At 36.7% G+C, this 72,089-nt stretch overlaps 1 protein-coding gene across 1 annotated transcript; it reads left to right on the top strand.

Annotated features, from left to right (window-relative positions):
- Window positions 1-27,182: 27,182 nt before the first annotated feature.
- LOC142531362 (chromatin modification-related protein EAF1 B-like) lies at window positions 27,183-56,277 on the top strand. The gene is given in 24 exon segments (XM_075637466.1): window positions 27,183-27,494; window positions 28,295-28,374; window positions 28,738-28,819; window positions 28,822-28,943; window positions 29,036-29,090; window positions 29,168-29,265; window positions 29,353-30,664; window positions 30,778-30,897; window positions 31,022-31,177; window positions 31,875-32,066; window positions 32,257-32,337; window positions 33,364-33,421; window positions 33,504-34,012; window positions 34,592-34,655; window positions 34,740-34,933; window positions 35,005-35,058; window positions 35,179-35,259; window positions 35,399-35,536; window positions 37,952-38,068; window positions 47,980-48,071; window positions 48,190-48,405; window positions 48,490-48,859; window positions 53,796-55,417; window positions 55,714-56,277. Coding segments are annotated over 21 exon segments (5,601 nt in total). The 5' UTR covers window positions 27,183-27,494; window positions 28,295-28,374; window positions 28,738-28,783; the 3' UTR covers window positions 55,332-55,417; window positions 55,714-56,277.
- The last annotated feature ends 15,812 nt before the right edge of the window (window positions 56,278-72,089 follow it).

Here is a 72,089-nt window from a genome sequence, read left to right as displayed (position 1 = left end):
TCCCAACGAAGTCTGCAACAAATAATTCTCAAGAACACATGAAGAACATATTTTAAAAACGACATAGTTTTATCAGTCCCGCGAAAATAATCATAACTCACTCGTTTCCTGTCCAAGAATTACGAATTTACTGTCAAATTGAAGGTATCAAAAATTACTACGTTTTATATGTTGAAATTTTTTCCAGAAAATCAACCGAAATTTCACAGTAATCAAAATTACAGCAGATACGATTTTTGAGATCTAAAAATAGTTTCAAATTCAATCCAACCATTTTTGCTCAACCTCTTGCATAACATATATGGATTTTTCATACAATAAACATCAAAACAATTAACGAAGAGACGCGGTGCGGGAAGCGATCCGGGCGACTTGAGACACGATTGTGCTGATAAATCGACATGTGGTTTCTGAAATAATTTGAAGGGGAGGGCAGTTGCTGGAAAAAGAACTAAAAACCTTAGTTTTCTCAAAAAATTTCTGAAATGAGAGTGTGAGTGTGTAGGTGAAACGTGTGTGTGTGTATAAATGTGTGTGCGTTTGTTTTTAATAATTTAAGGGAATATAATTGTTTGATTACTAAATTAACAAGTTAATTAAAATATTAACCCCCTACCTTTAATAAAATCTCCTAAATTTAAAGTGAAATGCACGAGTGACCACTTTAAAAGTTTAAAATCATAAAATCACATAATAATTAAATTAGGGTTTAAAATACTTAAAACTTCGTAAAATAATTTAAAATATCAAATTTTTGACTTGCAATAAAATACCAAATTTTGCAGATCTTCCAAATCGTCGCTGATCTCCTTTCCCCGATCCTGCATCGAATATTCGCCTCAAACGTGAAACTCAAGAAAATATTTTAACGTGCATCAACTAAACATATAAAATTTAAAATAATGTCAATTCATAAATCATGCATCGTTAAAAATCATTCTAACTTAAATAAACAATTTAACAATTTAAATAAATGAACGGGTTTTACGTGTACTGATTTTTGGGTTCTACACTTAGCGATCCTACTGATTATACTACTATCGTTTCCAAAGCTTTTAGAGCCGAACAGTCACTCAAAGATATTGATTGGGAGATGCAGCGAAAGAGGAACTGTGCTCAGCAAGCTAGTCAGCAAGTCAAGAAGCCTTATGCGGGACCACCTAAGCAACCAGGACCACCAAAACCTCAAGGACAACCACCTAGAGGGAATGTTCCGAAAGCTGATGAGAAACTACTGTGCTAAGAGTGCAATCGTCAACATTTTGGCAAATGCATGTGGGGCACCTACAAGTTCTTCAAATGCGGAGATTTGGGACACAAGGCTAATGTTTGCCCAAAGTTTCAGCAACCCACTGCTGGAAGGGTCTATGTGATGCAAGTTGAGGAGGTTGAGACAGAGCCGACACGACTCTGATTTCTATGTAACCTAGCTGTTTAACATTTTTTATGCTTTTATTGCATGAAATGTTAAAATTGGGTTATGGGAATTAATTGGGATAACGAAGAACTTAGAAGATAATAGGGTGCATGCACTACTTGAGCTGGATTTAGGAGTCAACATCAGGAAATTTTGGGATAGAATTACAATTTTCAAGATTTGAGAATTAAGTTGAGGTGGATGAGGGATCCTAAGCTTAAATTATCAAGACAATGAAAAATTTCGAGGAAAAAGTTCTTTTAAGGGGGGAGATTTGTAATGTCCGAAAAACCAAACCTATGTAAAGCATATGCATGCAAAATTATTTTAATTGCTTAATTTTTTTAAATTGATTTTAAATACTTGCATGATTTTTATTAAATGATTAAGGGTATGATTGCATGATTAAATGATTATATGCCATGATTTCATGAAATTGAAAGATTTTACACGAATATTCGATAATAGGCAGGGGAAAGGAGACCGGGGAAGACCAAGACAAGAATATTTATTTTTCTCTAAATAATTTCAAGGCCTCCTAATATGATTAAAATGATCTAATTTTTCTAGAAATGTTGTAGTTCGAATTAATTTACGATTCGAGCTCGATATTTCCCGGGATGCCGGTTTCGGGCAAACAAAGGACTTCTAAAATATCAAAGGGATTATTTTTTAAAAGTAATTTTTATAAACTTTTATTATTTAATTAAATAATTTTATTAGGCCCAATTTTCCTTAAGCTTGCAAGCCCAAAACCAAAGCCCATGAACATGTTGATTAATTTATAAATAGGTTACTTAGGCTTTGAAAATACCACAATTCAACACCTTATTCAGCCGAAATACACACTCCATCACACACATTAATTTTGAAATTTAGGGGAGGAAGAAAAGATAGGATTCTTCGTCGTCCGGTCGTCCAACGTCGCACACTCGCCAATGATCGTTTATTCGAGCGTTGTAAATGCAAAGGAACGTGTTTCTAAACTCTTTTAAAACATCATACAATTCATAACAGACATGATTTAATTGTTTATGCATGAAAAAAATAGGTGTTTGAATAATTTTACAGTAGAACGTTTATTTTCAACAATACGATGATTTTACGCTCATTTTGAAAAACTTTATGATTCCAAGTGATGGGCTGCCAAATTAGGATGAAATATGAATAAAATCGATTATGAAACAAGCTGGAACCATAGGTGTGACAAGTGAAGAAGGGAACCGAGGGTTTTTGTTGTGGTTTGCATATGGTTCATGGGTCGGTTACTATGCATGGATGCAAGTGGGCTCAGCCAGGGCTAGCTGGGGCTTGAGGGGGTCATTGGTGAGGGCCTGATAGAGTCCTAGCAAGGCTAGGACTCGTGGGTATTAGCTGGTGAAGAGTCCAAAAGGGGGTAGGACTCTTCCCATGCGTGGGTTTGGTTCAGCCGAGAAGCTGGTGCAGAGAGGGTTTAAGGGCTAGGATAGGTCATCTAGGAGGTGGCTCAGGGTGTTCCAGAGTAGGTTAGGAAGGTTGGGACTCGAGGGTGGCTCGAGCTAAGAGTCCTGGCCAAAGTAGGAACTCATAGCACCATGGAGAGCAGTAGCGCACAGGCTGTTGTTCTGGATTCAAGTGGTTCGCTGCAGGGGTTCAGGGGTCTGGGCTGGGCTTGGCTGGGTCTTGGGGTGGTCCAAGGTTGGCTAGGGTAAGGTGGGCTCGGTGGTGGCTCGACTGGAAGTGTCATAGGTTGGCTAGGAGTCTTTGAACGTGGATAGCTTCAAGGTGCGCAGCTAGGTGTCTGGGTCCAGGAGTGTTTGAGCGAGCTAGGTTCTGGTTCTTTGGGTCAAGGCTGGTCAGGAGGGTGCCTAGATGGGTTGGCTCGGGTTTGGCTTGAGGTGGCTTGACCATGGCTCGAGTAAATAAGGAGATGGCTTGGTGTGTTCGAGTGAGGGTCATATTTCGAATTTAAGGAACTAAAATTGGAACCATGGGTCCACGGGTGTGGTTCATGGCTCACAATGGTGGATTAGATAATAAAAAGGTTATGTTTAAAATTTGGGATCAAAATAATGAGTTTTGAATTTATCCGGAATTTAATCGCCTCTCGAATAGTTAATTAAAGAATTAATTGAAAAGCCTCGAATTAAGCCGAATAAAATTATGAAAAATTATATTTAAGCTTAAATAATTATTTGGAATAAACCCATATCATTAAAAGCAAGAAAAGATAAAATCGAGAATTTTTACATCTAGGGGTAAAACGGTAATTTTACACTTAGAAAATACGTAGAAGCTTGGCAGCGTCCCGAAGGATCATAATGCATGTTAAATGATATTTTATGATTTACAATAATATTTTTATGAAAGTATGATATTCTATGATTTATGGTAAAGCGGTGCAATTTATATTGTTTAAAATGTTATTTTTGGAAAGCTGTGATATGTTATGATTTTAAAAGAAAAGGAAAATAATATTTTGAGGGATGTGAATTGACTGTGACAAAAGATATGATGTATGATATATGATTTTGTGGGGATATCTTGAGGGCCAAGGCCCCAGAGGGACCCCGTTTACGGGACAAGGCCCCAGAGGGACCCCGACGATCGTATTTCCACGGTAGAGCCTAGCGCCCACCCTCATGGACCATGTGGATCTGAAGCCTGATCAGTCGATCAAAGGATAAATGCTAGTCACTTTCGAGGATCAAACTTCACCCAAAATGATAAATGATTGAAAGCTTTATGATTATAATGATTTTACGATATATGATTAAAATCAATTTTTTAAAATGATTTTTTTATTCTTAAATGAATTTAAAATGATTTTAAATAGTTTATTATTGTTCAAAAGCTATTTTAAATTAAAGTATGCTTTATAAATGCATGTGATTGTATATGTATTATTTGTTACTCATTGTTAGAAAGTGCTGAGTCATTAGACTCATTAGGTTTGTGTGACGTAGGATTTGATGATTTTATGGGAGACGGTGACGATTGAGTGGATCGAGTGCAGTAGTACACTCCCGATGGACCTTTATGTTTCCGCACTAGATTGTTAGATATAAGATTTAAAAGATTTATGTTAATGATTTTATTATAGATAATTTTTATGCTTTAATTTTATGTTAGTTGATCTTTTTAAATGTCGACCTAGGATTTTTGGTTAATAGATGATTTAGGGATATTTTGATACACTTGAGGTTTAAATATTAAATTATTGTGATATATGAAAATGTTAAGTTATTTTAATTAGTATTTTCGAATTTATGATTTTTTTAAAAATAAATAATAATCGAGGTCGTTTCAAATTACAACATGGAATATTTTATTTTCACCAAGAAATATATATTTCAATTCTAATGGTAAAACTTTTAATTCAGGTTTGTATTATCATCTTCTTTAAAATTATTTTCAAACTCAAAACTTTCCATTGAAAAAACTTCAGATTTTTTATTTAAGTCTTGTTCTTGTATATTTTTTTCCACAATTGTTTCTATTTCATTTTCATTAATACTTGGTTGTTTACATAAATTGAACACCTTAGGGTCTAGATTCATACTTCCAAAAGACAATTTAATTATTCCATTTTGGTAACTAATTAAAGCATTTGAAGTTGCTAGAAATGATCGTCCCAAAATTACTGAAATTTCATTATGTACTTCTATTGTTTGTGTATCCAAAACAATAAAATCTAAAGGATATATGAATTTATCAACTTGAACCAATACATCTTCTACAACACCTCTAGGTATTTTGACTGGCCTATCCGCTAGTAAGAGAGTAACAAAAATGAGTTTTAATTCTCCTAAATTAAGTTTTTCATAAACTGAATAAGGAAGTAAATTTATACTTGCTCCCAAATCTAACAAATCTTTTTTAATTTTATTTTCTCCAATAATACATGACATTTTTGGACAACCAGGATCTTTATATTTTAAACTATAATTATTTTGAAGAATAGAACTTACTTGTTCGGTCAATAATGCTTTCTACTTCACATACAATTTTCTCTTCATAGTATATAAGTCCTTTAAAAAATTTGCATAGAAAGGTTCTTGTTTAATAGCATCTAATAATGTAATATTTATCTTTACTTGTTTAAAAATTTCATAGATATCATAATCATTTTTTTGTTTTTTATTATTTGTTTATACATGAGGAAATGGTGGAGGTTTATTTGACTCATTTACTATTCCAAATGATTTATCATTCACCATATTATTCTTAAAATTTAAGGTATCATCATTCTCAAAAGTATCAAAATTATCATCCTTACTCTTTAAATTTAAATTATCTTTGTTTTCATTACTATATGGATCATTAACTATTTTACCACTTCTAATGGTAATAACGGATTTTATTTGACCAATTTTATTATTATTTAATTCTTGATTTTGATTTTTACAATTAGGCTGAGGTTGAGATGAAAATTTTCTTTTTTCATGAATATTAAGTGTAGATGCAAATTTTGCAAGAGTTTCTTTCAAATCACTCATAGATTGATTGTTTTGAATATTGATAGAATCTTGCTTTTGGATAAATGCATGAATTACGTCTTCGAAGTTGTTTTTTGGAGGTGTAACATAGGGAATATAAACTTGATGATTTTGGTTATTTTGAAAATATTTTTGTGAAGATTGTGCATTATTATCATTCCTTCAACTAAAATTAGGATGTTTTTTCCATCCAGAATTATATGATTGTGAAAAATGATATAATATTGGTTTTTTATAATTTTTAACATAATTTTCTTGTTCATGGAGATATTCTTTAAATGAAGGTAATGTTGGACAATCTTTTGTAGAATGATCATGTGTATAACTTATATGAAAAACAATATCTTGAATACTTTTTAATTGACCACTCTTTTTCTTTCCAATAACTCAATTTTTCTTGTTAAAAATGCAAAGTTTAGCTTGAATAACTATATCATCTTTAAGATTTTAGATATCACCCTCATTTGTTGAATTATTGATTTTAGTTATTGGTGGTTCTATAATACCTATATTATCCCAATTTTGAGCATTTTATGCTAATAAATCCAAATACTTCATAGCTTCATTTGGGTTTTTATCTTCAAAAGTTCCATTACACATGAATTCTATCATTTGCCAATCTTTAGGTATTAGACCTTCATAAAAGTGAGAAAGTATTCTCCATATTTCAAAACTATGATGTGGGCATGTATTAAGTAATTCTTTATATCTATCCCAATATTGATAAAATGTTTCTCCTTGTGTTTGAGAAAAAAGTTGTAATTCGTCTTTTAAAAGAGTTTGTTCTATGGGAAGGGAAATTTTTTTTGGGAAATTGTTGTTGCATTTCTTCTCATGACCTTATTGAACTCGATCTCAAATTTTGTAGCCATGTTTTAGCTTTATCTTTAAAAAAAAGGGAAAAGCTTAAATCGAATTATATCGATGCTACAATTTTGATCATTATAAGTGTTATAAATTTTCTCAAATTCTCTTAGATGAAAATATGGATTTTCAGAATATAAACCATGAAAATTTGATAAAAGTTGAATAATTTGATGTCTAAAGTTGAAATTAGATGCATCAGGAGGAAAAACTAAACAAGATGTAGCTCTAGTTCTAATAGGGTCCATATGGTGCTTAAGTATTCTTAATTGATCATGTTCTTTATTATTATTATTATTATTATTATTATTATTATTATTATTATTTGTTTCATCCATATTTAAATTATTTTCAAATTATCGAATAAGTCTACCACTTTTTTACGACTCCAAATACTCATACAAGTAAAAAAAACACAATACTTATAAATAAAACATAAATAACAAATATAAACTTAATTTATACCTCATCGGCAACGGCGCCAAAACTTGCTACTACTTAATTTATAATTCACCCAAGTGTAGGTTGTCTGCAAGTAATATATTTCGTAAGTACGAGATCGATCCACAGAGAAGTTATTTTAAGTTTAAATTTATTAATGTATAAATTACCAAATGCAAGAATGAAGTTTACAAATTATAAATTTTGTCAAGGCTCAAGGATTTATTATTGGTTTATGTAATATTGTTTAACTAAAAGTAAAACAAAAGAAAATACCATAAATAATGGTTCCAAGAAAAAAAAATTAAATATTAAACACATACATGATATAATATAGTTCACACTATAAAATATATAATTAATCGATATTTTATATATGGTACATATGATTATAAATATGACTGTATAAATATAAAATTTAATAAAGTAAATGTTAAATTAAATCATTATCTTTCATTTAGAACAACCGACAGAGCCGCGCTATTGCTTAAATGAAATATATGATTTAATAAGTTTGTTGTGATAAAGTAAAAGTTACATGCAAAAAATAATAAGTTAGTTGCGGGAAAAAAAAGTTAGATGTGAAAAATAAATGTTAGTTGCAGGAAAATAAAAGTTAGTTGCGAAAAGGTAAATGTTAATTGCAATAAAGTAAATGTTAGTTGTTAGATGTTAGTATTAAATCATAATATTGTATTTAGAACAACCAGCAGAGCCATGTTATCGTCTAAATGAAATAAATGTTTTAATTATATATATAATAATAATAACAATAATTAATGAAATATGTATTATATCAAAATTAAACAACAAATCAAGATAACCACTTCAATGGTATCAAACATTTGATGTAAATTGATAACAACAAATAATTCATTTTTATACCTACAATAAAAAGAAGTTAGATAAATGAAAAGAAATATAGAAAGAATATACAAAATATAAACAATCTTACTTCACCAAGAATTCATCATCTTCACTTTGACATATCAGATTTAGCTTGCCATGAGCTTACTTTTGATCAACACTAAAATCACCACTCATAGTTGGAAAAGTGTAAGAAAATATATTGAAATTTAAAACATTTATTTCCACACTAATACACACACACGCACACTTTATTTTACAATGAGATAATATACTCCTCAATCTAACACAAGACCTCTATTTATAGGCCAAATGAGAGAAATGTCAAAAATTAATGCCATGTAGTTGTGATAGTAGTTTTTATCTCCTCCAAATTCAATTCCATGGCCCTTCTTTGAATACTATGATCCACGACTTTAATCTCCGAATTTGGCTTTGCTCAAAACATCAAACATATAGGGGATTGTCTGTAGATGAATTTGGTTTTTTGGTTCACCATATTTGGTTAAATATTGAAATAGTTATGATTTTTTTATTATAAGCTGGTCATAGTAAAAGTAAATATGTCATCCTTTTGATATTTGCACAATTTGATCATCTTAATGAAATTTTTAAGCATTCATGTCTTCTGCAAAGTTGTGTTTGAATCACCTCAATTTGAATTTTGTAGCTTGAGTTATCATTATTTTACCAACATATAAAAAACCTGAAAAATAAAATATTTTAGTAAGATATTTAAATATAACCAAGCAATATTAAAATAAAATAATTTTCTAATTTTAATGAAACTTAAATTTTAAAATATAGGTTTTAACATATAATAAATTATTAATTTTAAGTTTCATCACTGGCCTATGGGGATCCTGAACGGTCGGTCTAGGTCGTAGGAGGGGCAACTACGGTTTGGACATGGTGGCTAAGGGGCTGGAGCCGAGGCATGCTAAGGATCGAACCGCATAAGGCTATGGTTCCATATTGGAACAACAAAATTCAGTAGCTGATTTAGGCTTGGTCATGGGTCTTGATTGGCTTGATTTTTGTTATATATGATATAACTAGGTGTTATTTATCTATGGTTCAAGTTGCGTAAAGTTTGGTTAAGTTTCGAGTCAATACAAGTCAAAATCGTGATGTACGTCTAAGTTTAAAAATGAATTGAGAAATTAGTCGAGGAGCTTAAGTTTACGTCTAAGAAATGTTTATGGGTGTATTTTAAGGTCGTATGTTATGTTTGGAATGTTTGGGTAATTGTTTTAAGGTCTAAGAATACATCGCGGAAGTTAGAATTCCAGGGGCAAAACGGTCATTTTACACATGAAAAATGTTAGACGTCCTGACAATGCCCTGAATGCTGTAATAAATTGTAACGTCCGAAAAAAAAATCAACGTACGTAAATCACATGCATGCAAAATTGTTTTAATTGCTTAATTATTTTATTTAATTGATTTTAAATGCTAGCATGATATTTATTATATGATTAAATGTAATGCCCGAATTAAAAAAAAAATTTACTGTTCACGAGGTTACTATTCAAGCGCTGCGGCGCTAGAATAGTAGCGCCTAGGCGCTAGTTTTGCGAAAGTTTGGCGCTGAGGCGCTAGAAAGTGGCGCTGCGGTGCTAACAGATGCGAAAACTGATTTTTTAAGCTCACTTTGACTTCCACCATTCATCCTCCAATCATTTCTCCTCCTCCACGCAAACCCTCATCCATTTCCTCTCTATTTACAAACTTATTTCTAATTTTATGGGAGATATGCTCAAGAAAATTATGAAATGAAGGTAGATTTGTGATTATCTCATCACGGGCTTCACAAGGATGTAAGTTTTTCCGATTTTTGTTCAAGTTTGGAAATAGGTTGAAGTTTAGAATTGATATTTGAGTTGATATTAATATATTAAGATGTTGAAGATGTTGTATTTGAGTTGGTTTAAATTTAAAATGGATATGAGCATGGTTTCTTGTTTTTGTGCAAAATCGGTTTTTATACCTTCGGTATTTTGAGTATATGGGACAGTTGTGTTCGGATTTTTGAGTTATGGTCTTCATCAAACTTATAGACAATCGAGTTAGCTTCAATTTGGTTCAAAAATCACTCAATTCCATAAAGAAATGAAAGAGATATGCTATATTTACTAAAACTGGTCTAGAATCCCGAGTTTGTGTACATGCCTTCTGTTTATTCGAAGTCTGGGATTGATTGGTTAGGAATCTGGATTTGATGTTCAAATGAAAATTATCGCACATTGTCTTGTCTTCGAAATGATATAAAATGGGCTTGATTCCATTGAGTATTGAGGGAGTTATGCTCGAAATACTAAACTATGCCAGATTTGTACTGATGCAGAATTTCGAAACTTATGTTCTATATTTCAGATTATGAACGACTGAGTAAATAACTTTATTTGACAAAAGTTTGTGAAAAAGAATTGTTGGGCATTAAGTTTTCTTGCATATCCAGTTTACAGATCTTGATTTGAAGTAGTATCGGATTAATTATGAATTTTGTACGAAAATTGCTCTACGTTGATAAGTAATCCGAGTTCTTGATTTATGTATTGAAGATTCGAATGAAGTATTGACTTGGGTTGGCTCAAGATTATTTACTTTAAGTTGGTTGATAGAGAATCGAGTAGACAGCGAGGGTTCAAGACTTCTCAACCATATATTTTGATCTCTTTGTTGTAATATTCGAAAGGCATATTATGGTCGGTAACATACGAGGTAAAAATATCATTTTTATTTTAAATTAAAAATTCATTGGCTTGATGAATTACTTGTGATTTGTTGATGATTGATCTTTTGAGATGAGCTTATTATGATATTGATTTGATGAGATTAAAATGCATCATTGCATTGCATATTGAGCCACTTTTCGATTCAGATTTGATATGGCGGAGGTCGCCTTGGTTTATTGATTTGTTGGACGTATGGGGCTATAGTTGAGTTGGCATAGTGTATGCAGAGGTCGCTGCTATGGCCTGAACACTCTCTATAGGTGCACCATAGTCCTGGGGATTGTAGAACACAGCAACCCACCCCGAGCGGATGAGTCGGTGGATGTTGCTGGGGGATTCTCTTTCCTTGGGTACCCTATAACCAGATGATTCACTTGATCTTGAGATTTATTGATAGCCCACAGCTTCTGATCATACATTGCATTATATTGCATTTTTATGAATTTAAATGAACTATTTGTTATTTTAAATTCTCATATGTTATTGTTTGTATCATACTGGGTTTATACTCACAGGCACGTCGGCTACCTCTTGTTTTCATGTGCTTGACGGTAGGTGAGGCGAGGCTTGGGATGCCAGAGTCTAGCTCCAGGCGAGGAGATACGAGTTAGAGTGGGATTCTCGGGTCTTAGGAGCTATTTGATGATGTTTGGATTACTTTGGTTCACTACTTTATTTTGGCATGTTGAAAATTATATTCAAACATTTGAGACATTTAAATTATTTTGACGATGTTTATGTGGATTTGTGAACCATAAATCATGTATTTTACTCAATCATTTGGTCTGTTATATTTATAATTATTAATTTTAATTAATATTAGATGTCGGACCCGGGGCCCCACATTAAATGTATGATTGCATGATTAAATGATAATATGACATGATTATATGAAATTTAAGGATTTTACCTGAATATTCGATGATAGGCAGGTGAAAGGAAACCGGGGACGACCAAGACAAAAACATGTATTTTTCTTTAAATATGTGCAAAGCTTCCTAATATGATTAAAAATGATTTAATTTTTCTAAAAATGTTGGAGTTTGAATTTATTTTACGAGTCGAGCTCGATTTTTCACGAGAAGCCGGTTTTGGGCAAACAATGAGTTTTAAAAGATAAAAATATTATTTTTGGGAAACTAATTTTATAAACTTTTATGTTTTAATTAAATAAGTGTTATTGAGCCCAATTTAATTAATTTAAGTAGGCTCAATTACCTTAAGCTTGTAAGGCCAAAACTCAAGCTCATTAGCATGTTGTTTAAATCTTTAAATAATTTACCTAGGCTTTCAAAACACCATATTTTTACCTTCCTAGCAGCCAAAATACACCTCAAGCACAAACACAATTTTCGAAAATATCAAGGAAGGAAAAGGCTAGTGTTCTTCGTCGTCCGGTCAGTCCAAACGTCGCACCCTCGCCAACAATCGTATATTCGAACGTTATAAACGCAAAGTCATGTTCCTAAACTCTTAAAAACATCATAGAAATCATAATACGTGTGTTTAATTGATTATGCATGAAAACAATATAGGAGTTCGATTATTTTTACGGTAGATCGTATATTTTCAAAAACACGACAATTTTACGTTTATATGAATAACGTTATGAACCCAACGGACACGCTGCCAATACATGATAAAATATGAATGAATTGTGACTGAAACATGATAAAAAAATTCAATAGAAAACAAGTTGGAAACGTAGGTATTGCCAAGGGGAAGAACCGAAGGTTTGCTTGGGGTTGCACTTGAGTCATGGGGTTTGTAAGGTCCAAAATTAAGACGACGTAATCCAACGGCATGCGAATCTAGGAATTTATGAAAAATAAACAATAGTTGATTTTTATTTGCTAATTAATTATGTGACATACTTGTTTATATGCTAAATGAGATTTTATTGTCATCATGCATAAAATTATATTTTTAGGAATATTCAAGTGACGACCGAGGAACGGGGACCGAGGGCTGAAAATGTAAAATATTTTTATTAAATAATTAATTTCAATTATTTGAAATATGGTCGATGCTTTTTAGTATTTTTGAAAATAAAGGGTTTTGAGGTGAATTTATATGCCGGGACGTAAATTTTATCGGTGTTGGTTTTTCAACTGAAATACGAGCTTTTGGCAACCCGGCTAATAAATACATATATTTATTAAAAGAAAAACTTTGTTAAGATTTTAATTATGTCAGACTATTGGGCCTAATTAGATGGCTTAATAGGCCTGATTAGCCTTGTAGGTGATTAACTAATATTTAAAGTGTTAAATAAATCACAAACCCTATTCTAGTAAGAAAACCATCGGCTACCCTAGAGTTATTTTCTGAAAAATACTCTCCCCTCTCTCATACACTCACGGCAGCACACACATCACTTGGAAGGTGGATTTTCGAAGGTATTAGCAAGAAGAAGCCATAGTCGTCCCTCCGTTCTTCGTCGTCAACGGTTACTCGAGTGTATAATACGCAAAGGCACACCTTAATCTCCCTTTTCTCATCCATCATGTCATATTTATATTTTTAAAGATGGTTTGTATGAAGCATGAAGCACCGAAACCTTGCTGCTCTCGTTTTGTTCATATGCTTGATTTTCATGCTACCCGTTGATGTTGAAACATGTTTTTACGATATACGGGGCTGCCATGATGTCTAGGTATGGTTAGGTAAGGTTTATACTTGTTTTAGAATCACACCAACTCACCTTAATCACCACCAAAAGTTACGGCAGAAACAAAAACACCAAGCAGCGCGAGTTGCTGTCTTGGGTTGAGGGTTCGGGTTTTCATTGCAGGGGGTTGGGGTTGGGTTGGCTGGTTCCAGGGGCTATCCAAGGTCACGAGGGAGTCAATGAGGGAGTCCTAGCCAAGCTAGGACTCACGGTCAGGGCTGGGGAAGAGTCCTAGCTATGCTAGGACTCCACCCGAGAACCATGCACAAGTTGGTGCAGGGTTTACGCACAGGTCCAGGGGATGAGGGGCTCAACTCAGGGTCACGGGCTGGGCTAGTGTGGCTCACTAGGGTCCTAGCGTGGTGCACAATAAGTTGGTTCAGGGGCTAGGGGCGTCGGCTTAGGGTCTAGACGCCAAAATCGTAGAGTCCATGAAAGCTGAAAGTCTCGGCCAGCATGGGGTTACTTAGAAAGCTGTCGTTTTTGTGGTTTGGGCATGGTTTCTTGGTGAGGTTAGAGTCCAGTAGGGTACTTCAACATGTTGGGCAGGTTCTGGTTTGTTATGGTCCGAGGGTAACTCGATAAAATTAAGAGATGGCTCGGAGTCGAAGTTTAGGTGTCGAATAGGGTGTTTTAAATAATGAAAAATTTGAAAACGGCTCACGGGGGTCTAGTCATGGTCCATAAGGGCTAAAATAATATAAAAAGTCTAAATTTAGAATTTAGGAATTTTATATTGAAGTTTGGGATTTTTCGGGATTAAAACACCGTTAAAACAATTATTTAACGATAAATGAAAAAGTCTAAGTTTTAAGACAAATAAAATTATGGGAAAATTAAATTAGGCTTAAATAATTATTTGGGACATGTTAGAGTCATGAAATCAAGAAAATAGTCGAAATCGGAAAATGTCGAGTCTAGGGGTAAAACGGTCTTTTTACACCTAGAAATTAGTAAAGGTCATGGCAGTGCCCTAAATGCTGTTTTTATGATATTATGATTATTTTTAAATGTTTATGAAATGTTCATGATTAAATTATGATTTTTAAATGTTTAAGGGATTTTATAATTTAAGGAAGACATTTAAAAGACATGTTGCATGCTTGGTTTCAAAAACAAAATGTAATGTTATTCATGATTTTTATAAAGTGATGAGAATGTAAATGTTGAAGGAAGTGAAGTGATTGTGACTAATTCGTTAATGTTGGCGACATCGTGAGGGTTATGGTCCCAGTGGGAGCCCGACGATCGTGTTTCCGTCATTGCGAATATGTGGTAACGGGTTTGTGGTAACGGAAGAATGGGAATATCGTGAGGGGAAAAGACCCCAGAGGGAACCCATTTATGGGAAAAGGCCCCCGAGGGAACCTCGACGATCGTATTTCTATTCAATCATGATAGGCCAGGGCCCAGTTGACCGGTGAGAGTGTTGCTGGTGTCCCCCGCCGCCCAGTACTACGGTTTCACGTAGATGGATCCATCGATTTTCATGTCATGTCAGGAAAGTCACAATTAACGATCTGAATTCAACAAATGGAAAAGAAAATGTTCATGATCATGTTTAAGGTTTTATGCCATGTCATGTTGAGGAAAAAGGGAATTCGTGTTTGCATGTCATGAAAAGTTATTTTTACTTACAAGTATTTTCACTGTTGCATGTGGTTTTATATATATTATTTGATGTAAAGATGATGGTGTGTTGAGTCTTTAGACTCACTAGGTGTGATGGATGCAGGTGGTATTGAGGGAGGACTTGATGAATGATTTGACTGGACTGAAGGCGCACACAACCCGAGGACCAGCGCTACTATTTTCCGCATTATGTTTTATGATTACTGATTTAAGTTAAAGATTTTTAAGATTATTTATTTATGCATTTGAGAGATTTCTTGAGAGGTTTAGTATGTGCTATTCTTTTCAAATTTTTGATTTTTAGGTTTGGTAAACAGTAGACGACTTCAGTTTTATGACTATTTCACTTGTTTTTTTAAATATTAGTTGGGTGATGTTTTATTTTAAAAAGGGAAAAATATTTTATAAAAATATTTTCATGAGTTATATGTCATGGTCGAAAATCGAGTGTTTATATAAAAAAAAAAAGGTCAGGACGTTTCAGTTGGTATCAGAGCAAAGGTCCTGTAAAGGGTTGTGCAACCAACAGCGCCGGGAAGATCAGTCGTCAAGCCTCAATTTGTAAGTTTACATGCTTTATACGATTTAGTATGATGTTACCTGCATGATGATATGAATATTATGTTTATGATGCATGTTTATTAGCTTTTTGAGTATTTATGCTTTGCATGCTTAAATTGATAAAATGAATTAGGACATGTCACATGATTAGAAAACTTAGATTTAATTGCATGTTAGTTACGTTAGAATTTGGAAAACATTCAGATAAAATGCCTCCTAGACGTGTACCTGTTATCGAGAATCAGGAAGAGAACAGTGTTAATCGCCGAGGGAATAGTCAAAGAAATGCACCACCACCACCTCCTCCTCCAGGGGATCCTGCTACTCGTGCATTAGAGGGTATGGCTCGTCTCTTCGAGCAACAATTACAGCAGCAGCAGTTACAATAGCAGCAGTTACAGCTGCAGTTACAGCAGATGCAGCAGCAGCAGCTACAGCAGCCACCTAGGCTGCAGGAGGATATCTATGAGCTGTTCCGGAGGCTAGGGCGAAGGAATTTTCTGGCACCACCGATCCATTTGCTGCTGAGAGTTGGATCCGTTCACTTGAGGTACATTTTCGCTATCTAGACATGGGAGATGCCGACCGTGTGATGTGCACCACTTATCTGCTTAGGGACGACGCTTCTTTATGGTGGGAAGGAGTCGAGCATGGTGTTGACCTTGCTACACTCACTTGGGCACAGTTCAAGACGAAATTCTATGAGAAATACTTTACTGCTGACGTCAGAAGCTGGATAAAGAGGGAATTTATGACTCTCCGTCAGGTAGACATATCTGTTGCTGATTTTGTGAAGAAGTTTGATAGGGGTTGCCACTTTGTACCCCTTATTGCTGGAGATGCGGAAGAAAAGCTTAGGCATTTCATGGATGGCCTACGACCTACCATTCGGGATAAAGTTATGATGATGCGTCCTGAGAACTATGCTATGGCAGTTACTTATGCGTATCAGGCTGAGCAGTCCTTGAAGGACATTGAGTTTGAGATTCAGCGCAAGAGACAGAACTATCAGAATAACAATCAGCCGAATAAGAAGCCAAATACGGGTCCTCCTAGACCTCAAGGGCCTCAAAAGCCCCAAGGTCAAGTCAAGAAGTCAGCGCCACCAAAGCCACAAAATCCTGGAGCACCAAAGCCTGCTGAGAGACAACCATGCAAACAGTGCAACCGTACACATCTTGGCAAATGTGAATGGGGATCATTTAAATGTTTTTACTGCAAGGAGGATGGACACAAAGCTATCGAGTGTCCAAAGAAGAAAGCAGCTACCACGGCCCGAGCTTATGTTATGAATGCCGAGGAAGCTGAGGAAGAGGCAGACACTACACTCATCACGGGTAACCTAGTCATTTAACATTTTTATATTGCTTATTAATGCATGAAGTGTTAAATTGGTTATTAGAATTGATTTGGGATCAAGTTTCAACCTAGAATAAATTAGATTGCATGTTCTACCTAGTTGGATTTAAGTGATGGTTTTAGAAACCATAGAAAATGATTTGAATTTTGTGCCTTGTTTTATGTGAAGGATGGAATGATTCCAAATAAAAAGTTTTAGGGCCAAAATTAAAGAAAATCATAATTTAGGGAGATTTATTTTGGGGGTTATTGTGCAATTTTCGAAACTTTGAGGTCTATTGTGCAATTTCGAAAAAATTAAAGGGACTATAATGCAATAATTCAAAAATAAGGGACCTAAGTGAAATTTCTGAAATCTTAAGGATCAAAAATGCAATTTTCGAAACATGAAGGGCTAAATCAGAATTCCGAATAATATAAGGACTTAATTGCAATAATTCGAAAATTTTGGGGTCAATTTTACAAATTTCAAGAATTGAGGGACTAAGGTGCAATTTTTTTCAAAGAAATGTTTAAGTTCAACGCAGCAATCTTCTTATAACTTTGGGAATTAACGATAGTAAATCCTTAAGATTCAACGCGAAAAGATATATAAGACAATTTTCATCGCAGGGAGGATCATCATTCTAGGTGTAGCTACCTATGCTTTGCTAGATTCAGGAGCTACACATTCTTTCATATCAGAAACCTTCATCAAAAGACTGAATATTACTCCTCAAGACATGGGTTTGGGTTTCAAAGTTTCTATTCCATCTGGTGATCAGATGCTTACGTCTAAGATAGTCAAGAATCTGGAGCTTCGGTTATTCAAAGATGTTGTTCGGGCAGATCTTATTGTGCTTCCTATGCCTGAATTCGATATTATACTTGGGATGGATTGGTTATCAGCGAATGGAGCATCGATTGATTTTCGTCAGCGATCAGTATCTATTAGGCCACCTAGTGGTAAATATTTTGTCTTTGAGGCGGCAAGAAACAAGCAAATGCCGCACATTATCTCTTGTCTATGTGCGAGGAAGCTTATTGAGCGTGGATGTCAAGCTTATCTAGCATGTGTCACTACTACACATGAATCCATCAGTCAGAAGTTAGAAGATGTTGATATTGTGAGAGATTTTCCTAGCGTTTTTCCTGACGACGTTTCTGGCATTCCACCCGATCGTGAAGTGGAGTTCTCTATTGATCTTATGCCGGGCACTGTTCCTATATCAAAAGCACCATATCGTCTAGCACCTGCAGAAATGAAAGAATTGAAGGATCAAATTCAAGAATTGCTAGACAAGGGTTTCATTCGCCCTAGTTACTCTCCATGGGGCGCTCCGGTATTATTTGTGAAATAGAAAGATGGTAGTATGCGTCTTTGCATCGATTATCGTGAGCTTAATCGGGTTACTATCAAAAATAAGTATCCACTGCCAAGAATTGAAGATTTGTTTGATCAGTTGCAAGGAGCATCGATATTTTCTAAGATCGATCTGCGATCTGGATACCATCAGTTGAAAGTTAAGGAGTCTGATGTGCATAAGACGGCATTTCGCACGAGATATGGGCACTATGAATTCATGGTCATGCCATTTGGGTTGACCAATGCACCAGCGATCTTCATGGATCTCATGAATCGCGTATTTCAGCCGTATCTGGATCAGTTTATTATTGTCTTCATTGATGACATTTTGATCTATTCCAAGAGAAGAGAGGAGCATAGCCGTCATTTGAGGACCGCACTGCAAGTACTGCAAGACAAAAAACTTTATGCAAAATTCAGTAAGTGCGAGTTTTGGCTTGATAGAGTGGCATTTTTAGGCTACATCATTTCAGTAGTGGAGTGGAAGTTGATCCAAGTAAAGTGGAAGCAGTGAAAGAGTGGCCAATACCGAAAAGCGTCACCGAGATTCGTAGTTTCTTGGGACTAGCTGGCTATTATCGCAAATTCATCAAGGGGTTCTCATCTATTGCAGTGCCTTTGACATCTTTGACGAAGAAAAATGCTAAGTTTATTTGGGGATCCGAGTGTCAAGACAGTTTTGACAAGTTGAAGCAAGCCTTGATATCAGCACCAGTGTTATCTATGCCATCAGGGCAAGGGGAGTATGTTCTTTATACCGACGCTTCTAAACTTGATTTGGGCGCAGTTCTGATGCAAAACGACCGAGTTATCGCCTATGCGTCAAGACAGTTGAAAATTCATGAAAAGAACTACCCTACTCATGATCTTGAGCTTGCAGCAGTAGTCTTTGCACTAAAAATTTGGAGACACTACATTTATGGGGAGAACTGCAAAATATTCACTGATCATAAAAGCTTGAAATACTTCTTCACCCAAAAAGAGTTGAATATGAGACAGCGCAGATGGCTTGAATTGGTAAAGGACTATGATTGTGACATTAACTACCATCCAGGGAAAGCTAATGTAGTGGCAGACGCATTGAGTAGAAAAGCGGCAGTTATCACGCATTTATCATTCCAAAGACCGTTGCAGTCCGAGATACAGCGATTTGAGCTTACAGTGTATGTTAGGGGCGAGGCCCCTAATCTTGCCACATTATCAGTGCAGTCGACTTTGAGAGACAGAATTCGGGATGGGCAGTCTACTGATGAGCAGTTGCAAAAGTGGAGAGCAAGAGATGAAGCCAAGGGCCGGAATTTATATTCAGTGGTGGATGGTTTTGTCGTTATCGAGACCGTCTATGGGTTCCTAGTGACGATTCTTTGAGAGATCTTATTATGAAGGAAGCCCACGACACACCATATTCCATTCATCCAGGCAGTACAAAGATGTATAGAGATTTGCAGTTGTTATATTGGTGGCCAGGCATGAAGAGGGACATTCTGAGATATGTATCTGAGTGTTTGACTTGTCAGCAAGTCAAAGCAGAGCATCAAAGACCAGCGAGAAAATTGAAGCCACTCCCTATTCCCGAGTGGAAATGGGACGAGGTTGGGGAAAGAAGAGATATTGATCCAGATGTGATTGAAGAGACAGCTGAGCTTGTAGTCAAGATTCGTGATAGAATGAAGACTGCACAAAGCCGACAAAAGAGTTATGCGGACAAAAGGCGTAGGGACTTAGAGTTTGCAGTGGGCGACCATGTATTCGTAAAGATAGCACCCATGAAGGGTGTTATACGCTTTGGCAAGAAGGGCAAGCTAAGTCCAAGATTTATTGGTCCATTCGAGATTTTGGAGAGAATTGGGACACTAGCCTATAGAGTAGCGTTGCCACCAGCGCTTTCAGGAGTTCACAATGTGTTCCATATTTCAATGCTGCGGAAATACATGTCGTATCCGTCGCATGTGCTTAATTATGAACCACTCCAACTAAATCCAAACATGACCTATGAGGAAAGACCTGTCCAGATTTTGGCAAGACAAGAAAGACGATTGCGTAACAAAGTCATTCCAATGGTCAAGGTCAAGTGGCTGAATCACTCGGAAGAGGAAGCTACTTGGGAAACCGAGAGAGACTTGAAGAGTCGCTATCCAGATTTATTCGGTAAGTTCTATTCTAATTTCGAGGGCGAAATTTTATTTAAGGGGGGGAGGAATTGTAAGGTCCAAAATTAAGACGACGTAATCCAACGGCATGCGAATCTAAGAATTTATGAAAAATAAACAATAGTTGATTTTTATTTGCTAATTAATTATGTGACATACTTGTTTATATGCTAAATGAGATTTTATTGTCATAATGCATAAAATTATATTTTTAGGAATATTCAAGTGACGACCGAGGAACGGGGACCAAGGGCTGAAAATGTAAAATATTTTTATTAAATAATTAATTTCAATTATTCGAAATATGGTCGATGCTTTTTAGTATTTTTGAAAATAAAGGGTTTTGAGGTGAATTTATACGCCGGGACGTAAATTTTATCGGTGTTGGTTTTTCAACTGAAATACGAGCTTTTGGCAACCCGGCTAATAAATTCACATATTTATTAAAAGAAAAACTTTGTTAAGATTTTAATTATGTCTTAATTAGACTATTGGGCCTAATTAGATGGCTTAATAGGCCTGATTAGCCTTGTAGGTGATTAACTAATATTTAAAGTGTTAAATAAATCACAAACCCTATTCTAGTAAGAAAACCATCGGCTACCCTAGAGTTATTTTCTGAAAAATACTCTCCCCTCTCTCATACACTCACGGCAGCACACACATCACTTGGAAGGTGGATTTTCGAAGGTATTAGCAGAAGAAGCCATAGTCGTCCCTCCGTTCTTCGTCGTCAACGGTTACTCGAGCGTATAATACGCAAAGGAACACCTTAATCTCCCTTTTCTCATCCATCATGTCATATTTATATTTTTAAAGATGGTTTGTATGAAGCATGAAGCACCGAAACCTTGCTGCTCTCGTTTTGTTCATATGCTTGATTTTCATGCTACCCGTTGATGTTGAAACATGTTTTTACGATAATAAGGGGCTGCCATGATGTCTAGGTATGGTTAGGTAAGGTTTATACTTGTTTTAGAATCACACCAACTCACCTTAATCACCACCAAAAGTTACGGCAGAAACAAAAACACCAAGCAGCGTGAGTTGCTTTCTTAGTTTGAGGGTTCGGGTTTTCTTTGCAGGGGGTTGGGGTTGGGTTGGCTGGTTCCAGGGGCTAGCCAAGGTCACGAGGGAGTCAAGGAGGGAGTCCTAGCCAAGCTAGGACTCACGGTCAGGGCTGGGGAAGAGTCCTAGCTATGCTAGGACTCCACCCGAGAACCATGCACAAGTTGGTGCAGGGTTTACGCACAGGTCCAGGGGATGAGGGGCTCAACTCAGGGTCACAGGCTGGGCTAGGGTGGCTCACTAGGGTCCTAGCGTGGTGCACAATAAGTTGGTTCAGGGGCTGGGGCGTCGGCTTAGGGTCTAGACACCAAAATCGTAGAGTCCATGAAAGCTGAAAGTCTCGGCCAGCATGGGGTTACTTAGGAAGCTGTCGTTTTTGTGGTTTGGGCTAGTTTCTTGGTGAGGTTAGAGTCCAGTAGGGTACTCCAACATGTTGGGCAGGTTCTGGTTTGTTATGGTCCGAGGGTAACTCGATAAAATTAAGAGATGGCTCGGAGTCGAAGTTTAGGTGTCGAATAGGGTGTTTTAAATAATGAAAAATTGGAAAACGGCTCACGGGGGTCTAGTCACTGGTCCATAAGGGCTAAAATAATACAAAAAATCTAAATTTAGAATTTAGGAATTTTATATTGAAGTTTGGGATTTTTCGGGATTAAAACACCGTTAAAATAATTATTTAACGATAAATGAAAAAGTCTAAGTTTTAAGACAAATAAAATTATGGGAAAATTAAATTAGGCTTAAATAATTATTTGGGACATGTTAGAGTCATGAAATCAAGAAAATAGTCGAAATCGGAAAATGTCGAGTCTAGGGGTAAAACGGTCTTTTTACACCTAGAAATTAGTAAAGGTCATGGCAGTGCCCTAAATGCTATTTTTATGATATTATGATTATTTTTAAATGTTTATGAAATGTTCATGATTAAATTATGATTTTTAAATGTTTAAGAGATTTTATGATTTAAGGAAGACATTTAAAAGACATGTTGCATGCTTGGTTTCAAAAACAAAATGTAATGTTATTCATGATTTTTATAAAGTGATGAGAATGTAAATGTTGAAGGAAGTGAAGTGATTGTGACTAATTCGTTAATGTTGGCGACATCGTGAGGGTTATGGTCCCAGTGAGAGCCCGACGATCGTGTTTCCGTCATTGCGAATATGTGGTAACGGTTTTGTGGTAACGGAAGAATGGGAATATCGTGAGGGGAAAAGACCCCAGAGGGAACCCATTTATGGGAAAAGGCCCCCGAGGAACCTCGACGATCGTATTTCTATTCAATCATGATAGGTCAGGCCCAGTTGACCGGTGAGAGTGTTGCTGGTGTCCCCCGCCGCCCAGTACTCCGGTTTCACGTAGATGGATCCATCGATTTTCATGTCATGTCAGGAAAGTCACAATTAACGATCTGAATTCAACAAAGGGAAAAGAAAATGTTCATGATCATGTTTAAGGTTTTACTGCCATGTCATGTTGAGGAAAAAGGGAATTCGTGTTTGCATGTCATGAAAAGTTATTTTAACTTACAAGTATTTTCACTGTTTCATGCGGTTTATATATATTATTTGATATAAAGATGATGGTGTGTTGAGTCTTTAGACTCACTAGGTGTGATGGATGCAGGTGGTATTGAGGGAGGACTTGATGAATGATTTGACTGGACTGAAGGCGCACACAACCCGAGGACCAGCGCTACTATTTTCCGCATTATGTTTTATGATTACTGATTTAAGTTAAAGATTTTTAAGATTATTTATTTATGCATTTGAGAGATTTTTTGAGAGGTTTAGTATGGGCTATTCTTTTCAAATTATTGCTTTTTAGGTTTGGTAAACAGTAGACGATTTCAGTTTTATGACTATTTCACTTGTTTTTTTAAATACTAGTTGGGTGATGTTTTATTTTAAAAAGGGAAAAATATTTTATAAAAATATTTTCATGAGTTATATGTCATGGTCGAAAATCGAGTGTTTATAAAAAAAAAAGGTCAGGACGTTTCAGGGTTGGCTAGGGTGCATGGTCACTTGGGGCTCGGTCAGGGCTGGTGGGATTTGGCTAGGATCTGTTTCAGGGCTAGGAAGAGTCCTAGCATGGCTAGGACTCGAGTTTAGTAGCCAAGGAAGAGTCCTCTTGATTAAGGACCCTTCCCCACGCACGCTCAAGGGAAATCAAGGGCTAGGGGCTTGTGGCTGGCCTGGGTGCGAGCCAGGCTGGTCCATCAGGGTCCAAGGGTGATGGGCATGGGTCGAGCCATGGGTTGGTGTGGCTGGGTTCACTCCTGGCTCGACTGGAAGTGGAAAAACATGAGAGGCTCCTTGGTGCACGCTGCTGCCTCCTGATTCAGAGGGGTCGCTATGTGGGTTTAAGGGTCTGGGCTGGGCTTGGTTGGGGGGCAGAAGGGTTTTGAGTGAGCTAGGGTCTAGTTCTTTGTATTGGGCTTGGTCAGGAGGGTGCCTAGGTGGGTTGGCTCGGGTTTGGCTCGAGGTGGCTTGACAATGGCTCGAGTAATTTGGGAGATGGCTCGGTATGTTCCATTAGGGGTCAAAAACGAAAATATCAGAACAAAAATTGGAACCATGAGTCCACGAGTGTCTTTCATGACTCACAAGGGTAGTTTAGGTAATAAAAAGGTTATGTTTAAAATTTGGATCAAAATATTAAGTTTTGAGTTTATCTAGGATTTAATCGTCTCTCGAATAGTTAATTATAGAATTAATTAAAAAGCCTCGAATTAAGCCAAATAAAATTATTAAAATTTATATTTAAACTTAAATAAATATTTGGGATAAGCCCATATCATTAAAAGTAAGAAAAAGATAAAATCGAAAATTTTTACGTCTAAGTGTAAAACGGTAATTTTACACTTGGAAAATACGAAAAAGTTTGACAGCGTCCCGAAAGATCATAATGCATGTTAAATGATATTTTATGATTTAAAATGATGATTTTGATGAAAATATGATATTTTATTATTTATGGATATTTTATGATTTATGGTAAAAGTTGTGCAATTTTCATTATCTAAAATGCTATTTTTGGAAAGTTATGATATTGTATGCTTTTAAAAGGAAATTAAAAATATTTTGAGGGATGTGAATTGACTGTGACAAATGATATATGATTTTGTGGGGATGTCATGAGGGAAAAAGGCCCCAAAAGAAGCCCATTTACGGTAGAAAGCCCAGAGGGAGCCTATTTATGGGAAAAGGCCCCAGAAGGAGCCTGTCTATGGGAGAAGGCCCCCGAGGGAGCCCCAACGATCATATTTTCATGGTGGAGGATAGTGCCCACTCCCATGGATCATGTGGAGCTGAAGATTAATCAGTCGAGCGAAGGATAAATGCTAGTCACTTTCAAGGATCAAACTTCACCCAAAATGATATATGATTGAAAGCTTATGATTAAAATTATTTTATGATATATGATTTATGCTTAAAGCTTTTTAAATGATTTAATTATGCTTAAATGATTTTAAATGGTTTATTTATGTTCAAAAATTATTTTAAGTAAAAGTATGATTTTTAAATGCATTTCATTGTATATGTATTATTTGCTACTCATGTTTAGAACGTGTTGAGTTATTAGACTCACTAGGTTTGTATGATGCAGGATTTGATGATTTTATGGGAGGCGCTGATGATTGAGTGGATCGAGTGCAACAGTACACACCTGATGGCCTTTATGTTTCCGCACTAGCTAGATAGATAAAAGATTTAAAGATTTTGTTAATGATTTTATTAGAGATATTTTTATGCTTTATTTTTATTGTTAGTTGATCTTTTTAAAGGTCGATTTAGAAAGTTTTGGTTAGTTGATGATTTATGATTTAATTTATGCACTCGAGATTTTAGTTATTAATTTATAAGGATTGTTAGAAATGTTAAGTTATTTTATTTAGTATTTTAAAATTTATGAATTATTTTTAAAAAGACTCAAGGTCGTTTCGTAAATGTCAAATTTTTTATTTCAAATGTAATTTATGATGAATTGTTGAGTGCAATAATTGTCCCTGCGTTTAGGGGTGAGTATTCGGTCAATTCGGTTACCGACCGAACCGAATTAACCATAACCGAACCGAAATATTTAGCCATAACCGAACCGACCGAATTAATTTTCATAACCGATGAAAACCGAACCGAATTAAAATCGATTAATTCAGTCGGTGACCGAATAAACCGATTAGTTTTAAAAAAAATTGTGATTTAACTTTAATTATATTTGTAATTTTTCTTAAACACTACAATCTATACAAATGCATAAAACATAAAATCACACACATCACAAATGTATAAGTTTTGTTTGAACAAAATTAATACATATTATATCGATTTTAAAATTAAAATTAAAAACTATATAAAAATTGATAAATAATAAAAATTTATTAAATAATAATATTTATTATATCGGTTAATTCGGTTAACCGATTTCAAAATTTTTAAAACCGTAACCGAACCGAATTAACCGAATTTTTTTAATTTGAAAATCGAATTTCCGAAATAACCGAACCGAATTTCCGAATTGGCTCGGTTCGATCAGTTAATTCAGTTTAACCGAAATCTTGCTCACCCCTACCTGCGTTGTAGAGCGATCGAACTGTGATGCTTGAGCTGCTATGCGGTTTAAAATATTTGACTTGCACAATTGCCACCAACTATAGCTTTTGGTAAAGCGCCAAGCGCTCGGTCCTACAATTTATATCAAAGCCAAGATCACGGGTCGATTCCCATTGATTGCAAGGAGTGCAATTATTGGGAGGGAAATTGTTGGATGCAATAATTGTCCCTGCTTGGTAGAGTGATCAAACCGTGGTGCTTGAGCTGCTATGCGGTTTAAAAGATTTGAGTTGCACTATTACCACCAGCTATAGCTTTTGGTAAAGCGACAAGCGCTCAGTCCTACAAACGTTAATGCTAAAAAATATGTTGCATGATTGATTTAAAAGAAAAATGATGTATATATGCATGTATTTTTATAAAGTAGGATTTCTGTAAATTTCTAGTTGTAATAATCATCCTTCTACTTTGTTTTTTTAATTTTCAGTGTTTAAATATAATCAACGTCTTTCGAAATTAGAGAAGTAATTCATGCCATTTGTGAATCAATTTTCTGTCGTTTCCTTTGTTTAATTAGTTTATTTTTTAGCATCTTAATTCGAGGATGCTAGAACCAACAACCAAGTCGGGAATTCACGTCTGTTAGATATAATCCATTTTTTATTTTATTATTTTTAATATGTGTAACTTTTACAAAATTTGCATCACACATTCCTTCGCCCAAAAAAGAAAACGGGATGTTTTGTCGAACTGGAGAATCAAGATAACCCTTGGAGGATGGCTCAAAGCTGAGCAAATTGCAAGGGAAGATCCATTTTAGAGGTTGCAACCAATTTGTAGGGTTAAGTAGAGTTGTTTTTGGTTTTTATATGTATTTTATATGATGGTAACTTATTACAAGACTAATTGTTGACGGTGAATACAAATAAATTTAAAAAAGGAAAATCGTAGTAAACAGTTTGTTTGACAGGGATGAAGAAAAATAAAGACCCAAAACGAACGTTAAGTGAAGCCCAATGTATCTGCCAATCCAGCCCTGTGATCCCAGAGATCCGGAAAATTAATTTGCGAGCCATTTTAGAATAGAAGCCAAGGGGAAGCAGCAACGAGCACGAACAGCAACCCGAAATCTCCCATTTTTCTTAATTACTATTATTCCAAACGCGCATTGGCTCAAATATAGATATCCAATTCTCGTATCTTTGGGAGATTTATTTCATAATTTGGCGTATTTAAGGTCATAAATGTTACCCCTTGGTTTGAGCTGAGGTACAGAAAAAAGATTTGGGAAGGCCCTGCATATCGTAGCCCTAGGTTGCAATCTATTAGTGGTTGATTGCAATTCAGGTAATATATGCGAATTCCCACCTCAGGAGACCTCTAATACGGAGCTCTGCTTAAGTCAGCACGTGAATTATCTATTGATATGTTTCCTTTCTTTTTTTTCGTTGAGTGGATGCGGAATTGACTATGTTGTTCATTTAACTTATTTTAGTTGATTTGCATAACCGCTTTGTGGTGTTGAGCTGTCTTGCTACATGTGGGCTAGTTTTGCTGATGATTGACGTTTCATTCCTGCGGGAATTCTGAATGATTGGTCATCTCGAACATGTTATGTTCTGCTTTTGGATTATTGTTTCTCTAATTGTTTTTCAGTTGCGAAAGTATGCAAGCTGCGTCTGGGCACATCGTGTAACATGAATGGGTTTTTAAGCTTTTTTTAGGTTGAGTTCATGAAGCATCAATTTCTTATATCCGGGTCGGGTATTCACAGTTTCTATGTTTGCAGATATTTCTCTAATTTTCAGATAAAGTAACCCTGTCTCTGCAATCAGTGACTTGTTTTTGTTGAATCATCCAATAAATGATGTGCAACACTGGTGGATCTAATGTTGATAGGGCACAATGTTTTTACTTGTTAGAAAACAAATAAGGGGAAATGCATGCAGTATGCAATATTTCTCTACATATTGTTTTTCTTAGCTTCACATATTCTCCGACTTTAGGAACTGTTGTGGCTTTTCTATGACTTTAGGTTTGTCAATTTGTTGTGCACCTTTATGCATATACTTTCATTTTCACTACAATTTGGCATTGTGAATTTTCGGCTTCTTGGGATGTTGACTTCCCTATTTCTTTTGTTTTAGCTCCCAAAGTGTTAGCCTCTGTCCTTGGGCTTCTATATTTCCACCTGGCATTTCAGGCTTGTATGTGATTGTTGACTCAGGTGTGTGAAGATTTTTTATTGGAAAATTGTAAAAATAAATTAAATGTCATTTCATGGATAAATGACTTGAACCTTTTGATAAATTACATAAACAAAAGACGGAAGGTACAATGCAACTTAACACTTATTTTCGTCTCTATTTGAGTTCCATTCACCTGTTTTTTGATTAATTAATATTTTTGGGCTTCATCAAAGATTCAAATCTATATTATAATAGTAGCAAGAATATGATATTCATATCTCATTTCTTTGGTTATCTCTTACTGAACTTCTAGTCTATGGAGTATGTGCTTCAGTTATTTACTTTCAATATTTTCTTAATTCTTTTCTTTTCTGATTGTTTTTATGTTCTTTGTATTTCAGTGGTCACTTTTGATCTTTATCTTATGGAGAGGATCATCTGCAACTAATGAAGTATGGAATGTATGGATGTTGTTCACTTCAACATCTGTGAGTTTAGCCAATGCTGAGTTTGATTCTATGGGAGACATTGTTGAAGGTGGAGTTGGTATTCCAAACAAAACGTCTCCACGAAGAACTGCAATTCAAAAGGTTCAAGTAGAGCTGAGGTAATGCTGATGCTGCTTGGATTCTATATGCCAAATGCTTAACTGTCTTTAGATTTTTTTGACATGGACTCTAAATATTTCTTTTGAAACAGGCAAGAGTGTGATTTTCGTGATGAAAGGAGAAGAGAACTGGAATTTCTTGAAAATGTATATATTATTACCTTTATTCGTTTTTCTTGACGTATATCAAACAATTTACAATGCTTGATTCTTCTTGTTTGTAGGGTGGAAATCCCTTAGATTTTAAGCTTGAGAATGTTTCTTCAGTGAGTGTTCAGTCAATGTCATGTACAGATCAACATCCTGTTCTATTTGAAACCAGGTGTTTCCATCATATTCTTGTGGTATTTGTTTATTTTGTATTCAAGTATTCATATCTACTTTATTTTTTTCTTTTGACATCATGTAGTGAAGCAAAAGTTAGCTTTGCTGGTACCGTGTTGCCTCATGGTGACTCTGCAGAGAGTAGTGGTAGACCTGGGACACCTCATGGTGAGGCCAGTAGTGCTGATAATCTCATGTTATTTGCCATTGAACGCGAGGTGTCTGGAAGTGATCGGTCCTCATTGCATCTTAGTAATAGCCATGTTGTGCCATCTGAACAGTCATTCCAGACGGATGTGAGTCATAAAACCATGGAACCTGGGGATTCAGCTGCTTTTGACCTGGCTGGGAAAGCATACAAGCGACGGTATAGGTCTCACACAAGTCGTGACAGAACTAGGTCCAGTTCAACGGATGTAAATCCCTCATGTGGCAGTCTGAACTCTTCTTTTCCTTTTTGCCATGGCCCTAGGGATATTAAAGAATTTGTAGCTGATTCAAAGTATCGGAATCCAACATCTAACTGTAATTCAAAGTCTGTAAATCCTATAGGTGATATCCATCCTAAGATGGTATTGACAGAAGGTCAGAGGGATACAGAGTTTCATTATGTGAAGGCCGTCGAATTGGACAAGGACCTTGTTGAAAGAATTTCAATCGATCCTGCCTCTTATACTATGGCTTTTGGTAACCCTTTGAATGATCAACATAACCAACAATCGCTCTCAGTTGCTATAGAAACCCCTAAAAAAATTGGTTCAAAACAACCTGACGTGATCCAGCCGATGCAAGAAATAACTTCTGGAGTGATTGAGTGTCAGCCAAGTATTGCTTTTGTGAATCAATCTAGTTCCTGTCAGTTGAATGATTTTAGCAAAACTGAGAGGGATGAGATTGCATACGATTCTCATAACAATACCTCACGCACCATAAATGGCATGGGTTATTATTTACCATGCACTCAAAACAACCCATGTGCTGATACAAAAACTGAAAAAGAAATATGTAGGATGAGAAAGTTTGATTCCAATGGTAACTTGAAAAATCAAACCCTAGATGTGGCCCCAGTCATAGAAATTGATGGAGTTGCAGTTGTAGAAAACGAAGAAGTTGTAACGGAAAAGAAAAAGACCGAAAATTTTGAAAGTTCTGCCCTTTTTGTTGAAAAGACTATCTTTGCCTGTCAAAGCCAGCAAAATGGTATTGCACTCCAACCTGAGGAAGAACTAAATCAAAACGTTTCTACTTTAAAAAATGAAGCGAGGAACCAATTCAACAGTGAAGACAGAGAAGCTAGTCGGATCAATGGATCAGAATCAGGGAGAAGGCCCGCTGTCCCAAAATTTGGTAGTGGAAACGATGAAGACTCGATTTTGAAAGAAGCAAAAATCATAGAGGTTTATATTTTTGCTTTCTGTTTGCTTTGTTCCATTTGTTTATGGTTGAAGAAAATTTTACGTAACTTGTTGGTGGGCACAATATCTAATATTATTAATAATTTAATGGACAGGAAAAACGGAAGAGGATCATGGAGTTATTGATTGAGCCTTTTCCTGTAGAGATTCATGTGAAATCCAAATGGGATTTTGTGCTTGAAGAAATGGCATGGATGGCAAATGATTTTGCACAGGTTTGACTTTGTATATGCTTTGAGCCTTACTTTGTAGTTCCACCGGTTCTTCTGGAGCAATTTTTAATCCTTATTTATTTGAAATATATATGCTATTTCTTCTCGTTTGGTTATCTATATGTAGGAGCGTATTTGGAAAATTGCTGCAGCATCTGAATTATGTTATCGAGCTACTTTTAGTTCTCGATTGAGAAAACAAGAAAAAATTTCTGTCATGGAGGCTAAAAAGGTCGCTCATACACTGTCGAAAGCTGTTATAGGGTTCTGGCATTCTGTTAAGGTAACATTACTGTATTTTTAATGGATGCAAGGACATGCTTTATGTGTTTTTAGTGCATCTGGTAATTGGTATTGTGTGCCATTGGTTGTGGTTCAAGCCTTTTTCTTCTTTTCGGATTTATTGTGTTTCAGTTCGGATTTATTTACAGCATGATGTTTAAATGTTCGAGCTGAAAGCAATTAGTAATTTTGTACCTGCAGTACATGTGAATAAACGCCAAAAGTATCTCATACATACATGCAACATGGCTAGAAGAGTTTGACCATGTTCTGACTTAAGATTGTGTGTAATCTGTCATTTAATTTTCATTGTTGACTTCTAGTTTGCAATAAAGCTCCTAGCATTGTCTAGAATGTGTCGTGATATGTTAGCATCTTATAACTGATAAAATTGTTTTTTTTTTCCGGAATTCTTTTGCTTTTGATGAGGTAACTTACTACAGTGATGTAGAATTTGAAGATCCTTCTCTCAAGAGGTGTGAAATTATTTAGGGGTTAAATTTCTTTGTTTTTTTGCTCTAAGATCTGCAATTGAGGGTTATTGAGGAGTGAGTACTGCATAAGGTATCTCTGGGGATGGGGTGAATTCAATTAAGTATTTATTGCCATCATTGATATGCCTGCATTTTGTGATTGTAAAGAACAGGGAACTTCAATGTTTTGATCATGACAATTTGCAATGTTATTGTTTTTGGAAGGAGTCAAGCAAGGAACTTGATAATCAACAAAGTCAAAAGACTGGTGCCTTTTCTGTTCTGGCTTATGCAGTGAGATTTCTCAAGTATAACACCTTAAATGTTCTTAACAATCGAGCAGAATTCCCACCAACACCAGATAGAACATCTGACTTGAGGACCCTGGATGTGTCATGGGAGGAAAATTTAACAGATGTATGATTGAAATCAAATATCCTCCATTGTTTATATGATACTCACCTTCCCCTCTCTCCTTCTGCCACCCAAATCTATCTTCCCAGACGATCCATCAAATTTTGCATGTTCTATCATGCGGTGCATGATTGTGAAAAGCTCTGTACTTTCTTGGTTTACTTATTTAGTATATTTTTTCATTATCATTCAGGAATACCTTTTTTACACCATACCTCCTGGGGCTATTGAGATGTACAAAAAGTCAATTGAATCTCATGTGGCTCGGTGTAAGGTAAATGCAGTTCTCAGTTTGTGTGCATTATAACTTATGTGGATTTCCTGATAGTTCATTGTTTTTTCTTGTCTCAATTTTTGTACTCTTTCCTTCTCTGTTAATGTTTTCCTTTTCCAGATATTTTAAGGTTTCAGAGATTGTCTTATTGGGGCTTTGTTTATGGGGCAGGGTATTGAACTGGCTCATGATATACTTCTTAGGCGATAAGAATGTCATGTCTTTGACGGAGGTCCATGCTATGTACAGTTATAGCATTTTGTGTCAACTTAATGATAATTTTAAAAATATTTATTCAATTGCAAGGTTTAGGCTAAATTTAGGTGGGATAAATTTCATTGCTATGTTAGGGCACATTTGAATCCGAAATTTTAGGTCAAATTTTATTTTGGTTGAAGGCTTTCTTTGATTTCAAACTATCTTTGTTGGTTTGTCATTTTATAGTTTATATATAAAGGACGACCTTTATGTTTGTATACATCAGATTATGGGTTGACAACTTTTCTGTTTGTTTGTTAGCCTTATCTAAGGAACTGGAGTGTTTGTATAACATTTAGTTGAACCACAGTTTTTCAATTTAATGTTCATTATTAAGACGACTGGATGTTTATTGACTTTGGAGTCTGGTGCTAACTAGAGTGGTTTGTTTAATTCTAAGGTGCTATAAATTATTGGTATGAAGTGTAACTCTTTTATGGGTTTTGTCTTTTTGTTAATAATTAAATAATGTATATAATGTTTTTCTGAGAGTGAAATGGTTACCTATCACATTATTAACAATTACCTCGAGGAAGAAAACACAAGCCAGCTGTTTTACCTTTGTCCTCCAAGCCAAAAGGTCTGTGTTTACTGTGATAAGCTAAATTTCAAGGAAAATAATTGTTAATAAGCTAAATTTCAAGGAAAATAGATGAACGAGACATAAATGTAATGGGTTGATAGTTTTGCATTTTACTTTGGTTTCTTTTGCGTCTGACGTCGTTTACTTACCTTTGATTATATCACGTTATTTGTATCCTTTCTCAGAGAATTGGAGCCAGCGCACCGGAAGAGGTGGAGACATCTGCATGTGATACTGCAGCTGGTAAATATATGTTATAACAGCTGCTTTTTGTAGTTCTGCCTTTGATATTTACTTGTTTTAACAAGATCACTTTTTGCTGTAGACTTTGCATTTCAAGAAAATATGTACGAGGAGGAAATGAGTACATATGACATGGCAGTGGCCTATGATAATAATAAGCCTGCAAGATTTTGCCAAAATAAGCGGAAACAATTGACACATGCTTATGGTGCTCGATCTTTTGATGTAGATTCCAGTCTATTGGCCGTACGGTATACTGATAATAAAGTTCTGAGGCAGCCATCTTCTTTAATGGTGAAAAGGCCTTGCAGCAGTCTTAATGTTTCAATACCCACAAAACGTGTGCGAACTGCTTACAGGAGAGTTACGAGCCCTTTTAGTGCAGGAACATCTGGATGTATTTTGCGACCGAATAAAACAGAAGCTTCAAGTGGTGATACCAGTTCATTTCAGGATGATCACAATACCCTGCATGGTGTATCACTTGTTCCAAATAGTTTGGAATCTGAGTTGGGTGGGGAGTATGGAAAGCAATTACCATTGGACACTGCAGAAGTATCAACGAAATCTAAGAAGAGATCAAAGCATCTGGTAGGTGATTGGGTTTACTTTCAAAAACTGTGGTTCTATGCTTGTCATATTATTGACTTGATGCCCAACACACAAAGATGGCAGGTTGAATCTAGTTTTCAAAATGAGTAGGCGTATCAATTTGCATCACTAAAAAGAAGACTTAGATCACACTTTGGACAAACTTAGATTGCCATGGCGGAATCTTTATAATTCACTTTTTATTCTGCTAAATAATTAGGGAAATAATCTTGAATTTAGGATAATTGGTTAGAGCAAAATTAAGGGCAAACACATTTCACCACTTAAAATCGGCATTCATGTTGTGTTGCTGCGCATGGATGCAACACTTCCTGTTTGAATACCTAAAAGAGTTGTTGCAGAATGCTCTGTTCCTTCACTTGCTTAAAACAAATTTACATCCAATTGATCAAATCGCAAATAAATTGCGGACTATCTACTTTACTGGCTCTAGGTAAGAATGAGAACGTGCATCTATATTTATGATTTAGTTGTAGGGATCTTTTTCCATTTGAAAAAATTATTCTTGTACTCTTTATGTTTGTCAATTGAGACAAACACTGAATTTTCTCTTTATAGCTTCAGAGGGTTCATTGGAAAAACGAATCAGACAGTTATCAAATTGAATCTAATGGCGCTGAAGGTATAGTTTTGTCAATATCGAGCCAGTCGTCGTATATCATACCAAGCATGCAATCTTTGTCGTAGTTATATTTCTTTTTTCAAGGTTTTTTGGTTCAACCCATGATGAAGATGCTGAAGATGCAGCAACCGCACAATAGCTCTTTTGACGATATCTTACCAGTTGGGGGGTCTGTTACTTCTCCAGTAGCCTCTCAGATGAGTAACATGTCCAATTCAAATAAAATTATTAAAGTGATTGTTGCACATGATAGAGCGAGGAAACCTAAAGCGATGAAGGTATGTTTTGCAGAGTGCTATTTCTTTGCCTATTATCATCTTATTATACTTTATGGTTTGATTTTTATCAGATGCCTGCTGGACAACCAGGTTCCGGAAGTCCATGGTCACTTTTTGAGGATCAGGTTGATATCGTATTTATATGCTATATTTGTAAACAAATTGGTATTTCTTGTGCATGAGTTGTAATTGTCTCATACGTTTGGAGGTATGATCATATGAATGGTTTGTATTGTGTTTGATAGGCACTTGTGGTGCTGGTACATGATTTGGGCCCAAATTGGGAGCTTATAAGTGATGCTATTAGTGGTACTTTGCATTTCAAGGTAATCTGAGTCGAACTTCATACAAATCATTCTTGTAGTTTTTCATAATTTTAGTATGATCTTGTTTGAGTGAGTATCCTTTTGTTCATTTAAAATGCATTTTTTCAGTAAATCTTATTACTTTGTTTGTTTTGATCAGTACATATTTCGTAAACCCAAAGTATGCAAGGAACGTCATCACATTTTGATGGATGGGACTAGTGGGGATGGGCCTGATAGTGCTGAAGATTCTGGGTCGTCACAACCTTATCGTTCTACATTACCTGGCATTCCAAAGGTGAATTTTCTATTTATTTCTTGTTCACTTGTGTAAAAATACAGTACTTGGCTGCATTTGACAGTCGGTGTATATCCATATCAATTCTTTATGTATACCTCAATTGATGACCGATGAGTAGGAGTCAAAAACTGAATTTTTTGAGAACTATGATCGTCCAAACACCCAAAATTCGATGAAACAACGAGCTGACATCTTTTTTTTTTCAATGGGCGACATCTTGGTGTTCCGTATAAAGTAATCTCAAAAGGGGCTGGATTAGGGATGAAATGGGTTCGGATAGGAGTCGGAGCCGCCCTATTTGGGGTTTGGGTCGCAAAACGGGTGGACCCGTCCTGTTTTACAGATATATCAAGTTATATTCTTTAACAAGCATGTTAAATGTACCTGAAGAAACTATACAATGCATTATACATGTACGAGAATATATTAAACTTTATTTAATAAATTTTACATAGTTCTTTGTTTATCTGTAGGTAATTATTCGTACAATGATGATTTATAATTTGTTCGATAATTGACAGGGAAGGATAATTTTATAAAAAATATGCTCTCGAGTCAAGAGTTACTAGCTATATAACTTGATTGTGTTGATTTTGTTATAAGAAAACCATTAATTAGGAATTGTTTTTATATAATTTTCGTCATCAATGTACTGGTTAGAAGTGAAAGATGTTGAAAAATATAATGAATACAAGTGTCTGATGGGTATGACTAATCAATCTAATGGGTCAAACCTTTTGGACATCAGGTGTGGGTTGGGGTGGATTAAATGGGTTGTGACTTGTGGCAGGTATCAGTCATTCAAAATCTTAATGGATAAGTTATCGGGTACTAGCAAACCCAACCATTGCGACCCTTTGGTGGGATTTTCGGGGGTGAGGTTAGTAGCGGGCTAGGGAGTGAATTATAGGAAGTGGAGTTATCTGTCTTCTTTCCTTACCCGAAAGGGAGGGTATCTCCTCCCATTATCCTAGGTAACAAAGGAATATGCCGTACCATACCCAAATGCTATCTGACATCGGGAGGACCCTGTACACTCATTTGAAGTTGAACCGAAAAAGAAAGCATCATATAACAAGCAATGATGTAGTCCTCCAATAGGGAGGAGATATCTCTAAACGATGTGTAAGATAAAAGAGAGAGAACTGAAGGAGCATGGTTCATGAATTGAATGAGAACAATATTGGCGAGCATGTGTATCATAACTTAACTATTTGTTTTCGATGCTGTCCTCTTCTAGTATAGCTATACTTTCCTTGCTAAAAGAGCTTAGACTAAAAATGCACATCATTGTTGATATTATTGGTAAAATCTTGTTGTTATTAATAAAGTGACAAAACTTCAATTTGTTGTATTATCAAATCTGATATTGTGTTTTGGAATACAAGGGCTGATGGATCATAAAATTCCTTTTCTTTAGGGTTGTTCATCGGACAGTTCGGTTTTACAAATGCCTAATATGATATCCAAACCGTTGTATTTCAGTTCCGCAGTCCGAGATATAAATTGATCTCAAAATCTGGTTGTTCTTTTGAAACACTAATCATTAATTGCTTATTAAATTTAAAAATTCCCTTGAAATCTCTAGAAGAATCAATCAAAATTTTAAAAATTTGGAAGAAGTACGTTTATTAAAATACAAAATTTTAGACATAGAGCAGCACATTTTCGTTTTTGTAGCAAGTGGCACGTTGGGTTTGTTTCTGATTGAAAAAGGAGAAAAGCGAGAAAAATGATGGTAAAAGAGAAGGGAAATGAGTGGAATGGAAACAGATTCTCAAAACTCTAAATACTTGTTTATTAAAGTGTAGATCTCAAGCATATTTGGGTGTAATATACAAAAAAAAAAAAAATTTAAATAAATATTTATTTATTTTCGTTTTTTTATACTTAAAACTGAAAACCGAAATTTTATGAACTCAAACAAAAACTGGTCAAATAACTGAAAAAACTTAATATTCTGTTCAGTCGGTTTTTTCAGTTTTAGTGAAAATTTGAACATTTCTGCTTTTCTTTTTTAGGGTAAAATTCAAAGTAGTGAATATCAACATACAGACAATATATTAGTCACTTATATGGCACAAGAGAAATAGGTTGTCCACCTTCCCGGATTTTGTATTGCATATATAATCGATGAAAATCAAACAGTTATCTTATAATGATAAAATTTCTATCATTTTGAATTGAAATATAAATCATGTACAATAGCTCATATGATGTATTGTAAGTGCTGTTGCTGCAATAAAATGCCTTTTATTTTTGGGTAAAATGCAAATTAACGAAAATCAGTTTTTATATATACTTTTATATTAAATTTGCATCTGAAACATTTTTTTTGTACTTGCATTTTCTATTTTTCTTACCATCTATGTGACATCCGATTTCTATATTTTGCTCTTGCATTTCATATAGGGAAGTGCCAGACAATTGTTTCAGCGTTTGCGAGAGCCAATGGAAGAAGATACTCTCAACTCTCACTTTGATAAGATCATCATGATTGGGCAGAAACAACATTATCGTAAGACTGAGGTATAGTTATTGACTTTATGAAATGCTCAGGGACACACTCCAGTCAAGTATTGTCTATTTACTTAAGATTTTTTGCAAGCCTTTTCTGTTCAGTATGTTGGAGTTTTTGCTTTGGATACAGACACCTTGATCTGTTTTATTTGGGACTAAGTGTCAGTAATTGTTGTGTTCGTACCATCGATTTCTAGAATTATATCTTGGATAGGTTGTGGTTTGGTTCGCAGGACTTTGACTGTCTTGTCTCAGGGCCTGTATACTTGGTCCCAAAACCAGTTTGTTTTATATTTATGCACATGCTGCAATTCGGCTGTTCCTGCTGCCAAGGATACGGTCAGCCTTCAGCAGTAAAAGAGTGATGGCTATTACTAACGAGCCAAATTGAGAATGGGCAGATGGATAATGAGGATGCACAGTGATTGGGTAGAAAATGCTGACTATCAGCATGTAAAAAGTACATTCGAAGTATATAGAATGTGTAATATAACAAACAAGTAATATTAACACAAATAAGAGTGGAATCTGAACTGAAACTTAATCATTTGGTTGGCTAAACACTTTTGATTTAGAATTTTCCGGGGTATGAATTTTGGAGATTTTGCAAATGATGGTCAGGATAGTGTGTTTTAAGTCTTTGGACAATGGATGTGATAAAATTAGTTTCTTGTAATTCTTTGAGAAATGGAAAATAATGTTATGATTTTATGGAAAAGTGGAGTGAATAAAACTGTCAAGGCCCGTATTTCGTATTCATAATTTTGCGAAATTATTAAAATTTTTCTAAATGAATAATTAAATGAATAAATAACTTGTCCAATTTATAAAATAAACATGTAAATAATTTTAACTTTAAAATAACAGCGGAAGAAAATATTGTTTTCAACCAACAATTTAAAAATAATCCAACGTAAACATCAACTTAAAAATAATCCAACGTATTAAAACTGAGTTTGAATAATAAAATGTGCATAAATTAAATCATGAAATCATGAGGTCCTCGGGTTTACTACTGCTGTCCCAAGATCGCTCACTGGTCTCCGCCCGCGGTCTCGACCTCATCAACACCTACAACAATCAAGTCTAGTGAGTCTAAAGACTCAACATGTATATATCGTGAATAACAAGTAAATATATCATAAAATCGCATGCAACGTAAAAATAATGTATCGTAAAGCGTACGGTGAAAATAGCATCATGAATAATTATAACTACGTGCATATCTAAAAATCATACGTAAAAGCTTTGCTCAATAGAGCTCTGTCATAACATATCATAATTTTCTGGTAGAGATAATGTTTCTAAGCAGGTGGCCCATAACATAGCGTAAGCGCCTGATCAGACTAAACCACAGTATACTGGGCGGTAGAGATCAATCACAGCCCTTGGACTGGATGTCCGTACCCATACATAATCATAAACCGGTCGTAAGTCACCGGGCGGAGAGGTCCTCGGTTGTTCCTACCGACTTCCAAACCCATAAGCATAAGGTGGCCACAAGACATATCGCATATATCTCAAAAATAAACATTTTATATTTTTATGCACATAATATAATTATAACCTTATTTTTACCGGATGAGTTGGATCGCTCCCAGGCTTGCTGCGACTTACTACTAATATGTGACACATGCAATAAATCTTAACTTGACAAAAAAAAACTTAACAATAGAACCAAAAACGAGACGATTAGAGCCAATAACTTGATTTTTAACCATGGCTTCGTACCAACCCGAACCAACATTAAACCGACGTTTAACCATGAATAAAATACACCAAACATACTGAAAAATATGCATAATAACTGTAAAACACGAAAATAGGTGAAAGGAATCCAAAAACATAAAACACTCTTTCGAGAGTCATTTTGGCACCTTTCACCGTAAATTCTCGTACGACCTCTAAACTCGATTAAATCACGAACGGCCAAAAACACGACTTTCCTAACTCATTAAGGTATTGTCCAGTCCAAGGCCATGGGCTAAAAGCCAACCAAGAACTCAAACCAACCTCAAAACCGAAGATGAAAGTTGCTGTCAAAACCTCTAAACTCGACCAAATCACGAACGGCCAAAAACACGACTTTCCTAACTCATTAAGGTATTGTCCAGTCCAAGGCCATGGGCTAAAAGCCAACCAAGAACTCAAACCAACCTCAAAACCGAAGATGAAAGTTGCTGTCAAAAAAAAAACCAGCAGTAGCAACTTGTGCGTTTGTGGTGTTAACTCTGAAATTTATTGACCAATGGCTTGAACCACCTCCCAAGAACTGTTACCAACATCCTAAGGCATGGCTTGAACCATGGCTAAGGGCTAAAAGCCAACCACAATCCAAACCACACCCCAAAACCGAAGACACACTAATACAGGAAATGGAAAATTCGAACTATGCACTTTTGTTGTTGTTTTAAAAATTTTGAGGGAACCATGAACCAAACCTTGAAAGGACACCTTGGTCACGTCCTAGACATGGTATGGAAGGGTTCTAACCGTGGCTACAGTCCCTAGGACAGCCATGATTCGAACTTTCACCTTAAACCACCAAATGATAAAACCTTGGACTCAAATTCTGCACTTAAGGAAAAGTTGCTGTCACTACTTTGTTGGTGTGTGTATGGATGTAAACCAATGAACCAATAACACTCTAACACACTCTAATTCATGCCTAGTAGCAGCCATGTGTGCCTGGAACCGAGCAACTCCCTGTAAGCAACCAAAACACACCAAACCGTGATGTGGAAAAACAAGAGAGCCAAGAAATTTTGTGCAGATTTTTGCTTAAATGTTGCTGTCATTTTCGTGATGCTACTTGATTCATGAACATATACTGCTTAAAATTATCTAATATGACTTGATTGAAGAGCAAAGAAACAATATATACATGCCTGGAAATTGTTTTGACACGAAAACAAACCAATACGACGAATACGAGCGACGGAGTCGGAGTTGTGTTTGCTTTGTTTCCTATTTTATTTCTGCTGCTATTTCTGATAATTTCGAGCATATTAGTGTAGATGATGTTAGGGATGAAGGTGAATGATATAGGAGGTGTTAAGGGGTCATAATATGCATTTAGGTGGGGAGTTACAAGTGCAAGAAGTTGAATAGTTTGAAATTCTCCTCCTTCCTTGTTGCCGATGGATTCTTGCATTTGTTTTTGTTGCATTACACGTGAGTTTGCTTGTAACTTGTTGAGGAAGGATTAAGGTTAATTATGGTGTTTGAATTACCCATAACTATGGAGCTTAAAGATAGAAAGTGAATGCACCATAAAACCATTTAGTGTTAACTTTGAATGAGGTCTACTACAATTTTTGAATTGTCTTAATCAAATATTATTACTACTTCTTGCATGGTATAATAGTGTTTTAAATCTTGCATTTTAAATTCTTAAGGTTTAATACACTTATTATATATATTTTTAATGAATTACAATTTAATTTAGAATAGAACATTGCATGGCATGCCTGACTTAAAATTTATGTATTTAAATGTTATGTTTAAATTTCTTGACTATTTTATACCTAGCTTAATTCATCCTCAATTTATTTACATATTTTTTTTAAGCTTTAATTAAATATTAACCAATAGAACTTATTTACCAACTTAACTCTAATTAATTTATTAAATCCCAAGGACATTCTTTTTCTTTAAATTAAATTATTCTTTGACTTAACTTAAATTTAGGAATGTCTTTCTTATTATTAATCTTATCTCTAATCTTCAAACTCCGGTCCGTCCTCGCGTATTTAACTTAAAAGATATAACTAAACTTTTGCATTTAAAATAAATAGTTATGACTTGTCAAATATCAAAATGAATTAGACCCTTCATATATATATATATATATATATATATATAAATCATTTTTAAATTTAAATAGTAATAATTATGCATGGCTTATACGTAGTCTGATTTTCGGGTTGTTACAATCTTCCCCCCTTAAATTGAATTTCGTCCCCGAAATTCGCTAATCCTCGATAATCCATAAGTTTAGATTCTTAATTCTATTATCCCAACAACCACGCTACCGCTGCGCTACTCTGATAAAAATTAAGTCATAGGCTGTCCTTACGTTTCTTCAATCCTAATTAGATTGCCTACCAAAAATCTCATTTGCGAATCGCAACTTAAAACGACTTATGGTAACTTAGCTTTACTTTACTATGACCTCGAATTCTGACTTTTCTCATCGTTCCCAATATTAGAATTGGTGGTTCAAACTTATCATGTCTTACCTTCCTTATATTATACCCGTAATGTTCAACGACCTATTACATTAGCATTTACGCAGTTCAACTTAAAGACTCTTAGCACCAAAGGTTACTGATCAACTTCTATCCTCGGTGATACACTTAAAAGTTAAATCTTATCTCAGCTCCATAACAAAATTAGTCTAAGATCCTTGAATCGAATCTTTATCTTACAGCCCAAACTTATATAACTTAACTATTTACGAGTATACCCCAAATATAAAATTGTTGCAAATCTTAAACCTCAAATAACGTTAATCCATAAAATCCAATTATACAAACTCGACCTTCTACCAATATTTTAAAGCCCTTCAATTCTCAATTTTATGCTTAAACCATTTTCTTTCCAATTACAATAAGACTCTGGACTTTCCTCATCGAAACAAATGTCGCATTCTTAAGTATCATCAATGCTTAATTAAGTCTAGTCTATAAAACTTAATAAGTTATCTCATGTTAGCGATAAACTTACTCTAATAATTCAACTTCGCTCATATCACCCATAGAGTTCTAAAATTCCCATATCAAGATTTCGGATTTCTTACTCAATTAAAATCTTAATGTTAGTTCATTGGTACTCTATGTTGAACGCCTCTAATTCTTTTTTTTTTTATTTCACCCAAAACTTATGTATGAACACCTATCTTATAAATCTTGAAATTCAAGCTTATGCAACCCAAATAATATTAGATAGTATAACTCCAGCCCACATATCCTCTTAGTCCCAAATTTCTTAATGACTTTCAAAATTCCTCAAGATAAGGTGTCTAATTTAATTCTTACATGCGTCTATCGAGTAACCTAACTATCCATCATACTCAACTTTCTAGAAAAATCAAATTCCCCCAAAGGTATAATTCTAACTGTTAAGATCCTGGTTAAAACTTACAACACATCAAACTTAAATTCCCAAAAAAAATTTCTAACTCAATGTTTATCCTTATAACTTAACTAACCGATCAAATTTTGCCTTAAATCGGCATCACTTTAAATCCTTAATTAGCCACAACATGATTCACTAACGCTTAAATTTTCATGCCTAAGATTGATTCATCCTACAATGTCCTTGGTTACCATTCATTATAACATTATAATCCAAATATCTAAATATTCTATATTTCCTTCGAGCCTAAATAACCGAAAATTCCTACCATTTAAACCGTTCAATTCTCACTTACTACTAGATAAGTTCTCGAATTTCTTAAAATTTTAAATTTAATTCTTACTTTCCTCGAATATCATCCAATTTTTTTCCCCAAATCTCGAAAATTCCACAATTACCCATGAGTCCTCAGTATTCTCAATTTCATTTTATAGATTTCCCGTATCATAAGGGTCAATAGTCTTAAGTTTATTATACCCAAAGTTAATTCCCATAACACGTCTTACATTTCTATAAATACTTAAAATCCCAAATGTTCATCAAAAGTTCGCATTTAATCCTTAAAATTTTGAAAATTGCAACCTGACCCTTACAGTTCTCCCAATTTACATTTCGGCCCTACAACTCTTCGAAATTTGCATCATTGTCCCCATAAAATTTTCCATTTTTACCTCATTAAACTTTTAGATTCTCAAACTCGAAATTTAATCCCCAAAATTTTGTAAATTCGAAGCACTTAGGTCCTCGAATTATTAGTAATTACAATTAGGTCTTTAAAATTCTCAATTCCTGCAATTCAATCCTTAAATCCAACTATGTAGAGTATGCATCCTAAATAAATTCTCATAATTAATCTTACATTTTCATAGATACTTAAAATCCTCAAATTGTACATTTATAATCCTAAAGATTGTCGTAGTCTTCGAATCGCTATTGCTTATATGAAATCCTCAAAAATTTACTCGACTAGCAACCAAAAACCATTAATAATTTCTTAGAAATTCTACAAGTCTCAAAAGCATTCATAATTTTCAAGATTAACTTATGACCCATAAGGAGGACATTAGTACTACTGACCAAAAAAATTAATATAGTCAAATCATTTTCAACTTCTCCTAAAGCCCAATATTCGAATTCTTAGACATTTCCAATTCCAAACGTAACCAACATGCATAATTACATTATTTCTTTAAATTTAAATAAATACTGCATAATCAAAATCTGAACGTAAAATATTTCATGAAAAATGCTGTTAAAATATTTCATGCTTTAAACAAAGTGCGTAAATGTAAAACTTACAGACCGAAGGCGTGACTTCGTGAGCTTCTCAAGGTCAGTAGTAGTACAACCCTTTACAAGATCATAGGCTCTGATACCAACTGTCAAGGCCCGTATTTCGTATTCATAATTTTGCGAAATTATTAAAATTTTTCTAAATGAATAATTAAATGAATAAATAACTTGTCCAATTTATAAAATAAACATGTAAATAATTTTAACTTTAAAATAACAGCGGAAGAAAATATTGTTTTCAACCAACAATTTAAAAATAATCCAACGTAAACATCAACTTAAAAATAATCCAACGTATTAAAACTGAGTTTGAATAATAAAATGTGCATAAATTAAATCATGAAATCATGAGGTCCTCGGGTTTACTACTGCTGTCCCAAGATCGCTCACTGGTCTCCGCCCGCGGTCTCGACCTCATCAACACCTACAACAATCAAGTCTAGTGAGTCTAAAGACTCAACATGTATATATCGTGAATAACAAGTAAATATATCATAAAATCGCATGCAACGTAAAAATAATGTATCGTAAAGCGTACGGTGAAAATAGCATCATGAATAATTATAACTACGTGCATATCTAAAAATCATACGTAAAAGCTTTGCTCAATAGAGCTCTGTCATAACATATCATAATTTTCTGGTAGAGATAATGTTTCTAAGCAAGTGGCCCATAACATAGCGTAAGCGCCTGATCAGACTAAACCACAGTATACTGGGCGGTAGAGATCAGTCACAGCCCTTGGACTGGATGTCCGTACCCATACATAATCATAAACCGGTCGTAAGTCACCGGGCGGAGAGGTCCTCGGTTGTTCCTACCGACTTCCAAACCCATAAGCATAAGGTGGCCACAAGACATATCGCATATATCTCAAAAATAAACATTTTATATTTTTATGCACATAATATAATTATAACCTTATTTTTACCGGATGAGTTGGATCGCTCCCAGGCTTGCTGCGACTTACTACTAATATGTGACACATGCAATAAATCTTAACTTGACAAAAAAAAACTTAACAATAGAACCAAAAACGAGACGATTAGAGCCAATAACTTGATTTTTAACCATGGCTTCGTACCAACCCGAACCAACATTAAACCGACGTTTAACCATGAATAAAATACACCAAACATACTGAAAAATATGCATAATAACTGTAAAACACGAAAATAGGTGAAAGGAATCCAAAAACATAAAACACTCTTTCGAGAGTCATTTTGGCACCTTTCACCGTAAATTCTCGTACGACCTCTAAACTCGACCAAATCACGAACGGCCAAAAACACGACTTTTCTAACTCATTAAGGTATTGTCCAGTCCAAGGCCATGGGCTAAAAGCCAACCAAGAACTCAAACCAACCTCAAAACCGAAGATGAAAGTTGCTGTCAAAAAAAAAACCAGCAGTGGCAACTTGTGCGTTTGTGGTGTAAACTCTGAAATTTATTGACCAATGGCTTGAACCACCTCCCAAGAACTGTTACCAACATCCTAAGGCATGGCTTGAACCATGGCTAAGGGCTAAAAGCCAACCACAATCCAAACCACACCCCAAAACCGAAGACACACTAATACAGGAAATTGAAAATTCGAACTATGCACTTGTGTTGTTGTTTTAAAAATTTTGAGGGAACCCTGAACCAAACCTTGAAAGGACACCTTGGTCACGTCCTAGACATGGTATGGAAGGGTTCTAACCGTGGCTACAGTCCATAGGACAGCCATGATTCGAACTTTCACCTTAAACCACCAAATGATAAAACCTTGGACTCAAATTCTGCACTTAAGGAAAAGTTGCTGTCACTACTTTGTTGGTGTGTGTATGGATGTAAACCAATGAACCAATAACACTCTAACACACTCTAATTCATGCCTAGTAGCAGCCATGTGTGCCTGGAACTGAGCAACTCCCTGTAAGCAACCAAAACACACCAAACCGTGATGTGGAAAAACAAGAGAGCCAAGAAATTTTGTGCAGATTTTTGCTTAAATGTTGCTGTCATTTTCGTGATGCTACTTGATTCATGAACATATACTGCTTAAAATTATCTAATATGACTTGATTGAAGAGCAAAGAAACAATATATACATGCCTGGAAATTGTTTTGACACGAAAACAAACCAATACGACGAATACGAGCGACGGAGTCGGAGTTGTGTTTGCTTTGTTTCCTATTTTATTTCTGCTGCTATGCACGATTTTCAGCTGTGTTTCTTCTGATAATTTCGAGCATATTAGTGTAGATGATGTTAGGGATGAAGGTGAATGATATAGGAGGTGTTAAGGGGTCATAATATGCATTTAGGTGGGGAGTTACAAGTGCAAGAAGTTGAATAGTTTGAAATTTTCCTCCTTCCTTGTTGCCGATGGATTCTTGCATTTGTTTTTGTTGCATTACACGTGAGTTTGCTTGTAACTTGTTGAGGAAGGATTAAGGTTAATTATGGTGTTTGAATTACCCATAACTATGGAGCTTAAAGGTAGAAAGTGAATGTACCATAAAACCATTTAGTGTTAACTTTGAATGAGGTCTACTACAATTTTTGAATTGTCTTAACCAAATATTATTACTACTTCTTGCATGGTATAATAGTGTTTTAAATCTTGCATTTTAAATTCTTAAGGTTTAATACACTTATTATATATATTTTTAATGAATTACAATTTAATTTAGAATAGAACATTGCATGGCATGCTTGACTTAAAATTTATGTATTTAAATGTTATGTTTAAATTTCTTGACTATTTTATACCTAGCTTAATTAATCCTCCATTTATTTACATATTTTTTTTTAAGCTTTAATTAAATATTAACCAAAAGAACTTATTTACCAACTTAACTCTAATTAATTTATTAAATCCCAAGGATATTCTTTTTCTTTAAATTAAATTATTCTTTGACTTAACTTAAATTTAGGAATGTCTTTTTTATTATTAATCTTATCTCTAATCTTCAAACTCCGGTCCGTCTTCGCGTATTTAACTTAAAATATAAAACTAAACTTTTGCATTTAAAATAAATAGTTATGACTTGTCAAATATCAAAATGAATTAGACCCTTCATATATATATATATATAAATCATTTTTAAATTTAAATAGTAATAATTATGTATGGCTTATACGTAGTCTGATTTTCGGGTCGTTACAAAAACTGTTAATGGATAACTAATCTTTGTTTGCAATGTGACTAGTAGATAAAATTTGAATTTAACAAAATGAAATACCTCGTGTAAACATGAATATCCAGATGCATAAACTCATCTTTAGATCCCAGACTAACAGTGACTTGGATATTATCACTGTACAATTGGGTGATCGAGACAATAAGTTTCGGAAGTGGGGAAAACATGAATTGTACAATATTAGAATAAAATTAAATCTTCACAACTTTGGTTATTCTTTGTTTCATTCTGTTTACTTTTTATCTACCCTGATTATCATTTTTCTTTGCTAACATCTTTATTTTAAGCATTATAACCAGGAACCTAAACAACTTCAGCAACCTCACAGATCTCACGCAATTTTGCTTTCCCAAGTTTCTCCAAATAACCTGAGTGGAGGGCCTGTCTTAACGTAAGAATTACTACTGATTTTGACGTGTTACATTTTTAGGCTGGATTGTTTGTGTTATATCTTGCTAATTGAACCCTCCCTCTCTCTCTCATTATACTACTCCCTTGCGTCTTTGAAGACCTCTGGATTTCTATGATGCTACCATAGTTGGACCAGATATGCTTGCTGTTGGGAATCAAGGGCAACTTTCTAGCGTATTGACTAATCCAAATCATGGTAGTGTAGCCCCAATGCTTTCTGCATCTGGTGCCAGTTCTACCTTCCATGGATCCTCAACCACGATGCTTGGCATTAGTCTTCAATCATCACCTGGCTCTCTTAGTTCCAATGTTAGGTAATTAGCTGTTGAGGGCTCAAACTTCTGTTTGGACTCTATTTCTGATAGAAAGGACATGAGTTTTTGATTGCTTTGTTGCAGGGATAGTAGATATGGGGTTCCTAGATCTGCATCAATATCGATTGATGAACAACAGAGGATGCAACAATATAGTCAAGTTATATCCGGCAGAAACAGTTCCCAACACAATACGTTTGCTCCAGGAACTCTTCCAGTAACTGATCATGTTCGTATTCTTTCTGGTGGTAACGGGATGGGCATGATAAGTGGCATTAATAAAAGCATGCCAACGGTTAGACCAGGACTCCAGGGAATTGTTTCATCATCTATGTTAAATTCGGGGAGTATGCTCTCCCCTGTCGTGGCATCAGCAAAAGTGCTTTCTGTAGTAGGTTCTGGTCAAGGAAGCTCTTTGCTGAGACCTCGTGAACCCCCCTTGCACATGATGCAGGTAAGCCTTTCATAATCAAGTATTCCTTATTAACATCACTTCTTCTGGTAATTGGGTTTTTTTTCAGAAGTTTAGAACTCATAAAAGGTGTGGGACTTCTGAAATAATATCATAATATTGAATAACGAAATGCGACAGCCAACATTAGATTGATAATTGGAATGTTATTATCACCTCTCCCTAGGTTTGGAGTGATGAATTCTGGGTTTCTACCTGTTTATTATATCAACCTCCTCCACTAAACAAAACACCCTAATGGAACTAAATGGTTATGTTTTGTCGAGTAACTCATATTTCCCTTTTCTTCTCCTGCACATCAAGTATTTCAGTAACGGTATTTGGAGTAAGTTTTGGTTGGTAAATCATATATTTATTTATGTTGGTTTTCCTTTTATGTTGTTCAAGTGCCTTTCCGTGCATTTGAAAGGCGTACCAGTTATTTTTCGCACTTGCCTGTCATTAGTTAAATTTTTGGTACAAGCCACTTAATAGCTAATACAATGAACTTTAAAATGTCATTGGATGGGGTCATGGACTTCACCTTAAACTGTTATTGCCAGCTCTACCTTGTTAAAATTATCATTTTTCTATTTTTGGATGTTCGTAAATAATTTTCTTGTCTCTGAAATGGCAAAGTTCGTGTATTCTTTTATGTTCAAGCAACAAAGCGACACATTACTAACTCCTAATCCCTCTACTTTTAAAGCAAGAAGGTGTACATTCAAATTATTTTTGTATACGTTTATCTAAGCCTTCTTACAAATTCAAATGGTGTACTCATTTGCGTGTGCATGAAAGCACCCTCATATTTATTATTCGGCATTTTCGATAATTAACCGTGAGAAAATTAGCATTATATCTCGATAAAGTATCCATCTCTATGTTCATGGTTCACCATTCTTAATTCTCTCATCTTAATGAAGCAAATATTTGGTACTGGGAAATTTAGGGTTAGAATTTTTTAAGTAGTTGACCTGTTCTACTTCATGAAAAATGTTACTGAACTGAAATGCAGTAAAAGACAGTGTTCCTTCTGTCGTTCTTCAGTTGAGTGGTTGACCATGTTATTTATTTCATTATTGCGCGTCGGTAATTGCAGTCTAAATGTAGAGGCCGTGTTTTCGTACTTGAAAGTTTGCGGAATACTTTAAGATTTTTCTTTAAAAGTAAATAACTTGCCTCATTCATAAAATAAACTGATAAAAAGGTTTAAATGTTAAAATAGCAGCGGAAGTAAATATCTGATTCAAAACAACAACTTAAAATAATTCATCATGATAAAAATGAGATTGAGCATAAAATGATAAATGAACTGAAGCATGAGGTCCTCGGGTTCCTACTACTGCCGACCCAAGATGGCTCACTGGTCCCCGCCCTCGGTCCCGACCTCCTCAGTATCTACAACAATCAAGTCTAGTGAGTCTAAAGACTCAGCATGCATATATCATAGATAACAAGTAAATATATCGTAAAATTTCATGCCATGCAAGGATATCATATTGTAAAGCGTAACGTGAAAATCGTGTCATGAATAATTATAAATACGTGCATAACTGAAAATCGTACGTAAAATGTTTGCTCGATAGAGCCCTGTCATAAAATAGCATATCATAATTTTCTGTTGAGACAATGTTCTACGCAAGTGGCCCATAACGTAACATAATATAACATGCTCGTCTGATTAGACTAAACCACAGTATACTGGGCGGTAGAGATCATCACAGCCTTTGGACTGGATATCCGTACCCATACATGAACATGAACCGGTCGTAAGTCACCGGGTGAAGTAATAATCCCATAGACTGCAATCCCATAAGTTTGAAGTGCCCACAAGACATATCACATATATCTCAAAATAAACAGTTTATATTTTATGCGCGTAATATAATTAAAAATCCTGTCTTATTTTTACTAAATGGGTTGGATCGTTCCCAGGCTCGCTGTGACCTAATTCTAACATGAGAAACATGAAAATAAACTTAACTTGACCAACATATCATAACCGAACCGAAAACGAGACAATTACGCCCAACAACTTAGTATTTAACCATGATTCCGTACCAACCCGAACCAACATTGAACCATCGTTTAGTCATGATTAAAATACGCCTAAAATACTGGAAAATAAATACCAAGGGCTGTAATACACGAAAATTGTGCATGGAGGCCAAAATCATGAAACGTTCTTTCGAGAGTCACTTTGGCAAATCGCACCGTAAATTCTCGTACGACCTCTAAACTTAACCAAATCACGAACGGCCAAAAACATGACCTTCCTAACTCAATAAGGTACTGTCCAGTCCAAGGCCATAGGCTAAACGCCGACCGAGAACTCAAACGACACCTCTGAACCGAAGCCAAACCTGCTGTCCAATAAAATACAGCAGCAGCTCTTGTGCTTTCGTGTTTCGTTTTCGAGACTATCGGCCATTGGGGTTTGAACCACCGACCAGAGCCTCTTACCAACATCTTAAGGCGTGATCTGAACCATGGCTAAGGGCCCTAGGCCAACCACAATCCAAGCCAACACCTACGACGATTCCAAGCTTCACCCGAGAACACACATGGCACGCGTGGGGGTGTTGCTTGTTTTTGCCGTCATGGATCATTCCAGTGGCCATGTGATCGACCATGGCATGATCTAGACATCATGAGGCGTTGTGTGAACCATGGCTAAGGGCTAAAAAGCCAACCAAGATCCACACCAACCTCAAAGAACCGAACCAACTCACACGAAAGGAAATAGAAACCGAAGGGGCTGCTTGTCTTGTTTCTGTCCGAACGACTTGGGACATGGCTCAAGCCACTTAGGGCCGACTTGACCACGTCCTATGCATGCTAGGGGAGGGTCCTAGCCATGGCTACTGGCCCTAGGCCAGCCATGGCTCGAACACCATCCTACGCAAGCCAATGACAGCAAATGAAACACGAATATGACACTCGTTTCTTGCTTACTGAGTTGGGCACCTAACTTACGGTTTTGGGGCTTGAACCCTTTATCAAACTTGACCCTAACACACCCTAGGACATGACCATAAGCAGCCTTGGGAGCCTAGGAATTGAGCCAACCTGTAAATCAACAAAAACAACCAAACTGTGAGGGCATAGGTGGAAGCCGAAAATCTGCACTATGTTTTTTCGAAAATGCTAACATGATTTCGGTTTTTGCTTCAAGTTTCATGCACATATGATGTTTTAAAATAATAATATGACTTGATTGAAGAGAAAAGAATGATAGAAACATGCCTTGGATTTGTTTGAAACGAAAACAAATCAATACGACGACGCGGCGCGACGGAGACGGAGTTCTCTTTTCTAGCTTGTTTTTCTTTCTTATTTTTCCTCTAGCCTCTCACGATTTTTCTTGCTGAAAGAGACTGAAATTTCGAGAATATGGAGTGGGGGAGAATGCTAGGAAAATAAATGGGAAGGTTGCAAGATAATTGGAGATTAAATGGCAAGATCAATCTTTCTATCCTAGAATTTGTGAGATAAGGAATGATTTGATATCAAAGGATTTGAGGGATACTTGGAGATGTGAGATGGCCGAATTCTAGTCTAGATATGAGGTGAAATATTGCTTAATTAATAAATCTTTGGTGATTAAAAAGTAAGAGAATTATCTACCAAGAAAAGAATAAGGAAAGAATCAAAATGGTGAGTTGCCAAATAATTATCAAATCTTCTATGAGGTGGCCGAATTTTGCTTATCAAAATGGGGTGGAATATTGCTTAAATATTGTATTTTAAATCTTTAAAGTTTTATCTACCCATTAAGTATTTTAGTGAATTAAATAATTAATTAGTTGGCCGAATTTTGCTTATCAAAATGGGGTGGAATATTGCTTAAATATTGTATTTTAAATCTTTAAAGTTTTATCTACCCATTAAGTATTTTAGTGAATTAAATAATTAATTAGTTTAGGATAGTAATTATCTTGCATGCATGGCCAATTCCTTAAAGTAAATTACTAACATGTCAAGTTATAATTTATTAAATAAAATAAGCCTAGATTAACTTATCTCAATTGGTCACATATTTTAATTTAGGCTTTTAATTAAATTATTGGACATAAAGGACTTATTTACTACTAACTTCAATTAATTAATTAAATCCCTATACATTCTTTTACATTAAAATAAATTATTCTTTATCTTAAATTAAGTCTAGGAATATTTTCTCATTATTAAAATTTATCTCATTACTCCAACTTCAGTCTGGCCTCGCTTATTTAACTGTAAAGATAAAACTATACTCATGCGATTTAAAATAAATAATCAAGACTAAATAACTTTAAAATGCCTTAAAAAAATAAAGAAATCATTTTTAATTTAAATACTAGAAATTATGCATGGCTTATACGTAGTCTGGTTTAACGGGTTCTACACTAAAGATGTAAATTGTCTCATTATTGTGTATCTGTACTTAGCAGTTTAAAGATTTAAGTGTGGCACGAGGTTGCTACTGGAATCATTCTAACTCAGTATAACAGATCCTATCTGTTCTGTACAGTAAAAATAAACCAAAAGTTCCCACAATGGTCATGCAGTAGTCCTTCCATCAAAATTTTCATCTTTGAGCTAGAGCAATAGCTTAAACTTTTGCAAGATTGCATTAGAAAGAATGATCCATAGAACTAATAGTTAACTGGCAGATACCTGTTTGGTTCTGTCCTCTCCAATCTTAGTGGGTTTTATTTAATCTATGTGTGTAGGAAATAGCCATCATACTTTGATTTTTTTTTTTTAATTTACCATCACATATTTAGCACTTTTGCAGTGGTTGCTGGAATATTTCCAGATGACTAACCGTCCATTCCTGAACAGCAGAGTTTACTTGTTTGCTTTGTGCCATTTAGTCTTCTGATTCACTCCGAGATTTCTCTGTTGCATCTCTTTGTACTAATAACTTACATGTAATTACCTGGTTTTGTAGCCTGGCATGGTTCAGGGTTCACAGAGGCAAATGATGGTTCCTGACATTCAAATGCAATTGTCTCCAGGAAGCCAAGGAATGCCTCACTTTGGTGGATTAAGTTCCCCTTCTCCGAACCAGACGACTTCTTCGCAATTGTCATCATTCTCCCTCTACAATCAGCAGTCTCATCCAGTATCTCCACAACAGCCTCCAGTTATCAGTCCTCGTACACATTTTCAGGCATCTGCCAGATCCAATGTACAGCAGCAAGCCTATGCAATTCACTTGGCTAAGGAGAGGCAGACACGACAGCGCCTTCTACAGCAGCAGCCGCAACAACTACAATTGGTGGCATCTAATTCTTTGATCCCACATGTACACTCGAGCCCGCAATTTCCAATATCATCTCCAGTGCAAACTAGTCCCCAAGTTCAGCCTGAAATGAGTTCTCCATCAGTTTCTGTTTCCCCTTTGACATCAACTTCTTCAACGAATTCAATGCCGCAGCAGCAACAAAAACAGCACACACATACTCAGGGAGGTGGAGGCAATGCACAAACAGGTGGCATTGGATTAACCAATCAGATAAGCAAGCAACGACAAAGGCAGCAGCAGCAGTTTTCACTAGCTAACAGGCAGCATCCTCAGCAGCGACAGCTGCGACAACAAACTAAGGTCTTAAGTGGTGTTGGGAGAGGGAACCCGATTTTGCATCAAATCGTCCCAATCGACCAGTCTCAGTTGAATGGATTTTCAACAAATCTGGGAAATGAGTGTTTGGAGAAAGGAGAACCAGCTACTCCTTTAGTTCAAAGTCAGGGTTTATGTACTGGTTCAACACAGAATTCTGTGCAACCACCTAGGCAGTACATGTCTTCTCAGTCATCTAATCAGTCCCTGCCTCAGAAAAAAGAGTGTTCTGGTAGAGCCGCCTCATCGCCAAAACATCCGCATCAAATGACTTATCATTCTGATACCAACAGTCAAGGTCATGTTTCAGCTGTTGCTCCTACCAGTTTGCCTTCTGTCCAGCAATCTGTTTCATCGTTGGCGGTGGCTGGTTTAAACCACCCACAGGTACCGCCCCCTCGAAACGCAGTGAATCAAATTAAATCAACTCTTCAAAGAGTATCCCAACCAAATCGCTCAATCAATTCTGAGCCATTAGTTAAACCACAAGCCAATGAATTTGATACTGGTAAGCACCAATCAAGCGGGCCTTCAGAGATGGATAGACTGGCCAAAATGGAATCAAATGCTTCTTTGGTGTCAGCTGTCACAAATTCAAGCGAGCCAGTGCCTCGGGCTGGCCAAGGGCTTTGCCAGAGACCATCAGCAAGCTCGCCACCTCTTAGGCATGATGTTAGTGCACATTGGCATCAGCGGCCTTCACATGTGCAGCAGTATCAGCCACCAGTAGCCCAGACACAGCATCCCCCACTACAGCGACAGCAACAGCAACCACTGCTTCCTCTCCATTCTCAGCTGCAAACACAGCTTCACCAAACAGTGAAGAACAATTTGTATGGTAGCCCCGGTGACACCAGGATATAATGAAGCTAAACCAACTGACAGGGTGCCGAATTGATTGTTCCTATCCATGTTGGGTCCCCACTCACTCTGGGGACAGAAGTGTACAGGTGAGCCATCTTTATTAATCAAGTTATATATCAATTAACATTTTGTGTAGTAGTTTCCATACCGAGTTTTCTGCCTAGATTATCCTTGTTCCGATGTTGGTTCAGGAAGCAGTTTCCATTACCTTCTGAAAGTCAAATTCTTAACCATCAACAAGCTAAAAATAAATTTCCGATTTGCTAGCACAATCTTCAATTTTATCTCATCACTCATTTTAGCTGTTCATCATTTTTTTAAATTACTTTTAACTTTACTTGCAACTAATGAGAGTACTAACTACGAATTACATTTGCTTCAGTGAACTCATGGTTTTATTAGCGCGTGCCATGTTTGCCGAGCACGATAGTTCTCCCTAAACCATGAAAGAGAGACTGGAAGTGTCAATATTTTCAGATGCATCGAGAATTAGCCCTAGATCTTCGGAAAAGATACGTAGGTAGGTGTACAGTCTCTCAACTCTCTTTCGTTGCCTTTTCTTTCGGGTCTTGTCATTTTCCTTGTTGATTGTGGGGGATATGTATATTCTTCATCTGCCCTGCAAATATCAGTCATGCATTTTGATGTTGGTGGGGGTAGCTATCAATGTTGTGACCGAAGGCTGTCGTATTCTTTTATTTAAGTTATAATGCCAATATTTCGTCACATCAGTGATTTTATACTACTCTTCTTTGTAACTATATCGAAAAGTACTAGGAATTTCTTTCCCAAAAAAAGGTATTAAGAATAGCAATTTGTTACAGTTAGCATGCACGAATTGATGTAAATGATGGTATGCAAGAGTTGTTGAAATTTTTGGCTACGATTTCTGTATACGTTTTATGCCCATTAGAGTACTCGGCATATAAATGCTTTCATGTATTAATTGCAAATTATTAAATATATTTTATGATTAGGAATGTAGTTTATATGGTGAATTAGTAGTCTAAATTTCTGAGCTCCCAAGAAATCGCTCAAGATTGATAAAATAAGGAAAAAAAAGATATACGCCAGAAAGATGATTACTTTTTAATTGTTTTTTTGTATCAGATAATTAAAGAAATAACAAAATATTTGGAGTTTGAGTTGCGTTGATTATGTTTACGTACGTGTTTGTAGTAACTGTCTTCCTTTTAATTATAGTTTTTTTTCCTTCAATGGTAGATGAAATGAGATGAGATTGATTTTGATACTTCACATTTACTGAGGAATTTTATTTTGCAACCGTTTGGTACTTCCTACTTGTCCCTCTTCCTTGTCAGTGCCCATTAAATGATTTAGAACGACCCAATCCGGTCGGCCCCTACACATGATAAGAGGTGGAGAAATGGACTTTTCCAACGTGCCCAAACAAATCCTGGCGTTACTCTGATGTTTCATATGAATATGTCATGTTTGTTACTTTGTCCTCAGTTTTAGTCCATCGTTAGTTTTTAGAATTTTGATGACTCAATTTAAATATAATAATTTTAAATTTAAGTATGACTTTTCATTACATTTTACTTTTATAATATTACTTCATTTGCATATAAATTGAATAAATTTTAAAAATGTTAGAGAAAAAAGAGTACTCTTTTTTAGAGAGAGACTGGCCTTGCAACAAAAATGAAACGTCCTGAACTTTTCTTAGAATTTTTTTTTTTATTTGCACATACACTTTGGCCTAAACTCAAGGACTTTAAACATAAAAATTTTTCATAGAATTTCTGTAACATAATTTGAAAATAAATCTCTCCAAGCATAAAAATATACATCATAGTTCACGAGTCAAAAATAATATATTTTTTCGACATATCCTCAAAGTTCGTCCAACCATACTCATTAAAACTTCAGCGTAAAAATAATTCATGCAAATCAATAAATAAATAAAAGTCTAATATACGGACAACAACCTCTCAATAAAATTCATAAACTTAATTTAAATAAATCAATAAAATTAGTTATTTCGCAGAAACATTAAATGGCTCGGGCACGTGCTCTACTTTGCGAACTGTTCATCATCGCCAGTCATACACCATCTCAATTTTCTTCACGTTAAACGATGAAAATTAGTGAGTCCAGAGACTAAGCAAGTTCTTCTAAAAATAAAAAATTATCAGATAATAAAAATAAGGCATGCATTAAATATTTTTTTCTCAAAACTTTAACAGATAAAAATACATTTTTTCTCACCTCAAATTTTTATAATCAAATATAATTATTATTTTATATTAAAATTGTTGGATCTCGGTTTTCTCGTGCCCAACGCGCAGCGGAAGTTTTAAAATTTTTATTTTATTTTGACATTCAAAATATATTTGTTTTGGGCACTCGTATGATTTATTAAATCAAACATTCATAGGGTGTTGAAATTTTATACCTTTGGTGAACGATTCACACGGCTCCAACTATTCTGGGGTTAGCGGAGATAGCTATTGATGAATTCTATACGAACTTTCTTCGAATCTCCTTTATTCAATCTTCGAATCAGGTCCACGACCGGATTACTTGTTCCTCTTCTAAATTGCATTAGAAATTTAGAAGATATTTTACGTTGGAGATTAAATTTGAGAGACGACTCAAAATTTTCCCAAAGAGAAGTGGCCGAAATTTGGAGAGGAGGAGAAGAGTGATTTTTCGAAAATTGTGGTTGTGGAGGCTTGGGTTATGACTTTATTATTACCTTTTATAATTAAACCATAACCTAATTCACATAATTAACATTAATGGGTTTGATTAATTATTTGGGCTGCTCCAACTAGTTTAATTAATTAATCAAAGTCCATTAATAACTTTAATTATTTAGTATGTTGGACTTGTTCTCCTACAAGCCCATTAAACATATTTTCCATCAATTTTAATTTAATATTTAATAAACTCAAATTTTGAGCTTAATAAATTAAATCGATTATAAATTCAACATTTGAATTTATTATTTAAATTATAAATTCAACTCCTTGAATTTTATCACCTCCATAATTTAATATTTAATAAACCCAACTTTTGAGTTTAATTAATTAAATTCTCAGATTTTATAAATTCAACTCCTCGAATTTATTCTCCCAAATTTTATAAATTCATAAATTCAACTTCTTGAATTTACTATCTCATAAATTCAATTCTTTGAATTTATTTTCTCAAAATTTAATTATCATAAATTCAACTCCTTGAATTTACTATATCAAAATATAAATTCAATTCCTTGAATTTATTCTGTCTACAGGAACAAACGATCTAGTGCTTGTGTGACCCTCAATGATTCAGGGATATAGCTAGCCATGAGCTCACAACTCTTTGTGATTTAGGACATAATCCTTTATTCGGGCTTACCCTTATTTGCTCTATTCTATATATCAACAATTGATCATGAGAATGTCAGAAATTATATTTCTGATTAAACCCATCGAATCATGGTAAGAGCGTCTAGTAGCATCGCCCCATGATTCCCTAGGTATCACTGATAGTGCCTGCAAGAACCAGTCAATTATGATTAGCGTACAGTACGGTCCCTTAATCTCATATATCCCGATCGAATCTGCAACCATTGGTTCATCGAGGGTTGCATAATAATTCGATAACTATGTGATACATATAAATAGTGGCATCACATGTTTTATTGGAGAACTCCTTCTCTAACGTACATCTTATACTCTGGCCAGAGATTCCATGCACTATTATTTCATCAGATCACATAGGATATCCACACCCGTAGGTGAGCGGTAAATTCCCGACTACAATTCACTGGCTCCTACATGTGTCGCAACTGTACCCAACCTCGCCACCTGATGACTCTCCTGGAGCCGGTAAAAGAGTCAAAGCACAGTCCTAGCATATAGAGCATCAGTGTTGTCCTGGGTCGTAAGGGCTAATAGTGTACAATCATAACCACGGACTTATCCTCTCGATGAATGATAACCACTTGGAAAGTCTGAGGGAGGGTTGTTCGGTATAATAATCATATGACTACCCATCTGCATGTTTGGACATCTCTATGCCCTTACCAAGAAACACAGTACACAATATCACAGATGCTAGTCTCGAGCTCAAGCGGCCTTTATCCTTATTTTAGGCGACTGAATCGACTAGGAACGAATTTAAAATATGCAGTGTTTACAAATGAGTTTCAACATCGAATTACGATTCATTTGTATTAAGGCATAATCAAGGACTTTATCTATGTTGATTGTATGGGTATACAGATAAAGTAAAACGAAACCATTAAAAAATAAATTATATTAAAATAAAGAATGTTTATTAAACTTGAGTTAATAAATTCCCCAGCCAACAGTTGGTTTACAGGGCATCTACTCTAACAATCTCCCACTTGCCCTAGAGCCAACTACCCATAAACTTTAATCCCATTTCTTCGCGATGCTTTTCAAACAACGGTTCTGGCAAGGACTGTGTAAGTGGATCAGCAACATTATGTGGGGACCCGGACGCTAATTAATTCCTTAATCGTCTTTAGGAATAATTCAAACAATTATAATAAACAGGGTCTAATTTTTTTTTTTTAAATACAAAGCGGAAACGTAATGTAATTCAATTCAAATTACATATTAAACATAAATATACAAATCTTGTATTATCTACAAGAATTCAACTAGGTTCAACTATATCTCAGTGCTGAATCCTAAGTTGCTTCGAAGCCCGGATCTCCACGCTATCTAGTCCAGCCTCGTTCTCTTCTTGACCCTGATCCTATCCCACCTGTTGTCATGCACACATATAAACAAGACAACAGCCGGATAACTCCGGTGAGAATTATATTCTCAGTATAAATCATGTATACATTCAATCATAAAAACAATATAAAAGCATATAACAGATATGTCTAACATGTATTCAGATCAGAATATAAATCCACATCAAGAATAAATCCTATTCTAAACATGTACCATCATCAGGAACATAAATCAATATGTACCATATTCAGGAACATAATCAACATAAATCAATATGTACCATATTCAGGAACATAATCAACATAAATCAATATAACTGTCAATTATACTCATGACTTCACATTTTAGACTAGACTCAATCCTAGTCTAGGGATCCCGGTTCCCAGAAGTTAGCATTCCCATATCGACCAACAGTAATAGAAAAGACTCCAGTTCTATCCACGTCGATAGGGTATCGATCACCAGTAATAGAAGAAGCTCTGATTCTATCCACATCGATATAGTATCGATCACCAGTAATAGAAGAAACTCCAATTCTATCCACATCGATATGATATCGATCATCAGTAATAGAAGAGGTACATTCTATCCACATCGATACAGTACCGATCACCAGTAATAGAAGAAGCCACATTTCTATCCACATCGATAGCCAATCATCCGGTGACAGACTTTGGCACTATCGCCAATACACTATCTTGTGACATCGTGCAATGTGCCTGTGGCGATCCCACCACTATCAGGCACTTCTGTCACGAGATTACTCGCCTAATACCTGCTGTCTATAAATCAAGAGAACAAGTACATCAATCAAATCAATACAATAAGGTAAAGTATGTGATTTAGGGAAACTCGAGCCAAACCTCACTCGAGTTGTGCAATCCCAACTCAACATTAATTTATACCTTTATCTTCTCGGTCCGACGAAGACGAAGTATTGAAGTCAACTCTGTTCATACCCAATCTGATAATGACAATTGAATAGATACAATATCAGTATATAACTCACTTCAAAACCTGTTATGATCAATACTCAAATCAAAACATAATCGGATCAATGCCAATCGACATACGATACCACAATACCATCTAAATCAATACCGAGTCTGATCAATATCAACTTACGGATGTTTCGACGGTATAACAATACAGTCTCGATAACCCCGTCAATTCCAACACCACAGATATAATACCAGAACTCATAATCAATATCGGTGTAACTCATAATTTCAATAACAATACAAATCTGATATCGAATCTCAATTAATCACTTCCAAAAATCATAAAAATTACATAATCAGTCCGTTTCTTAATCTGACTTCGATTCTATGATGTCTAACATGTCAAGAACATCATATATGACGTGTATTCAATTCCAACAATATCATAATTCCAGAACATGTCAAAACGTAACAAAAGTTACGTCCAGTTGTAGCCTGCGTTAATAGGAACACAGTACTGAAGTCGGATTACAATTCGGACAGACGGATTTTGAACGATTGTAATTTGAAGCACCAAAATCAATTTCCTTCGGTTTCCTCTTCTTTCAATTCTGAGGATTAAAGTTTGTTATATATATATATATATCATATGTTGCATGCCAAAGAAACGTGGCGACTCCTCAATCTGCATGTCTCGCGCATATGCGCGACATTACTGGCGCATATGCGCGAGACCTACGGGTCTCGGCCTTGGCAGCTCGCGCATATGCGCGACTCATTTCTGCGCTTATGCGCGAGGTCCTCTGGACTTCGCTTGCACAGGCTCGCGCATATGCGCGACATCTTCCGCGCATATGCGCGATGTAGAACCCGTAAGTCAGTAGACGTATAAGCCGTGCATAATTCTAGATTTTTAAATTTAATTGACTTCATTGCATGATTATTTTAAATGCATTTATTTGAAGTTAATTATTTTATTATTTCAGTTCAGTAGTTTGATTTTTAGCATTTCAGTTATTTCAGTGAGGGCGGACCGGAGTTGGAGTTTTGAGATAGAATTTAAGATTCGAGAAATATTTCCAGAAGTTAATTTAGCTAGCAACCAAGTTCATTTAAGTTAGAAAGGGAGGTTTGAGGATTTAATTTAATTATTTGAGGTGATTAAGAAATGAACTCATTTAAGTTATTAAATTAAGGGGTTAGCTCACTAAAATTATTTAAAGGATTAGTAAGGCTTTCAAGGATTATTAGTTGACTAGATAACCAACATTTCCCCTTTATTTTATTATGCATTTTTCGGCCACCCTTAGTTGCTAGAAGATTCATTTTCCAACTCATCAACTTTGACCAATTCTTTGCATGTAATTAGTAGGATAATTCTAGGATTTTTGAGAGCACAATTTAATTAATTAATGGACATATCCTAGACTAGAAAACAAGCTAATATTCGGCCACCTCATCCCCAAGTAGACTTGATATCAAACAACAATTCAAATTTCAAAGGAGAGTGGACTTAGTCTTGATTCATTCCTTATATCTTGCACCCTTTCTCCTCACCTTCCTAACCATTTTTCCCCCTCTCTTTTCTTTCGAAATCTGAGTGAAATTTTAAGCTGAGAACCGTGGGAATCCAGTAGGAAAATAAGGGAGAGAAATCGAGAGCAAGAAAGGTAGACAAGAAGCGCTCCACCTCCTCCGTGCCGCGTCGTCGTCCTTTCGTTCGTTTTCTTTCGAAACGAAACCAGGCATGTCTAGATCTCTTTCAAACCTCAATCAAGTCATATTATTAATTATTTTTCAGTACATGATCAGATTTTATCATTTCAAAAACCGAAATTTTCAGCAAAACAAGAAAGAAAATTCTGCACAGATTTTTATCGACTTCCATGCTTCACGATTGGTATGTTTTGTTTCGATTTCAGGGATGGATCGTTCCAGGGGCTCGAGGCTTCATATAGACATGTACTAGGACATGTTAGGGCCATGATAGATCGTGAGTTTCAGTTCCATACATGCTGGAACGAGCACATGACAGCAACCTCCCCATTAGTGCAGAATGTTGTTCGAAAAATTCAGTTTCTTGTCATGGAGGAAGGATCTGATCTTGGCTGCCCCAAGGGCCTATAGCCATGGTTGGATCACTTCCCTAGACTGTCTAAGACGTGACTAAGTTGCCCTTTTGGTGGCTTGGTCCATGGTTCATCGGTTTTTAATAAAAACGTCAAAACAGCCCCTATACCCCTTCGGCTTCTTCATTTGTTCAGCTTTTGGTTCGTTCTTTTGTTGCTTGGTATGGATCTTGGTTGGCCTATGGCCCTTAGCCACGGTTCATATCATGCTCCTAGATGTCTAGATCGTGCCATGGTCAATCAAATGGCCACTGGAATGACGCAAGACATCGATCATAGCATAAACACTACACACGCATTCAAGATGCTCTCGGTTGGACCCTTCGGTTGAGTTATGGTGTGATGCGGATTGTGGCTGGCCTAGGGCCCTTAACCATGGTTCAAATCATTCCTTGGGATGTTGGTAAAAGTCTCTGGTCGGTGGTTCTCTCCCCTAATGGCCGATAGTCTCGAAACCAATGCAAGTCTTGTAGTTGTGCAGCTGCTGGAAATTACAGAGTGTTGCTGTGTCGGTTCAGATGCTCGTTCGAGTTCTTGGTTGGCTTTTAGCCCATGGCCTTGGACTGGACAGTGCCTCATTGAGTTAGGAAGGTCATGTTTTTGACCGTTCGTCATTTGGATCATTTTTGAGGTCGTACGAGAATTTACGGTGCAATGTGCCAAATTGACTCTCGAAAGAGCGTTTCGTGTTTTGGCCTCCATTCCACCTAGATTTCGACCCTATCATTTTAGAAACATTATTTTATGATTTTTCAGCGTATTTTAATCATGACTATACGTCAGTTCAGTGTCGGTTCAGGTTGGCTCGGAGTCATGATTAAATGCGAAGTCATTAGGCGTCATAGTCGCATCTTTTGAATGTAAATTGCATAGTTGGTCAAGTTTAAGCTATTGCATAATTTTCATGGCACAATTAGGTTGCAGCGAGCCTGGGAACGATCCAATCCAATCCAGTTGGTAAAATTACGGGACATTTTCATTATGCCAGTTAATTATTTTACGTGCATTAAATAGAAAATGATTATTTTTGAGATTTATGCGATATGGCTTGTGGTTCATTCACTATGTGGGAGTGTTATTTTATACGGTCGCCAGTGACCGATCAGTTCAGTATGGTACCACACGGTCGCCAGTGACTGGCCAGCTCAGTTCAGTTTCAGCCTCCCCGGTAGCCAGTTACCGATCAGTTCAGCTTAGTGCAGTGGCCACAGGCGTAAAACATAATCTCAACAGAAAATTTTACCAGATATTTCAGTACAGGCTCCAAGGAGCAAATATTTTTACAGTGATTTCCAGTTCAATTATGCACGTATTATAATTGCTCAGTACATATTATTTTCAGCATGCCTCAGGACATGATATTTTATCCCATGCATATTTTAATTCAGATTTTTACTCGTTACCTGTGATATATGCATGCTGAGTTTTTAGGCTCACTAGACTTGATTGTTGTAGGTACTGATGAGGCCAGGGCCGAGGGCGGGGACCAGTGAGCCAGCTTAGGTCGGCAGTAGTGGCACCCGAGGACCTCAGAGCAGCAGTTGTTATTTTTTTCCGCAAACAATTTTATCAGTCGTTGGATATTTTTAAATCGTTGTTGTTGGCAAAACTTTAATTTTCTTCCGCTGCAATATTTTGAAATATTGAACTTGATTCACCAGTGATTTTATGAATGAGGCCATTTAAGTTCTTTTAAAAAGAAAATTTTTAATTTTCTGCAAATTTTCAAGAAAGGAGTTTTAGGCCCTTCACAGTTGGTATCAGAGCGGTGGTTCTGTATAGGGTTTCATTACTACTGACCGCGAGAAGCTCACGAAGCCACGCCTTTGGTCTGTAAGTTTTTCAGTTCAGCATTTTGTTCAGCATTTTAGTTAAAGCATGAATTAGTTTGTCAGCATGCTTCCAGATTTTCAGTATTTCAGAGTTCATTTAAAATAAATTATGGAATTATGCATGTTAGTTACGTATGGGTTATGTTGGAACAGTATGCCCCCTAGACGCATTTTAGAGCGCAACAGAGAGGAGGAGCCTCGCCGAGAAGACAGGGAGGAGCGTAGACCAGAGGGAGACCTACCACCTCCTCCACCGCCCCCACCGGACATGAGTGCCCAGATGTTAGCTGGGATGGCACAGTTCTTCGCACAGTTTGCGGGGGGCAATGCCGCAGCCGTAGCCGCAGCCGCAGCCAGGCCGACAGGGCCCGAGGCTGTGTATGAGCGATTCATGAAGATGCGCCCGAAGGAATTCTCTGGGGCATCTGACCCCATGGTTGCCGAGGGATGGATCAAATCCCTCGAGGCTATCTTCGATTTTATGGAGCTGGGGGACGCAGACTGAGTCCGATGTGCCACCTACCTGTTCACTGGAGACGCCCGCTTATGGTGGGAAGGAGCTTCGGTAGCCCTGACATTGGCTACACTTTCTTGGACCCGCTTTACGGAGGTTTTCTACTCCAAGTATTTTGCTGAGGAGGTTCGCACCAGGCTGACCACCGAGTTCATGAGTCTGAGACAGGGGGATATGTCGGTTACGGAGTTTATCCGTAAGTTCGAGAGGGGCTATGACTTTGTGACCCTGATAGCGAATGATGCCAGAGCCAAGCTGATGCACTTCCTGGTGGGCTTACGGCCGATCTTGCGCCGGGATGTTAGGGTATCTGACCCTGCTACTTATGAGGTTGCCGTCTCCAAGGCCTTAGCCGCAGAGCAGGATCTGCGGGATATCGAGAGGGATCGCCAGGGCAAGCGCCCAGTCCAGGCACCGCACCGCCCTCCTCCTCATCAGCATCAGCAGTAGAATAAGAGGCCTTTTCATGGACCGCCCAGGAACCGAGGCCAGCAGCAGCAGCAGCAGCAGCGGGGACGCCCAGCCCCGAGGACTCAGGAGCACCCAGTCTGTCCCAGGTGCTCACGTCGCCATCCTGGAGCATGTATGGCTGGCTCAGGAAAGTGTTTTAAGTGTGGCAGTCCAGACCACATATTGCTGCAGTGCCCTCAGAGGAATCTGCCTACCCAAGGCAGAGTTTTTGCTCTCCATGCCGCGGAAACCAACCCGGAGACTATGTTGTTGACAGGGAGAATTTTTATATCTGGTTCCGCTACCAAGGCCTTGATAGATTCAGGGGCCACTCACTCGTTTATTTCGGAGGTCTTTGCTAACTTCCTCAAGATCCAGACCATTGGGCTAGATACAGCCTTTTCAGTAGTATTGCCGTCAGGCGAGGAGATGGCAGCTACCAATGTTATCTGAGATATAGACCTTGAGTTGCACGGTAATCTTGTTTATGCGGATCTGATTGTGCTACCGATGCCGGAATTTGACATCATCCTAGGGATGGACTGGCTATTGAGGAACAGAGTGTTGATAGACTTCCAGCGGAGATCTGTTCTTGTCCGACCGCCTGGAATGGAGCAGTTCTTATTTGAGCCGGACATGTACTTTCCTTTACCGCGCATTATTCCTTATGTTCAGGCTAGGAAGCTCATGCATAGAGGGTGTCGGGCATTTCTAGCAACCTTTTTATCTGTCCCCGAGGAACCCAGCCAGTCAGCCTCAGATGTTCCGGTTGTCAGAGATTTCTTAGACGTTTTTCCCGAAGACGTCTCTGGTATGCCACCAGAGAGAGAGGTGGAGTTTTCCATTGAGCTTATGCCAGGTACGGCTCCGATATCCAAAGCGCCGTACCGACTAGCACCGACAGAGATGGCAGAGCTTAAGAAGCAGATCCAGGAACTTCTCGACAAGGATTTCATTCGCCCGAGCTTTTCTCCATGGGGCGCGCCAGTCTTATTCGTGAAAAAGAAGGATGGCACGATGAGGCATTGCATTGACTACCGGGAGTTGAACAGGGTTACAGTGAAGAATAAATACCCACTGCCGAGGATTGAGGATCTGTTTGACCAGTTGCAGGGAGCTTCGATTTTCTCCAAGATAGATCTGCGTTCTGGTTATCACCAGTTGAGGGTGAGAGGTGCTGATGTTTCGAAGACAGCTTTCAGGACTCGTTATGGTCACTACGAGTTCCTTGTGATGCCGTTCGGTCTGACGAATGCGCCAGCGATCTTCATGGATCTCATGAATTGCGTATTTCAGCCGTACCTCGACCAGTTTGTGATAGTGTTCATAGATGACATTCTCGTCTACTCCAAGAGTCGGGAGGAGCACAGCAGGCATCTGACCACAGTGTTGCAGACATTGTAGAAGCACAAATTATTCGCAAAGTTCAGTAAGTGCGAATTTTGGTTAGAGAAGGTGGCGTTCTTGGGCCACATTGTTTCTAGCAGTGGCATTGAGGTAGACCCGGCGAAAGTTGTAGCAGTCAGAGATTGGGTTGTGCCTCAGAATGCATCCGAGATCCGCAGTTTCCTTGGGCTAGGAGGATATTACAGAAAATTCATCCAAGGATTTTCCTCTATCGCCGTTCCACTCACAGCACTGACAAAGAAAAATGTGAAGTTTGTGTGGAGCGAGGAGTGTCAGAAGAGCTTCGATACTTTGAAGCAAGCTCTTATTTCAGCACCAGTTTTGGCCATGCCATCAGGGCCCGGCGAGTTTGTCCTTTATACCGATGCTTCGAAGCTTGGTTTAGGCGCAGTTTTGATGCAGCATGGGAGAGTGATAGCGTATGCTTCTCGACAGCTGAAAATCCACGAGAAGAATTACCCTACCCATGATCTGGAGTTAGCGGCCGTAGTTTTTGCTTTGAAGATTTGGAGGCACTATCTGTATGCAGAGAAGTGCCAGATCTTTACCGACCATAAGAGCCTCAAGTATTTCTTTACGCAGAAGGAGCTGAACATGCGTCAGAGGCGTTGGTTGGAGCTTGTGAAAGACTACGATTGTGACATTAGCTACCACCCGGGTAAAGCTAATGTAGTTGCGGATGCTTTGAGCAGGAAAGTCGCAGTGATGGCTCATTTGACGATGCAGAAACCTCTTCAGATTGAGATGCAGAGGTTTGATATTGAGACTTATCCTCGAGGTAGAGTTCCTCGTTTATCTACCTTGACTATCCAGTCCTCTCTTATTGACCGTATTCGCAGCGGTCAGGCAGCAGATGAGCAGTTGGCACAGTGGAAGAAGAGAGATGAAGCCAAGGGCAGTGTTTTGTATTCAGTCAGCGACGGTATTGTGAGATACCGAGATAGGATATGGGTTCCTAGCAGTGATTCTATCCGAGCAGACATCTTATCAGAGGCCCATACGTCCCCGTACTCCATTCACCCTGGGAATACGAAGATGTACAAAGATCTGCAGCTATTGTATTGGTGGCCAGGAATGAAGAAGGACATCAGGCGTTTTGTATCCGAGTGCCTGACTTGCCAGTTAGTGAAGGCCGAGCATCAGAGACCAGCAGGTTTGCTCAAGCCTCTTCCTATTCCCGAGTGGAAGTGGGAGAACATTACCATGGACTTTGTGACCGGATTGCCGAGGTCAGCTAGAGGATCGAATGCTATCTGGGTGATTGTAGATCGTCTTACCAAATCAGCGCACTTCTTGCCTATTAAGACGACTTTCACCATGGTTCAGTATGCAGAGCTGTATATCCGAGAGATAGTCCGACTCCATGGTATTCCAGTTTCTATCGTATCCGACAGAGATCCCAGATTCACTTCCTTGTTTTGGAAGAGTTTGCATTCGACTATGGGTACGAAGTTGCTGTTTAGCACAGATTTCCATCCGCAGACAGATGGACAGTCAGAGCGAGTTATTCAGATCTTAGAGGATCTTCTCCGTGCTTGCGTCATTGATTTCTCTGGGAGTTGGGAGTCGAACTTACCATTGGTAGAGTTCACCTATAACAACAGTTTCCAGTCGTCTATAGGTATGGCTCCGTATGAGGCGCTGTATGGCCGCAAGTGTAGATCTCCTGTTCATTGGGATGAAGTAGGAGAGAGAGCAGAGTTGGGTCCAGAGATTGTTCAGCAGGCAGCAGATGTAGTAGTCAAGATCCGTGATAGAATGAGGACTGCTCAGAGTCGACAGAAGAGTTATACCGATCAGCGGAGGAGAGAGTTAGAGTTTGCAGTGGGCGATCATGTCTTCGTGAAAGTGGCACCTATGAAGGGTGTCATGAGATTTGGCAAGAAAGGGAAGCTCAGTCCGAGATTCATTGGACCGTTTGAGATCCTTGACAGAGTTGGGACGCTTGCTTATCGTGTGGCTCTTCCGCCAAATCTGACCGGAGTACACAATGTCTTTCACGTCTCCATGCTGAGGAAGTATATGGCAAATCCTTCGCATGTGCTGAATTTCGAGCCGTTGCAGCTTACTCCGAACTTATCTTATGAGGAGAGACCCGTGCAGATCCTAGACAGACAGGAGAAGAAACTTCGGAACAAGTTGGTTAAGCGAGTCAAAGTCAAATGGCTCAACCATTCAGAGGAGGAAGCTACGTGGGAGTCTGAGCCGGAGATGAGAAGTCGATACCCTGAGTTATTCGGTGAGTTCTAATTTCGAGGACGAAATTTATTTAAGGGGGGAAGGATTGTAGAACCCGTAAGTCAGTAGACGTATAAGCCGTGCATAATTCTAGATTTTTAAATTTAATTGACTTCATTGCATGATTATTTTAAATGCATTTATTTGAAGTTAATTATTTTATTATTTCAGTTCAGTAGTTTGATTTTTAGCATTTCAGTTATTTCAGTGAGGGCGGACCGGAGTTGGAGTTTTGAGATAGAATTTAAGATTCGAGAAATATTTCCAGAAGTTAATTTAGCTAGCAACCAAGTTCATTTAAGTTAGAAAGGGAGGTTTGAGGATTTAATTTAATTATTTGAGGTGATTAAGAAATGAACTCATTTAAGTTATTAAATTAAGGGGTTAGCTCACTAAAATTATTTAAAAGATTAGTAAGGCTTTCAAGGATTATTAGTTGACTAGATAACCAACATTTCCCCTTTATTTTATTATGCATTTTTCGGCCACCCTTAGTTGCTAGAAGATTCATTTTCCAACTCATCAACTTTGACCAATTCTTTGCATGTAATTAGTAGGATAATTCTAGGATTTTTGGGAGCACAATTTAATTAATTAATGGACATATCCTAGACTAGAAAACAAGCTAATATTCGGCCACCTCATCCCCAAGTAGACTTGATATCAAACAACAATTCAAATTTCAAAGGAGAGTGGACTTAGTCTTGATTCATTCCTTATATCTTGCACCCTTTCTCCTCACCTTCCTAACCATTTTTCCCCCTCTCTTTTCTTTCGAAATCTGAGTGAAATTTTAAGCTGAGAACCGTGGGAATCCAGTAGGAAAATAAGGGAGAGAAATCGAGAGCAAGAAAGGTAGACAAGAAGCGCTCCACCTCCTCCGTGCCGCGTCGTCGTCCTTTCGTTCGTTTTCTTTCGAAACGAAACCAGGCATGTCTAGATCTCTTTCAAACCTCAATCAAGTCATATTATTAATTATTTTTCAGTACATGATCAGATTTTATCATTTCAAAAACCGAAATTTTCAGCAAAACAAGAAAGAAAATTCTGCACAGATTTTATCGACTTCCATGCTTCACGATTGGTATGTTTTGTTTCGATTTCAGGGATGGATCGTTCCAGGGGCTCGAGGCTTCATATAGACATGTACTAGGACATGTTAGGGCCATGATAGATCGTGAGTTTCAGTTCCATACATGCTGGAACGAGCACATGACAGCAACCTCCCCATTAGTGCAGTTTGTTGTTCGAAAAATTCAGTTTCTTGTCATGGAGGAAGGATCTGATCTTGGCTGCCCCAAGGGCCTATAGCCATGATTGGATCACTTCCCTAGCATGTCTAAGACGTGACTAAGTTGCCCTTTTGGTGGCTTGGTCCATGGTTCATCGGTTTTTATTAAAAACGTCAAAACAGCCCCTATACCCCTTCGGCTTCTTCATTTGTTCAGCTTTTGGTTCGTTCTTTTGTTGCTTGGTATGGATCTTGGTTGGCCTATGGCCCTTAGCCACGGTTCATATCATGCTCCTAGATGTCTAGATTGTGCCATGGTCAATCAAATGGCCACTGGAATGACGCAAGACATCGATCATAGCATAAACACTACACACGCATTCAAGATGCTCTCGGTTGGACCCTTCGGTTGAGTTATGGTGTGATGCGGATTGTGGCTGGCCTAGGGCCCTTAGCCATGGTTCAAATCATTCCTTGGGATGTTGGTAAGAGTCTATGGTCGGTGGTTCTCTCCCCTAATGGCCGATAGTCTCGAAACCAACGCAAGTCTTGTAGTTGCGCAGCTGCTGGAAATTACAGCAAGTTGCTGTGTCGGTTCAGAGGCTCGTTCGAGTTCTTGGTTGGCTTTTAGCCCATGGCCTTGGACTGGACAGTGCCTCATTGAGTTAGGAAGGTCATGTTTTTGACCGTTTGTCATTTGGATCATTTTTGAGGTCGTACGAGAATTTACGGTGCAATGTGCCAAATTGACTCTCGAAAGAGCGTTTCGTGTTTTGGCCTCCATTCCACCTAGATTTCGACCCTATCATTTTAGGAACATTATTTTATGATTTTTCAGCGTATTTTAATCATGAATATATGTCGGTTCAGTGTCGGTTCAGGTTGGCTCGGAGTCATGATTAAATGCGAAGTCATTAGGCGTCATAGTCGCATCTTTTGAACGTAAATTGCATAGTTGGTCAAGTTTAAGCTATTGCATAATTTTCATGGCACAGTTAGGTTGCAGCGAGCCTAGGAACGATCCAATCCAATCCAGTTGGTAAAATTACGGGACATTTTCATTATGCCAGTTAATTATTTTACGTGCATTAAATAGAAAATGATTATTTTTGAAATTTATGCGATATGGCTTGTGGTTCATTCACTATGTGGGAGTGTTATTTTATACGGTCGCCAGTGACCGATCAGTTCAGTATGGTACCACCCGGTCGCCAGTGACCGGCCAGCTCAGTTCAGTTTCAGCCTCCCCGGTAGCCAGTTACCGATCAGTTCAGCTTAGTGCAGTGGCCACA

This window comes from Primulina tabacum, chromosome 2 (assembly GCF_025594145.1).
Source record: "Primulina tabacum isolate GXHZ01 chromosome 2, ASM2559414v2, whole genome shotgun sequence".
Lineage (NCBI taxonomy): Eukaryota > Viridiplantae > Streptophyta > Magnoliopsida > Lamiales > Gesneriaceae > Primulina > Primulina tabacum.
The sequence above is the reverse complement of the archived record's forward strand: the minus strand, read 5'-3'. Positions and strand labels throughout refer to the sequence as shown.